Source organism: Balaenoptera borealis, assembly GCF_965194805.1.
Source record: "Balaenoptera borealis genome assembly, chromosome: 5".
Taxonomy (NCBI): domain Eukaryota; kingdom Metazoa; phylum Chordata; class Mammalia; order Artiodactyla; family Balaenopteridae; genus Balaenoptera; species Balaenoptera borealis.
In genome coordinates, this window is record NC_138862.1 from 79995317 (window position 1) to 80067405 (window position 72089).

Below are 72089 nucleotides of genomic sequence, written 5' to 3' on the forward strand. Positions count from 1 at the left end.
AAATTAAGGAAACACTCCCATTTACCATTGCAACAAAAAGAATAAAATACCTAGGAATAAACCTACCTAAGGAGACAAAAGACCTGTATGCAGAAAACTATAGGACACTGATGAAAGAAATTAAAGATGATACCAATAGCTGGAGAGATATACCATGTCCTTGGATTGGAAGAATCAACATTGTGAAAATGACTATACTACCCAAAGCAATCTACAGATTCAAGGTAATCCCTATCAAACTACCAATGGCATTTTTCACAGAACTAGAACAAAGAATTTTGCAATTTCTATGGAAACACAAAAGACCCAAATAGCCAAAACAATCTTGAGAAAGAAAAACGGAACTGGAGGAATCAGGTTCCCTGACTTCAGACTATACTACAAAGCTACAGTAATCAAGACAGTATGTTACTGGCACAAAAATAGAAATATAGATCAATGGAACAGGATAGAAAACCCAGAGATAAACCCACACACATATGGTCACCTTGTCTTTGATAAAGGAGATAAGAATATACAATGGAGAAAAGACAGCCTCTTCAATAAGTGGTGCTGGGAAAACTGGACAGCTACATGGAAAAGAATGAAATTAGAACACTCCCTAACTCGGTATACAAAAATAAACTCAAAATGGATTAAAGACCTAAATGTAAGGCCAGACACTATAAAACTCTTAAAGGAAAACATAGGCAGAACACTCTATGATATAAATCACAGCACCTAGAGAAATGGAAATAAGAACAAAAATAAACAAATGGGACCTAATCAAACTTAAAAGCTTTTGCACAGCAAGGAAACCATAAACAAGACAAAAAGACAACCCTCAGAATGGGAGAAAATATTTGCAAATGAAGCAACTAACAAAGGATTAATCTCCAAAATATACAAGCAGCTCATGCAGCTCAATATCAAAAAAACAAACAACCTAATCCAAAAATGGGCAGAAGACCTAAATAGGCATTTCTCCAAAGAAGATATACAGATTGCCAACAAACACATGAAAGGATGCTCAACAGAACTAATCATTAGAGAAATGCAGATCAAAACTACAATGAGGTATCACCTCACACCGGTCAGAATAGCCATCATCAAAAAATCTACAAACAATAAATGCTGGAGAGGGTGTGGAGAAAAGGGAACCTTCACGCACTGTTGGTGGGAATGTAGATTGATACAGTCACTATGGAGGGCAGTATGGAGGTTCCTTAAAAAACTAAAAATAGAACTACCATACAACCCAGCAATCCCACTACTGGGCGTATATCCTGAGAAAACCATAATTCAAAAAGAGTCATGTACCACAATGTTCACTGCAGCACTATTTACAATAGCCAGGACATGGAAGCAACCTAAGTGTCCATCGACAGATGAATGGATAAAGAAGATGTGGCACATATATACAATGGAATATTACTCAGCCATAGAAAGAAATGAAATTGAGTTATTTGTAGTGAGGTGGATGGACCTAGAGTCTGCCATACAGAGTGAAGTAAGTCAGAAAGAGAAAAACAAATACCGTATGCTAACACATATATATGGAATCTAAAAAAAAAAAAAAAAAAAAAATGGTTCTGACAAACCTAGGGGCGGGACAGGAATAAAGACACAGACGTAGAGAATGGACTTGAGGACACGGGGAGGGGGAATGGTAAGCTGAGATGAAGTGAGACATGGCATGGACAAATATACACTACCAAATGTAAAATAGATAGCTAGTGGGAAGCAGCTGCATAGCACAGGGAGATCAGCTGGGTGTTTTGTGACCACCTAGAGGGGTGGGATAGGGAGCATGGGAGGGAGACACAAGAGGGAGGGGATATGGGGATATATGTATACATATAGCTGATTCACTGTATTATACAGCAGAAACTAACACAGCATTGTAAAGCAATTATACTCCAATAAAGATGTTAAAAAAAAAAAAGAGTATTTCAGAAAGGAGCATCTGGGGGTTTGTGGGAAAGATTCCAAATCTGGCCTTGTTTCTGAGGAGAGAAATTGAGATCCAGAGTGAAGAAAACACCTCAGCCAGATGTAATCCCAAGATGGCAACCTGAGCTAATTGTGTTCCTTTTGGGGACCTGTAGCAGACAGGTTTGCCTGCTTGTGCACAACCTTCCTGAAGCCTCATCTGGGAAATCTTCCAGACAGAGCCATCCAGTTTTGTTAACCTAGCTGCCACCTTTCCCAAGATCTCCTCTTACCACCGTCCCAACCATTTCTTTTTTCTTCTTTTCACCACCCTCCCTCCCTCCCCTAGATCTCTTCCTCTGCCCAACATTTCCTTGGCTGTCAGAACTTGTTTCCTGTCAGTTGCCTCTCCCTAAGCCTAGATCCACCCCAGTGCAGTATCCTTGACAAAACAGTTGTGGTGATGCAACAGCCCAAGGTGTCAAAGCCATTGGGTAATTCAAGCAGGGGAAGGGTTTCTTCTGTCTAGAAAGACAAACACGCACACTAAGAGAAAAGCTAAACAAGGAAGACAATTTCACATCCCCTGGTCTCTTCCCTGCTCCTGGGCCATGATCCCATAGCCTTTGTACCTACAGTGGATCCTCTCAGAGCACTGGACTAAGAACCCACCTGACTTAGAAGGTGTGGCAAGTTTGAACACCAAGGAATAGACCTTTGTCAAGATTTCAACACACCCCTGTTTTGCCTTTTCTGTTTGTTTTCCTATCAGCTGCACCCTAGGCTCCTGCTGCTGCAACGGCCCCAGTAGTGACTCAGTGCCTTGGATGGGACATTGTTCAAAGGGGCCTGTGGGTGCAGCAGGCAAAGTCTCCGCCCAGGAAACCAAGCCCCTGAGGTCACCTTCCCTTGAAGGTGCATTCATTCAACACTCAACACTTGGTAAGAGCCTGCTATATTCTAGGGATTGTGCTTGGAGCAAGGGGATGGGGCGGGGAGGACGCAGAGATGAATAGAAAATGGCTTCTGTTCTGCAGGATCTCACCGTCTAGTGAGAAATCTGGACATACAGGCAAGCATCACAGGCTGCTGTGATGATGGGACTCTAACTTAGGTCTGAATAAAGTTCTAGAAGCCTCAGGGGAGTATGTGACCAACTCCCTCTGGGGGTCTAGGAGCCAATGACCCAGGAGGTGACACTTGATTTATAACCTGAAGGATGAGTAAGGCTTCTCCAGACAGGTGGGAGGAAACAGGGTGTTCTAGCCAAAGGGGCAGTGTATTCACAGGTGGGAAGGCTGAGAGAGCAGATTGTTTTCTGAGAATATGGGGTTCATGGAGACTAAAATCGGGGCTGTGCTGGGGAGAGGTGGGAATGGGGGAGGTGTTGCTGAATAAGTTGGTTGGGGCAAGATTGGATTTTTTTTTTTTTTTAAATATCTTGCTGAGGAGTGTGGCCTGTCCTGAAGGCACCAAGGCACCAAAAGAGGTTTTGGAGCAAGGGAGAGATGCGAGTAGATCCATGTGGCAGTGGCAGCACCTCTCTTCCCCAGTCGTCTTCCTGCTGGGGATCCACACTCTCAGGGTTCATCTCATCTATATTCAGCCCTACTGTCCTCAGCCAGCAAAAAGACAGCTTTCAGCACCAGCCCCTCCCCAGAAAGAGCCTCCCTTCAGATGACTGACTCCAGGGAGCTGGAGATGCAACCGTCAGTCTTGGGTAAGATGTGGAGTGGTTAGGCTAAGAGCTTTGGCTTCAGACAAGCCCTGGTTTTAAAACGTGACTCTGCCTCTTATCAACTCTGTTGTCTTGAGCAAGTTGTTTCGCTCTTCTAAAGACTCAGTTTGCCCTTTATGAGATGGGCTTGACGGACAGTAATGCCTTCCTTGTTGGGTTCCCTTGAAGAGGGCCTGATGTGTAGTACATGGAAGTGCTCCATCAACTGTATCTGCTGTTGGTCTGTCCAACTCGGCTATCAGTCCCTTAGCCATGTTACTTATCACATCCATGTGACTCTTACTGCCCTGAGACCCAGGCAAGGAGGCCCCAGGTTCACCTTTGAGGAAGATACCATGGCATATCACAAACATGAAAACAAATAAATCTGAAACAGGCGGCATGGGCTCTTCTGTCATTCAGAATCTGGTACTCAGAGCTGACACAGCAAGAACCATAACCAAATACATCAGTTCTTGTGACAAACGTCAGTCAGGTCCCCAGATCTTCAGATCTTTTGCCCTATACTGCTTTGGAGAACAGGGAGGATTTGAATGGTTAAAGCACTTAGGTAAGAGAAATTAAACAATTAATTAACTTGTCACATCCCTCCTCTCAGATGGCATAAACATAATAGACCCTTAATAGAAAAGTGGTGCTGAGTGTCCGTTTTCCTGTTTCTCTTTATGCTCTAATTCATGACTCTGGTAGTTCTGAATTAGCATGAGTTTCCAGCAGTTTTACATGGCAGTTGAGGAATATATTGCAAAATAAACAATTCATATTACTCTCAAATTTGTGTTTATGTAGGTTGAAACATAATCTCTCTGACAAGTGTGATATAGATTCATAACATTTGCAACTAAGCGGGCATTAAAAGCTGGCATTTTCAGTAGTTTAATTTTTTACAGAAATAAATAAAATTTGATTAAATTAAAAAATTAAACTTTAAAATTAGCTTTACTTAAGTAATTTTTATTTACAATGTTAATATCTATTAATTATAACTTATTTGTAGTTTACTTTTTAACTGGAATTAATAATTTTTGATATTTAAGATGTTTTTGAAAATGTATATGGGAAGTACTTTTAATTTTTAAATGTATTACATTTACTTTCATGTACATTTTTCATGAAATTATATTCAAATGTTATACACTTTGAATACAATTAACAATTTGTTCTGTAATCCTTTAGATCAGTGTTGTCCAGTAGGACTTCCTGCTATGATGAAAATGGTCTACATCTGTGCTGCCAAAATGGTAGTCACTAGACACACGTGCCTACTGAGTATGTGACATGTGGCTACTGCAACTGAGGAACTTTTACTTTAATTTTAATTTCTATTCAATTTTAACTGATTTAAATTTTAAATATCCACATGTGGCTAGTGGCAATTATATTGAACAGCACGTTTTTAGATCATTAAAAATGAGAACCTGTCTAGATAATAGAAATAGAAAAAGCACAGGAGGACCTAAGAAAAGATGAAAGTTTGAGGAGAGAAAGAAATAAAGAGGTGGTCTGCCTAATTCTTTAAAATAGAAATAATGAAAGTGAACAAATTGACTTGTACACAGAAAAGCCTACTTAAGAGTAGGTGGTGGACTGAAAAGTTAAAAAGCTGGAAAAAAACAGCAGTTGATAAAATACAACAGAGACAAAGCAAAGCTAACATTTGCTTTGAATATTAGTATAAAGTTTTTAGATTAATATTATTTAGCCAGTACTTAGCCAAACATGATGGTGCTTTTCATGGTACAAATGGATCAATCTTTCCAGGAAAATTTGTAGATCTAGTAAAAATTATTAGGAATGAGGAACTGGGATGTCTCAAACATAGAAGACAGATTAAATAGTAACAAGAGGAATTTTCATTATTTAGTATGGCGATTTCAAAATGAGACTATTAATTAAATGGGTAGTAAAGTGCAAATATATATATATATAAAATTTTATAAAGCAAATATCATCCAGTACAACTAGATGGCTTCAAGGGCAAAAGTCATGAACAACTAACAATTATTATATATGTCATTGAACTATGCCAGATAGGAAAATAAAGAAATCAAAATTAATTTCCTTGGTTTTACATCCCTTGTTATAAAGTTCAGGTTTTGATTTAAGTAAAAAAATAAAAAGGATTTTCAGCTTTTGGCATTTATTTAAACAATTGCCTTTTGTATGTCTTCTTTGATGAAATGTCTATTCAGTTCCTTTGCCCATTTTCAAATTGGATTAATTGTTGTTTGCTATTGAGTTGTAGGAGTTTCTTATGTATTTTGGATAATAGCCCTTTAACAGATACGTGGTTTGCAACAATTTCTCCCATTCTGTTAGTTGCCTTTTCATTTTGTTGATTGTTTCCTTCACGGTGCAGAAGCTTTTTAGTTTGATGTAATCCCACTTGTCTATTTTCCTTTTGTTGCCTGCTCCTTTGATGTCATATCCAAGAAATCACTGCTAAAGCCAATGTCAGGAAGCTTTCTTCCTATATTTTCTTCTAGGAGTTTTATGGTTTCAGATTTTATGTTTAAGTTTTTAATCCATTTTGACATAATACCACTTACATGAGGAATATAAAATAGTAAAACTCATAGAAGCAGAGAGTAGAATGGTGGTTGCCAGGGGTAGAGGAGCAGGAGAAAGGGGGAGGTATAAGTCAAAGGGAACAAAGTTTCAGTTATATAAGATGAATAAGTCCTAGACATCTACTGTACAGCATAGTGGCTATAGTTAAAAATACTGTATTGTATTTTTAAAATTTTGCAAGGAGTGTAGATATTATGTTAAGTGTTCTTATCACACATATAATAATAATAACAATCACCATAACAATAATAATAATAAATAAGAATAGGAAAAGAAACTTTTGGAGGGAATGGATATGTTTTTGACATGGAGTGTAGTGATGTTTTCATGGATGGATACTTATCTTCAAACTCATTAAATTGTATACATTAAATACGTGTAACTTTTTATAAGTCAATAATATCTCAATAAAGTGGTTCAAAAAAAAAATGATTGCCAAAGGCAAGTCTATAATGACTCTAACATGGATGATAAGAAAAAAAGTTTATAAACTGGGATTCTACCCCAAAACCAAAGCACTCTCTGTGCTATATATGGTTCATAGTTTAAATTTGTTACTGGAAGATGAGCCTCGCTTGGATCCCTTAAACATGGTCTCCCTTAATTTTTAAGCTCTCATGCATTTTGAAGGGCATTGAAATCCACACATTCATAATCTTTCCACTCTTCATATACAGGCATCACTTTGCATGAGGCATTTGTTACATGAGAGAACTCATGTGGTCTATCCAGGGGAATTATATCCATACCCATATGTGCATCCATATCGATAGCTATGGGTCCAAAGTCTTTCTGACTTTCAAGTACACAATTTCAAACTTGTCACCAGTGAAAGAAATCTAAGCTGGACCTGTGTTTGAAGATGAGGGTTCGGAAAAGATCATGTCTCATGTTTAACCTCTCCGAAATGGTTACTGGGTGCAGCATACCTCATGTTAAGGTGTTTTTCTTTTTCTTTTAAGTATCTGATGAACATACTTTTTTTTATATTATACAAATACATAATACCATGATTATGGAAATAAAAAGCCACCCACAAGCTTACTATCTTTATAAATCATCTATTTCCATTCTTTCCTGTCTTTTCCAAAAAATCATATTTTCTCACAGTGTTGGACATGCAGCACAAATATAATTTTGCATTCTAATCTTTGTCATAGGCACCACACAACGAGCGATTCCAATGTGGTCTTTATAATGACCCATTTGAATGGCTTCAAAATATAACTTTAGTGAATATATTGTCATTTATATCAGCATTTCGAAATTATCCTGGGACATTGATGTTATCTCCAATTCACTTCTGTTACCAATAATACCTCTTTGGGCACTTTCCTGCCATCCCTTTTCCTAGGCTTGGATTATTTTCTTAGAATAAATCTCCAATAGTGGAACTATTGGGCCAAAAGAGATGAGACCTTGATAAAATTGTTGGTTGTTACCTCCTTTAATGTATTTATTTTTAATCAGAGTCTTCCTCCCTCATTTAAGCAAACTACCTCACTAGTTCACCAAGTCACTAATGAACTAGCTCAGTGTCCCAGTTTCCTGGTCTGTTCCTTTTCACATCCAACTGGTTCACAGAGTCCCTCATATTTGTTCCTTTCTGACAATGAATCTCTGGTTCACATATTTCTACACAAATAAGTTGCAGTGATAATTTTTCCCCCTGAAGCTTGATCTCTTCACAGATCTATTGTCTGGTTTCAAGGAATTACCCATCTATAAAAGTGTCCATGAGACACAGTTTCAGTGATTGTGAAAGGGGTATGCTGATAAGCCAGGTAAAGGCTGGGCTCTTGGCCATCTGCTTTTCTGCCTCTTACCAATTAAGTCTCTGCTTAGGCTCTGTCACCAACCTGTTCCACCAGCTCTTGCCAAAGTGCAGGCAACCATGTGAACATGGGCCTGAGTACTCACCATGTACCCACTCTACCTAGAATTGGCCTAGATCTCACGAGGGACTCTTTGGACACTCAGATTTAATCTCTACCCTCAAGAACCCTTTGAAGAGATAAGATATATATGCTCTAAGGATATGGCTGAGAGCCTATGGTTCTATAGAGGTTCAGAAGAGATGGACAACATTGTGGGCCCTAAGCTGGGGCTAGAAGGACAGATAAAATTAGAAGAGGCAGAAAGGAGTACAAAGGACATTTAGTTTGGAGGCATTAATTTATTCATCATTCAGTCAATAAGCATCGACCACATAGCAGGCTCTGGGCTAGGTGCTGGGCATACACAGATGAGTTAGATAGTATCCCAGTTCTTCAGGATATCACAATCCCATAGGAGAGACACTCATAAGGTGATCATCAGCATATGGTGTAATGCACACTATCACAGAGAAACTGACAAATCAATGGTCATGCAATGGCCAGATCTGCCGGGGAAAGACAAAAGGAGTAACAGAAAAGGAAACTTCCCTCCAGACCAAAGGGATCTGGAGTGTTTTATGAAGATCACATGAACAAAATAGAGTGGAAAGAAGACCCTGCTTTTAGCCAGAAGACCTGGGTTTTCACCTGACTCTCCTTCTTTCCAGCTGTGTGATTGGGATCAGGTTCCTCAAAGTCTCTCTGGGCCTCAGTTTTGTCACAAGTAAAATGAGGATCATGATACTTCCACATGAACTGTTGGGTGATTGAAAGAGAAAGGAGGAGATAAAGGGCCAAGTGAAAGAACTTATTTTAATTATTATCATCATCATCACATACGAAAGCACTTTGGAAATTCTCTATCCCAGTACACATGAGCAAAGCTACTGGTGTGATGACTTAATTAGCACCACGATTACCTGCTCTTGTCCTCCAGGCACTGGCTTACATCTGGAAACAGAGAGACTGGCTATGAATGAGCATGGTTCACTCCTGTCACCCACCACATCTTTTTGCTTTGCGTAAATCTCACCCCGGAAGGCCTCAGAATGTTAACTTTGCATCTGTAAGTCCTCCTGAGCATGATTATCAGCACTTTTTTTTTTTCTTTAAGGAAATTAAATCATGTGGAGTTCACTAAACCTAAGGATATTTAAAGCGCATGGAGCGTTGGCCACATGCCCAGGATTCACCTAGTCACCCAGGCATTACTGCACAGGCCATTGATTTCATAATTTCTCACAAGAAACTGTGGCAATAGCCAGAGATGACAGAGGTGACAGATGAGTCAAGGAGAGAGGGTGACTCAGAGGCAACCATCTTAGCCCTGCCCGCCACCCCCAACTGGCAGCCTTGAGTGTGCTGGCTTCCATAGAGATTTATACTTTTGTTTGGATGTTGCTTTAAGGAGATTAAAGGATCTGTATTCCTGGAAGCCTCCTTCCTCATTTCTTCCCCAGGGTCCTTCAGACCATGCTCCAGTTCATTCCTTTGTAATGAGAAGAACTCACATTCCTTGGGAATTTATTCTATGCTGAAAATCACACTCTGTCTTTCACACCCATTGTCTTATTTACTCCTCACCACTACCACACAGGTATGATGGTTAACCTCAACTTATAGGTGAGGAAACCATGGCATAAAGAAAGTAAGGAACTGGCTAAGGTGAGTCCAGGAATACCTGGTAGAACTGGATGTAGATTGTCTAACTGCAGAGCCCATGCCTCTGACCGTTCTGAAATTCTGCCTCTTTCAGGCAGGAAAGCCTGGAGCTCCCATGTCACAACGATAATCTCGGTCACCTCTGCTGTGAGTCAAAGCTGAGGACTGTTTCAGGATTGGTTTCTCATAAAGCTAGAACTGCAGAAGAGAGGAAATTAGCTGAAGGATGTTCTATGCAATCTTCTTCCTGTGCAGGCAGCCAGAGAAAGCCTGGCTCTGGGAACATGTCCTACAGAGCTCCTGCTGCCAGATGGAGGAGGCCCGTGGTTTACCTTCGTAAGGAAGAGAGAACAACATCTCTGAAAGAGGAAGAGCCAAGTTTAATGACTCTCTTTCAGACTCCACCTCTCTGATTCCTTGTGCAACACTATTTTTCCCTTGAGAATACGTGATCACGTTTATCACCACAAACACAGCTCTCCTCATGCCTCCCATTGTTGAAGGACCTCCAAGAATGATTTCTCTTGGCCCCAGTCAGCAGTCTCCAAACTCGGCTGAGCATGGGGCCTCACCAGTTAAAAAGATTTATAACTTGTGTGCCCATATTGATTTATAATATGTGTGTATGCATGTGCGTCAAACCATGCCAATGTATTATGCACATTATAAAAATAAAGCAAAAATAGAAATGATAAAAGGAGAGATACATAAGAATTAAAGAACGCTTTAAAATATGTGTTAATCTTCATAACATCATACTGTCTTTTCTACCATCCCAAGACATAATCAACACTGTAGGTGGGGTTCATCATTAATCACAGGAATGTAAACCCATATTTCAAGCATTCTTCCTGATAATTTTAAGGGTATTTGATTGATTGATTGATTGATTTGCCTACCGCTTGTTATATGTGATTAGCTCATCGTTGGCTTTAACCCCTGAAATGTGGCCAGTGGCAAGCCAAGAATAGGAGAAAAATCAGCTCTGCCATTTTCTTGTTGTTTGCTTGTATTTGTTACAAGAGTCATTCTCAATCCATGAGTTCTTTGCAGGAATCTTTCAAAACCGCTTGTCCATTTCGTGAAGATTTATTAAGTTAGATCCAGGTAAAGATTCCACAAATCCAAAAAATTAGCTAAATGAGAACAGCAGTGTGGGTACCTCATGGACACTCTGGGGCATAGAATCCCGACCCTTCCCTCAGAATAACCTTAGTTGGAGATGTGACATGGAATCATTTGACTTATGGATCTGACATGGGTCCCCTAGTCAATCTATAAAGGAAATAATAGGAATTTTAACTTCTTCTATGTAAATAAAAGTAAATATAAAAGAAGATTCCAATATGATTTCACACCCTCCTGGGGGCATGCACTCCTCTTTGGAAACCCTTGTACCCAAATCAGAGCCCTCAGCCTTCTGAGACTGGTGACCTACTTCTTTAGCCATGCCTCCAACCATTGCTAACTCCACCCATTCCCATGATCACCCACACACTGCACTGTACAAACACACGGGGCTGGACATCTTTTTCTGAAAACTTTCTTCCCCTGAGCCTTTGCTCAGAATGTTCCCTCTGCTCTCCCTTGCTGGCTTTTGAAATTTTACTCAGCCCTAGTGGCTCACCTCAGCCTCCACCTTCTGTGGGAAATAACAACAATATCAACTGACATTTATTGACTTCTTACTACATGTTGGATGCTGCATTATCTCATTTAACTTTTACAACAATTCCAGGGGATACGTACTATTATGAGAAAGCTGAGGAATAGAGAATTGCCCAAAGCCACACAGCTAAGAAATGGGGAAGCCAGGAACAAAACACAGGGTGACTCAAAATTCCCACACTCTAGCACTGTATGTGTGTTTTAATTAGATTTTATTTGTTTGAGCAGGTAAAGTGTACACTAAGCCCTCCCCCTCTTCCTGCTAGTGGGGAGCAGGAGTTGTTCTCTCCTCAAGTTTCCAAAGCAGGATGTTTGTAAATATCGTGTGGTACTTACTTCACTTTGCCATATGTTGCTGTTATGTGTGCTCATCTCTCAAATCCCCAACTATACTGTAAACTCTTTAGACAGGAACCACTTTGAATACTCCACAGCACATAGCAGAGATGTAGTAAATGTGTCCATTGAGTGGATGAATTAATGGGTGGATGAAAGAATAAATGGATGAATGGAAAAAGCAACAAAACCAAAGGTTCTAGGTGGGTGTGATTGTTTAGAATGTCACTTGATATTTTCCTGGTGGCCTGAGGTGCAAACTACAAGGATACACGTGTGTGGGTCTGTAACATATTACAAAGATTTCAAACTAAAATGGAAGACAAAAGTTCCATTTCCCAAGACTTAGAAAAGCACTTAAGAGCTGTGTTATACTCTTTAATGTATATTTACTGGTTGATAAAGACTCAAACCTATTTATGTAATCTAACTTTCAAAAAAACTGAATGCAGTAAAAAGCTGTCACCTTACAAACCAGCACTTGCTATATTGCATGACTGGAGAAGGACGTCTGGGCAGACCATTCTAAAGTTGACAGTAGTTAACGCAGTTTACGGAAGAAACTTCCGCACATTTAATCCTGAAAACAATGAGCTCGCACACTTGTACACATACACACACACACACACACACACACAACCATACACCCCACAGTTCAGGAATTTTTTTCTCCATTTTACTGATTCAGAAACAGGTTTATAGAGGTGAAGTGACCTGTCCAATAATCACATAGCCAAGAAGCAACAGAGCCTGTAGCCAGACCCAGGCTTTTGGACTCAAATCCCTTAATCTTTCCCCACTCTGCTTCTCAAACACAAAATGAATCCTAGAATGTCAGGCATTTGAGCCATCAGAAACTCTTTACCCTGGGCATAGAATATATAGCCTCCGTCTGGGTGTCTTTGAAATGCTGTTCCCTATAAGCCTGCGGTCTTGAGGATTGTTCATGGCAGGGAGGGACCAGTGGCTTCTAATCCCTACATGACTAAACAGAAGCTTAGTCCATCTGCGATAAACATCCCTTCCAAGGGCCACAGGTGCACACGACAGAGCTAGCGTCTTTGTTTCTGCCTCAGGGCCGAAACCATCATAGAAGCATATCATCCTCCGCTAAGTCAATTAATCCTTCCTTCCTTCCTTTCTAAATTTTCTTACTAATGTTTGACTATGTTCTTATGTGGAGGTGCAATACGCAGCAGCCTGACAATAAGCTGCACAGTAAAATGCACAGGCTGCCTGCATCTACTGAAGTCAGGGAGTAGAGGGAGGGCTTCATTCTTAGTCCTCGAGGGCTGCAAGAGACAAAAGCAGGACCCAGTGCCTCAATGCCACTTTTCCCACCTTCTCTGAACATGGCATCCACACCAGGTCATATGGCACCCGTGGGCTCCCTTGAAAGAAAAGCCATTAAAGCCCCCTTCAAGTACATCCTGTATATAAAGGATAGAAGTGGGGGTCGATGCTAGATTTATTTCGGGGAGTCCCTAGAGGAAAGGGATGAAAATTAAAGGCAACCAGCCTCATAAGGCAGAGCTTCTTGCCAGAGACGTACAACAGAGAAATGAGTTGTCTTCTGGAACAGTGAGCTTGTCATCACTGGAAGCATTCAAGCAGAGGCCGGACCATGCCTCCCTGAGAGTGGTGTATAAGCATATATTTAGGGAGTAGCAGGTCTGGCTAGATAACTGCTAAAATACCCCTTCCAGCAACGGCATTTTTTGTGCCTCCAAGTACGGCCCACTTGTATGCTTTGGGAGATGGGTTCAGACAAAGTGCATCTGTTCCATAATACTTGGCCACAGTACAAGCCTGCTGCCTGGTCACGAAGCATTTCATAGGCAGCTGTTACCACACTTATTTCAGAAATGCGGTGAAAAGGGAATTCAGAGACAGGTGAGGGACCTGCCACCACGTGAGCAGGTGCCAAGAGGCCCCCCAGCTCCAGAGCTGCCCAGGGCCTGGGCCAACACTCTTCTCAACTGGATCTGAACTCAGTGATTTCCAACCCTGAGCAATGATCCCAAGACCCCTGGGAACGCCTTTGAGTTTTCCCCTTCTAGGTTATAAAGTCACACAAACTCAGTATTTGAATAGTCTTTGAAGTCATGGAGTCAAGCTCTCTGGAATCCACAGGAAAGTAATGATTCCTGCTGACTCTGATTGAGAACTAGAAAATGGAATGAGCCCCAGGGAATCCTAAGAAATTCTGTCTGGGCTCAGGGATAAATAGGGCAAAAGTCACAGCCGAGTCTCCTGTCAGCTTGTCCCCAGGAAACACTGAGCCAATCTTTGTGGCGGGAAAAGGCTGAGTTCCAGGAGTGGGGCAAATGTAATAAAGTTTGTTAAGGTTGCAAGCATTTGGAGCAACAGGAGACAATAATGGCACAACTAGGAGCACTCTTTCTCTTGAAAGGTCTTTGCATTTCACAGATGGGGAAGCAGCAGGATCTAGGAGAAAGCAATGAACTGAGAATCAGAAAACCTGGGCCACCACTGACTTACTGTGTGATCTCGGGAGAACGCTTAACCTCTTGGAGCCTCGGTTTCCTCACGAGGATGACAATTTGCGCCCAAGCTTGATTAGAGGATCCATGAGGTGAGGGATGTGAAGCACTTAAACATTAGACAGATGGGAGGTGCTAATATGATCATGCCTGCTTCGTGTGCTTTTCTAAAGCAAGTTGATTTTTTTATTATTCTCCATTTCCAGATGTGGAAATCAGGGCACAGAGATACGAAGGGATGTGGGTCCCGTTCCTTAGTGCCAGGACCGAGAGAAGGGGTCTCCCTACACTGGGAGGGCTCTAGTGCCTCCTCATGGCCTGGCACGTCCTCTCTTTCTGAGACTGACAGGGTTCCATACCTGTCTGGGGCAATACTCCAGACTGGGGAGATTTCCTTCTGTTCAGCTGCGTGAGACACACGTATCCTGGCAGGGAATCAGGTAGATGGCCACTTTCACGTCAACTCGGGAGCCCTGGCACCTACGTCTCTTCTCCACACACTCCCACTGTCCGCCTTCCCCCACCCCCTGCTGTTGGGATGGTCTCTGCTATTGGCCAAAGGCTGCACCCTCCGGTGCTATCTCAGATCAGGAAGTAATCTTTGGTGTCTGTCTGGTTCCCTGCCTCAAGGAAGGTCCCACCATCATCTACACTTTCTAACAGTCCCCAAGGCCTTCTCTCTTCTGCTTCTCCACCAACGTGGCCTCTTCTGCGAAGTTCTCTAACCATGGGTTTCCCCAACATCCCCCCGCCCGCAGGCTCCCCCTCACCATCATCTTCATTTCAGAAAATGAAATAAAAAAGAAATTCGAGTGACTCATCAGTCCACATGGCAGGAGGAGCAGAAGCAGAGAGAGTGAGTCTGTGGGTCCAGATAAGCATGTCTGCAGGCCTCTTGCCTGCTTCCCGTGGTCTGCTGAGCTTCACGAGAGGGAAGATAGAAAAATCCGGGCGATGCCATATTGTCTCCGAGAGCAGCTAGAGTGAAAATGAAGTGTGACTGCCGCCTCCCCAACATGCAGGGCAGCTCCTGCTTCACGGGCTCAAATGTAGCTCAGCGGCGGGCCGCGCAGCCTCAGGACAGATGCTGCCGTGGTGGCCAGCATCGCGGAGCCTCAGCTACCATCCCGGCCCAGGGTTCCCCCAGGCCTCGACGCCACCCTCCCTGATGCCTGGGGCCCACTCCATATCAGGCCCCCTGGGGACACAGCAGTGTCTGCTGGGGACACTGAGCAGGGAGCCAACACGGGGTGACTTCTTGGGAGCCCACCATCAGCCCCGAATTCTACGCCTGTCGGCTGGCTGGAGGCCTGCTAGACGGGGGATCATACCAGGCAGAGTGTGCTTGATGGGGAAGAGTCAGGGTGGGTGGGACTCAGCCTCTCCATCAACAAGAGGTGTTCTGCTCTAATCCGCTTTGCATATGGGCATCTGCCTGAGATTTCACTGGCGGAAAAAAAAAAACAACAAAATGAGAGTCCACTGCGATTACAAACCAAAAAAAGCAAACAACCTTAAAAGCCCCATCAGTCTAGCCCAGTGTTCCTCAAACTTGAACATGCCTCAGATCTCCTGGAGGGCTAGATAAAACACAGATGGCTGGCCCCCTGTCCAAAGTTGCTGATTCAGCATTTCAGGGTGAGGCTGATTCAGCATTTCAGGGTGAGGCTGATAGTCTGTATTTCTAACAAGCTCCTAGGGGACCCCAGTGCTGCTCTTCTGGGGACAAACTTGAAGAACCATGGATCTAGCCCAAATTTTCCCTTCAGAGCCAGGATAGGTGATTCCTCCAAGCTTCCTTAGCAAGTTAGAGATGAGCTAGAATAGCCCCCACTCTCCCACAGGCCCTCCCTGCCTTGTCCAGGCCTTGTGCATCACACCCTGCACCTGCTCCAGCATGACAGGGCCCTGGACACAGAAGGCCAGTCTGGCCTGGGCTCTCGGGCTGCTTTATCCCTGGGACGATGATCAAAGGGGAGCATTCCTAGCCCGGAGCCCATGCTCAGAAGGCCTGTGTCCCGCATTCGGGGAAGTTGCATCATATCCCCAGGTCATCAGGATGCTTCCCGTACTTCACTTATTCAGGCCTTCACTCCTCATTGAGCTTTCCATGACCTCATCCCTTTGTTCTTTCACTCAACACATCCTGATTGAGACTTTCTAGGTGCTGGGTGCTGTCCTACATCCTGAGACACAGAGACTTCTCAACCTGAGAGACGGGTTCCTCTCTGCTCTCAAGGACTTTGCAGTCAGAGTGGAAAAATAAGTCCAATCAAGTTAGTACATCGTGAAGGGGAAAGAAGGGAGTGCGTTGAAAGGTGAATGAAGGAGAGGAGTGGGGAGGGTTTCATCAGGTGGGCAGGATGATGTTAACAGACAAGAGGGATGGGCATGGGGTAGGGAAGACATATTCAGTGTAAGGATTAAACAATGAGAAGTATTTATTGAGTATTTGCTCGCTGTACATCGATCGCTTTCCGTACTTCTTTTATCCTCACAACCATCCCTACAGGAGATGCCATTATTAAATCCTCATTTACAGACGAGGAACCTGGAGCTCGGAGAGGTTATGCAACTTCCCCAAGGCCCCACAGCTACTCAAACTCAGGTTTTCTGACCCAAGAACCTGATCTCTTAACTACTGTACCATCTCACCACTCTCAGCAAGGGAAAGAGACAGCTTGCTCCTGTCTGGAGGGAAGCAAGGAGTAGGTTTCTGGAAGCACTGGACAGGTGTGGGGAGTAGATGGAATGCAGTGGGAGAGGTAAGCTTGGGCTTTGTTTGTTGAGGGGCTTGACTGCCAGGGAGAGGAATTTGAATGCAACTCCGGAGGCTGTGAGGCCACTGAAGGATTTTGAGCCGGAGGTGGGTACACGGCAAAACTGTGTTTAGGAAAATTGCTCTGATAGCAGCGGGCAGATTGGGTTGGAGAAGGGAGATAACTGGTGACCAGAGTCTACTGCAGAATCTCAGAAGTGAAAAAAATGAGGCCTGGCTTGGGGAGGGTGGCAGACGTGGAGGGAGACTCAAAAGAAGATGCTCTTCTTACCACTGTTATTACAAATATTTTTTGACTCCTGACCACAGGCTTTACCTCTATCAACTCATTTAATCCTAATAGCAGCTTGTACATCTGATCTCTGCCCTTCTGATATTTCTTGACCTTCCTTTATCTCCACCCCCGGCAGTTTTCCTATTAGGGGATCCGGGCTTGAGACTTCTTCCTTGAAGACGAATCATGGGCTGAGACAACTCAGGGTCAAGAAGTTATGATCAGTTTCAGAACTATTGATTCTCCTCATCTTCCAGGTGAGGAAGCTGAGGTCTGGAGGGGATCAGTAACTTGTCCCCTCTGACTAGAGGTGGGAAGTCTCCCCCCCACTTTCCTCTTGCTCCTGTTCTCCCGCTTCCTGGGGCCAGGCTGGAGGCCCTGCAGCTGCGGTGGGTGCCAGATGGCATCTCAGTCATGAGGAAGGAGGGCGCCCGAGGACCCTGCGGTCAGCCCCAGGCTGGCAGCCCGTCCCCACATCGCCACTGTGGGCACAGAGACAGTGAGTGAAGGGAGCACGTGGGATAGAGAGGGCGAGAACGCGGTGACTCACGCCCTGTGTAGAGCTGCTCGCAGCTGTTCCGAGGGCATCCCGGCCCGGCTGAGGCAGCTGCCATCCTCACTTTGTCAGTCACTCTTGGCCTAGGCAGCCGCCATGCTAGGAGCAGAGGGGAGGAAGCTGGGCTGTAAATGGGCAGCACTGGGCAGAAGAGCTAGTGCCCACCAGGGAGTTCGGAAACCTCAGCTCCGCTCCCAGCTCTGCTTTTGCTCTTTCCAGCGGTGTGAGCTTGGGTATGACGTCACCTGAACTGCATGAGCCTGACTCCTCTCACGCGTTCATGGGTACATTGGAGAGTGGCCAGTAGGCTAATGCACGGAAGAAAAAATAATAATAAAGCCTCTTGTAAATCTAGAGGGGTTTACACACGTGTTTTAGTCTGTTCAGGCTGCTACAATGAAATACCACAGACTGAGTGGCTTACAAAGAACAGAAATTTATTTCTCACAGTTCTGGAGGGTGGGAAGTCCAAGGTCAAGGTGCCTCCAGCATGGTGGCGTTCTGGTGATGGCCCACTTCCTGGTTCACAGCTGGCACCTTCTCACCTTGTCCTCAGATGGAGGAAGGCACAAGAGAGCTCTCTGGAGCCTCTTTCATAAGGCACTAATCCCATTCCTGAGAGCTTCTCCTTCATGACCTAATCACTTCCCAAAGGCCCTACTTCCTAAAATCACCTTGGGGGTTAGGATTTCAACATATGAATTTTGGTACTATTGTCATTGTGAATGCTAATATTAACATCATTAAACATTCTCAAAGCAAACATGGTGGTAAAATGTTAACATCTCTGCGAAGGGTGTATTTGAACCCTTGGTGCTATTTTTGCAACTCTTCTGTAAACTTAAAATTACTTCAAAATAAAATGTTTTAAAAAATGTTACATTCTCTGTAATTACATTCTCTTTCATTCAGCCAAGTTCACCATGAGGCAGGCAAACGTCAGGAAGATCGCTGCCTCGTAGAGCTGACATCCCAACAGGCAGAGACAAATAGTAATCAGCACAAGAAATACAAAAAGTGTCCTGTTAGAAGGTGTTAAGTCTTACGACGGGTAAAAGTAGGATGGATAACAGAAGAGGGAGCAGATGTCCTAGGTTTGAGGGGGTGGGGAGGGACTTGCAGGCTGATGTATCAATAGTCAAGGTGGGCCTGACTGAGCAGACTCCAGGAGGGAGGGAGAGGAGGGGATTAACCAAGCAGATATCTGGGAAGAGCCTGTCAGGGGCACGCAGCCAGGAGGCCAGCATGGCTGGGGCAGCGTGGTCAGGCTGCGGCCACGGAGGGTCATAGGAGACTAGGTCAGAGGGTCACTGTGCAGCCACGTCCGGTGGGGCCTTGAAGGCTATTTGGAAGCCCTGGGATTTCTCTCTGAAAGAAATGGGACACCAAGGCAGGGTTTTCAGCAGAGAAGTGACAGAATCCAATGCACATCCTGCAAGGGTTATTCTGAAAATATAGCAAGGAGCACAAGGGTAGAAGCAGGGAGACCAGGTAGGAGGCGACGGCAACAGTCCAGAGGGATGGCTGCAGGGGGTGCAAAGTGAGGAGATTTGGGATCTGTATTTTAAAAGTGGAGCCAACGCAAGTTCCTCGACCCAAATTCAATTTCTAAGTCCGCTTCCAGCCCGCAAACCCTTTGACTGCACTAGAATTCCATCATCACCTCCACAAAGTCCCCTGCCCAAGCGTGGAGAGAGAGACACCGGGCTACTTTTTAAAAATAGATACAACTCTTTCAAGGGTCCTGTTTCTCTACATGATTTTGTTTTCCCCTTTTCTTTCTTTCTTTTCTTTTTTGTCTTAACTGAAATGTAGTTGATGTACAATATTATATAACTTACAGGTATACAATACAGTGATTCACAACTTTTAAAGGTTATACTCCATTTATAGTTATTATAAAACATTGGCTATATTTCCCATGTTGTACAATATAGGCTGGTAGCTTATTTTATACCTAATAGTTTGTACCTGTTAATCCCCTACCCCTATATTGCCCCTCCCCCCTCCCTCTCCCCGCGGGTAACCACTGGTTTGTTCTCTATAGATATAGAGAGTCTGCTTATTTTTAGTTATATTCACTAGTTTGTTGTATTTTTTAGATTCCAATAGTTTGTACTTTCCACTCCCCCACTCCAGTAAGGTCCCTCCCTCCCTCCCTCCACTGGTTTGTTGTCTACAACTGTGAGTCTGCTTCTTTTCTGTTATATTCACTAGTATGTCATATTTTTCAGATTCCACATATGAGTGATATCACACAGTATTTGTCTTTCTCTGTCTGACTTATTTCACTTAGCATAATACCCTCCAGGTCCACCCACGTTGCTGCAAATGGCAAAATTTCATTCTTTTTTATGGCTGAGTAGTATTTCATTGTGTGTGTGTATATATATATGTGTGTATTTATATACCACATCTTCTTTATACATTCATCTCTTGATGGACACTTAGGTTGCTTCCATGTCTTGGCAACCATAAATAATGCTGCTATGAACACTGGGGTGCACATATCTTTTTGAATTAGTGTTTTTGTTTTTCAACATGATTATTAAGCCTACGTGGAAGTTGTGACTCCCATTCCATGGCCCAAGGTTTCTGGGATGATGTTTACTCAGTCCTATTCTGTGCCCAAGTATAAGTATGGTGTGAAAGAAAACAAAAGAAAAGTCTGTCTTTCCCTCAATCGGAGGAACTGACAAACCCAGAGGCCAATCCAGAGGACAATGGAGAGGCTGGAAGTGTCCATAAAAGAGAAGTCTGAGTAAGAAGGTACCCTCCGTATGAAGTGTCTGGTCCCTTAAGGACAAACTCCATCCTTGTCACTGTACCACACTAAGACAAACGTGCATGATCTGTCATCTAGACAATCCCTGTAATCTGCTACCTGGTCTCCTGACCCAGCAATCCCCTCTCAACCCACCCTCTGCATTGCCACCAGACGCATGGTCCCCAAGCAAAATGAGGATGGCTCCTCCTGCTCTTGCCCTGTCCTTGCACCCCAGTATCTATGTTGGGCCCCAACTTTAAGGACTCTCCTCCTTAAAAACCACCCGCTGCTCTCCCAGGTGCCCTGTCCATGGAGGAGGACATTCAGTTGGGGCAGGAGGCTGAGTTCGATCTGGAGGCACTGCATTCTCTTGACCTCAGTTCCACCTCAGCACTTACAGCGCGATGCAGCCTTCTTCACTTCCTGCCCTAATTGCCGTGCAGTGTTACTGTGGGCTGTTAAACAGCTGCCACCTTCCACCCCAGACCTGGATGCCATCCAAGGGCAGGTGAAAATATTCCTCTCTTCACATAAATTGTCAGAGGAGCTTTCTGGAAGAAACATGCTCAGAAAATGTGCAGCGTCACTGGGGCCCATCCACCGGTTTTGACCTGTCCCCATTCATTGCCTTGTTCTTTGGAATTGGTCACCCTGTTGGCCTTTCCTCCCCCAACCACGCCCTTTTGTGCTTCCTTTTTAAAGTCTGTGGGTGAGGCTAAGAGTTCTGGCCTAGAATCATGGAAGAGCACAAAACGCTTCAGCGGTAGGGACCTCAGAAGCCACCCATTCTTCTCCTTTCCCCCCGCCCACCCCCGACACAAACGTGATTTACATCCCCAATACAGGAGGCATATAAAGGCAAAGTGCCTTTGGTTGAAGAGCGGTTAGGGGGGCCCAGTTTACTTGCCCCCCTCCTCCCTCCTTCAGTGGTGCAGAGACCAAGCTACCAAACCCGTAAGCCCCTAATTTGTTCAAAACTTTTCGTTTTACAAATGACGATCATTGAGGCCTAGAGGCTTATCCCAATTCACTCAGTGAGTCAAAAGAAGAGGCAGGATTAGGACCCGGATTTCCCCCTGCTCAGCTGATGTCGTTTAAAGAGCTCGGGCTTTATAGGTCCCGGTGCAAAGAGTTCCATGTGTCGACTTCGAGCCCTGGGAAGGCCGTGGCAGCTGTGTGCTGGAGTCGCCCCCTGCCCACACCTCCTAGAGCCAACGTTGCACATCTCCTCCCACCTCTATTTTCAATGAGTTCATGTTGAAAGCTTGAAATTGGCCATGGTGAGAAACTGGCAAATACTACAAATCAGGGCTTCCCCTCTCCCTCCCCCCAAGAGCTGATTATTAAAAACCACTGGTTTGGACATATTCAGTCTCCTTTACCAGGTCCTGAAATAGACCTTCTTATGGAATGTGACGCTTGTTTCTCAGTCTTTAAAGACTTCCAGGGAATAGTCATGAAATGTGAACACTCAAGGAGAACTTTGGGATGGTCTTTATCCAGAGATGACAGGCTTAAGTGCCTGAAGAACCAGTTGAGAAAGTAAATGAGCCAAGCAGCTCAGTGGAAGAAAATAAATACAGAATGGTGAGGAATGTGGTGAAAAAATCCCAAAGTGTTTAAATCAACAACAACAATGGTGTAGAGTTTGCTAGGGCTGCCATAACAAAATTATAGACTGGGTGGCTTAGACTAATTTACTGTCAAGGTGTTGGTAGGGTTGGTTCCTTCTGAGGGCTGTGAGGGAAGGATCTGCTCCAGGCCTCTGTCCTTGGCTTGTGGACAGCAGTCTTCAAGTTCACATGGCATTCTTCTTGTATGCATGTCTGTTTAATAAGGACACCAGTCGTATTCGATCCCATTTTAATTCGATTCTCTCTGTGAAGACCCCCATCTCCAAAGAAGGTCACATTCTGAGATGCTAAGAGTTAGGACTGCAACATATGAATTTGGGGGGAAACACAATTCAATCCATAATATACGGGCAGGAAAAAAACAAATTTGAAGGTCAGATCTGACCTGCTGACTGTTCCGGTTAGAGTGCATTGTCTAAATTGGGCAGGTATGGAAACTAAAGCACTGAGGGACGCAAGTGGCTCTCCAAAGGTCACAGGTGGAAAAAGGCAGAGGCAGGCCTCCAGCCAAGGGTCTTTCTTATCTTCTTATTACCTCCTCTGACCTGAGGCTATTTCACGCTGTGTGTCATCTTGACACCCTTGGAGAGCCTGTAAGCAGCCTGAGGGTAGAGATGTATCTGGTGCCCGTTTCCAAACTCCCCACAGCTTATAGCATGGGTGAAACACACAGGAGACACTCAGAAAACCCAAGTTGAGCTTTATCAACCTCAATTCTCTGTCCTTAGCAGAGGCTCCAGCTGCTTTGGAGCTCGAGGTTAACTGCTGGCTCCTGCACCATTGGTTGGCCTTAGATGCTTTGAGGCCTCTGTTTTTCATTAATGCTTTCTTACTACAGTACAACAAAGTGAGGTCAGAGGGGACAGGCAGTGGGACTTCAGGATCCTCCCACTCTTGTTGATAGTAAGAGCAAGAAGAGTCAGACAATTTGGTCCAAATCCTAGACCTACTAGAACAAACATCTGCTATAGGGCAATCACTTATTAAAACTCTCTGAGCCCTGTCTTTCTTATCTGAAAATTGGGAACTAAAAATATTTAGCTCACTCAATAACTCATTCATGTGGTCCTTCAACCAGCATCTTGGGGGGTGTTCAATGTGCTAAGAACCGCGCTGTGGACTAGGTTTGTAGTGAAAAGAGACATGGCCTCTGTCCTCATGAAGCTTGCACTTTAATAAGGAAAACGGATTGGTGTCTAATGTTATACTCTGTGGCAAAGCATGATAGAGGAAGAACTGTTGACTGAAGCAACAGGGGACGGGAAAACCTTGGCAAACTTGGGCCAGGCTGAATCTTGAAGGCAAAAAGTTATCCAGGCGACCAGTGGTGTGAGTAGGGGCTAGTGTGGTTGAGGCAGCAGAGGGATTCAAAAAAAAAAAAAAAAAAATGTGCTGGACCGAAATGTTCCCTTGTCCAAAAACCTAGACGAGAGGGAGCCAAGTGGTGAGGATTAATGAGATAATGAGACAATGTACATGGAAAATGTTATCACATAGTGCATGGCACATACTAGGTGCTCATGAAATGCCACTTGTCCTTTTCTTTTAACAACATACCTATAGATTTTGTCTTCTCAAACCCAAGACCAGAGATGTAAGCTTAAGGTGAAAAAAATATACTTTAGTAATAAGGCTTCAAATGACTGAAGTCCATGTTCTGATTTATGATATTCTAATCAAGGCACAGTTTTTTATTGGAAAAACCCATATTTCAGTTTTCAGATACATGGAAGAACATTTTTGAAAAAAATATATATATACATTTGTTTTTGAATTTTTTTAGTATGAAACAACTGCTCTTCCTTGTCCACACAGGAACGTACTACATTCTGACTTCAGATTTGAGTGAACACGAATGCTATTGTTTGTTCTGTAATCTCTAATGATCTCCACCCACCTTTCCCTCTTTGACCATTCTAGGCTTTTTCACACCAGGATTCTTAGCTCAACTGGACCCTGGACTGCAGAAGCTTCGTGAAGCATCAGACTGCAGGGAACCCACTGAGAGCTCTGTTAATAAAACCAAGAATGAGAGCACAAACCTCCAATGCATCTGTGTTTTAATTTTCTTGGAGTTTCTTCATAAACTATGTGCCACCAGAAAATAAGTCCCCTCTTTTTTCAAAGTAATTTTGGCTTATATTGTACAAATTAATATTACCATCTTGACTGATTCATAGTCTGGTAACAGAATACCAGTGTGAATAGGGACATGAGGGGGCAGAAAAATCAGGAAAGGATTTGTTAGGCAATTAGTATTTTTTTTTTTAAAGATATTCACACCAGGACTGAAGATAGTCCTCCCTTCCCCTTTCCCTTCTTCCTTCCTTCTTTCCTTCTCTCTTTTTTTTTTTAAATAAAAAAAAATGTCTATTTGTCCAGGACTTTGCCAATGATAACACACATCCTCATTTTTTTCTTCCCAGCATACTGTAAGGAAGGTAGTTCTTATTTTTATCATTGTTCTCATTTTGCAGTAACTTTGACTGTTGGGCTCAGCATTCTATCTCCATTGCTTAGTGCAGTGCCTGACACGTCCAAGGAGCTCAAAAAACAGTTGGTTTTTCATTAAATTGAAGCCCATGCCCTCTATCCCTTTTATTGCCTCAAGAGTTGATGCTGAAGTGATGACTTGTTGAGTGATAATAAGCAGCTGGTGCCCAAGAAGGTGACAAACTAAAATCCTATGTGAGACCCAAGATTAAGAAACTGACAGATAGCTGTGCCAGAGCAGCAAACACAACATCCACAAGAGCGTAGAGATTTATTCCACATGCAAGTGTCACCACTGCGGTGAGGGGAGTGGGGTAAGGAGGCTGGTGGGACAACCCCCGACTTCCATTCTTGCATCTTCCTTTCCCTAAAGACGTCATTACAGGATGCTGGAGCTTTGAGGGTTTCCTATAATTTGCTCTAAAAAAATTCACTGGGTTTTTCCAATCTGTTAGTACTTCCTCCTTAAAGCTTTAGCTTCTCAAATTGGTAAGCATTTAATTTCAGTTACAAAATTAGTTGCTTGTTGGTATCACATATTAAACTGATCATTTACCCGAGAACAACCTGTTATAATTTACACAGCATTTTCACAAGACAACCATTTTATAAAGAAAGAAGATCAGGAAAGTTAAGTGTTTAGCCCTAGATCATGTAGCTAGTAATTTGTAACACCAAATCTAGACCTTTTAACTCAAGGTGCTCAAGTCATTCCATTATGACATTGCCAATGTGACATTGGTACTTGTCTACCAAACAATCCATGAAAATAATGGGCTGTAAGGGAATCAGCGAAGCCTGCTTGCTCCTACTCAGGACCCTTCCTTTATTCACTATGAATTCTACCAACACAGCCCACTCTTTGATTCTCTCTCTGAAGTCTTTCTTTAGACTGTGTCCAGTTCCTGACCCTAATGCCACTTTTAAGTCCCTGTTGTATCCCATTTGGGTTTCTCCTAACTGGTCTCCCTGCTGTTACCTCCCATCAGCGTCTCTATGAAATGAAGAGTGTAATGTTTGACTCTGCTCTATACATAGTGGAAGGAACAGGTCAGGGCCGGTGTAAGATGCTCTACAACCCTTTCCAAGAACAGGCAGTAGGCAATGCCACTGTGTGTGTGTGTTTGTCCTCTCCTGCCAACTTCCTCCCCACCTATCTCTATCCACATTTTTCTTCAAAGAAACCACACTGCTGAACAACAGTTGGATGTTCTAAAGTAGGACCCTATGCCTGGTCAGTAGAAAGTGATATCCCAACCTAGACCAGAAAGAAGATCACAGGCAACAGCATCTAAGAGGAAGTGGACATGACCTCAAAACATACATTACACCCTCGTGCTGGGCAGGGGCTGGGACTCCCCCAGGGAGGTTCTCAGCAGAAGTACCCAAAACATCTGTCTGCAGCACTCTTAGGGAGCTCCCAATCTGCTCCAAATCTTTGTTATTCTTGCTCTGTTCACAATTCCCTCCTCTCTGGGGAGCTATTCCATGGCAGGGACCAGGTGAGGAGGAAGGAGCCCTGGATGTAGAGCCAGAAGGCCCCTGCTGAATGTGGCTGTCTTCTCCTCTTGGAACCTGTTCCCCCACCTGTTTCAATGAGAATAGTGAGCTTTACCAGCCTCACCTCCTGGGTCACAGTGAGAACTGAGACTCACATCACAAGTTGAGGTCAACCTTTGAAAGGGTGGAGGACATTGGTTTTAGAGTCAGAAGATCTGGGGTTTGCATCCAAGCTGTGCTAATTTAGGCCCAGCCAGTAAGCTTCTCTGAACCTCAGAGTCTTCATCTGTTAAATAAATTAATAATACATCCTTCATGCGGGGCTCATGCAGGCGAGACAATGCCTGTGAATCATGAAGCTCAGTACACATATAGTGAGATGATACGATTCTAACGTATATGGAGTGCTTTCTAGAGCACTAGATCATCCCAGGGTCCGCTTCCCAGCCCAGCCCTGCATCTTGCTCTTCGGAGGTGCTCGCTCGGTGTCTGCTGTCTGGGACTCACTGCACTGAGCCTCTTGACTCCACCTACCAGCGGAGAGCATGTCCCTGGGGTGTGTGTGATGCAGGCCTGGAAACTCCCAGTGGAAGGGATCCTGGCTTGTCTGGAGATGGTCTCTTGCTGTTGGGGGTCTGGTCCAAACGATTGTTAAGCATGAATCAGGCTCCAGCAGTGGTGCAAGGACCACAGATGAGGCAGATCCTCCCAGGGTGGGAGCACTTATGGAATGCCTCGAGCATTTTGTTTAAGATTGCCTGTTTTCATGTGTGTGTTTCAGGGGTGTGTGTATGTCTGTGTGTGTGTGTGTGTCTGTGTGTGTGTATGCACGTATAAGAAGAGCAGACAGTAGTGGCCTCTTTTTGACCCATTCAGGTTCTTCAGCCGAGTCAACCATGCCTTCAGTGGAGGTGGGGGAGGTCAGGAAGAGCGCTGCGCTGGCATCACCAGGCCTGGGCTCCATCCTGGCTCTGCTCTGTCTCTACAAGGCTGGATCTCAGCCACGTTGCCCCCTTTCTTGCCCCACCTCACAGAAGTCTGCGTGGGTCCTGGCATGCGTTAGGGAGCAGAAAGCTTTCTGTGGAACTGGGAGAGTCCTTCTGCATCAGGGAAGGACCCTTCAGTTCAAGGAAGAACTTTATTTCCAAAAGCCAGGATTTATTTCTACTTGTAGTACCACTAGCAGGTGCACCTGCTATGGGAAAAGCTTTTCTTCCACGACTTCTGGGAACTGTGCTCTGTCAGGCCATACAGGGGCAATCTAACTAAGACTCTCAATTCTTTTTTTTTTTTTTTTACATTGGAGTAGTATAGTTGAGTAACGATGTTGTGTTAATTTCAGGTGTATAGCAAAGTGATTCAGTTATACATATGCATGCATCTATTCTTTTTCAAATTCTTTTCCCGTTTAAGTTATTACAGAATATTGAGCAGAGTTCCCACAGGATAAACCCAAGGAGGAATACGCTGAGACACACAGTAATCAAATTGACAAAAATTAAAGACAAAGAAACAATATTGAAAGCAACAAGGGAAAAGCAACATATAACATACAAGGGAACTCCCAGACTCTCGATTCTTTATGGATCAAGGGTAAGAGTAACATCAACATATATACACTACCAAATATAAAATAGTTAGCTAGTGGGAAGAAGCAGCATAGCACAGGAGATCAGCTCGGTGTTTTGCGATGACCCAGAGGGGGGTAGGATAGGGAGGATGGGTGGGAGGCTCAAGAGGGAGGGGATATGGGGACATATGTATGCATATGGCTGATTCACTTTGGTGTACAACAGAAACTAACAAAGTATTGTGAAGCAATTATACTCCAATAAAGATCTACTAATAAATAAATATTAAGGAAAAAAAAGTAAATAAGTAGGACACTGTGACCTAAAGACAAATTTAAGAAAACTGTGATCTAAAATTGCTGGGCTTGTAAAAATAAATAAATAAAAATAAAAACCGCTAAGGAGTCAAACTTTACCTAGTAATGAGAGTAAACCAGGAGAAAGGGTGCTGGGCCAGGGCTCAGGGAGCCTGTGTTCTTTCCCACTCTCCCCAATCTGGCCTGAGGACTGGGTCTTGTTTTGCTCATAACTATCTCACTGTGCCTGGCACATACTAGGAAGTTGATTAAAAGTAGGTACAATAGTCTTCCCTTACCCGTGGTTTCACTTTCCACGGTTTCACTTACCTGTAGTCAACTTTGGTCTGAAAATATTAAATGGAAAATTCCAGAAATAAACAATTCATAAGTTTTAAGTTTCGAGCTGTTTCAAGTAGCACACTGCAATCTCATGCTGTCCCACTCCATCCCACCTGGGTCATGAATCATCCCTCTGTCCAAGCAGCTGTATATGCTACCTGTACGTTAGTGTAGGGAAAAGCCTAGTATATATAGGATTCAGTGCTATCTGTGGTTTCAGGCACCCACTGGGTGTCTTGGAACATATCCCCGGGGATAAGGGGGCCTACTGTACTTATTGGCATGTTGGAATGATGATACATTCACAATATATCATTGTGGGTGATAAAAGCACTATGGGGCTTCCCTGGTGGTGCAGTGGTTGAGAATCTGCCTGCCAATGCAGGGGACACGGGTTCGAGCCCTGGTCTGGGAAGATCCCACGTGCCGCGGAGCAACTAGGCCCGTGAGCCACAATTACTGAGCCTGCGCGTCTGGAGCCTGTGCTCCGCAACAAGAGAGGCCGCGATAGTGAGAGGCCCGCGCACTGCGATGAAGAGTGGCCCCCGCTCGCCGCAACTAGAGAAAGCCCTCGCACAGAAACGAAGACCCAACACAGCCAAAAATAAATAAATAAATAAATAAATAAATAAATAAATAAAAATTTTAAAAAAAAAGCACTATGGACAATATGTATATATTCCTCTAGGGAAAAGACTGGAAAGATATTAACACTGTTAATAGCAACAGCATTATTTTTGCATGATGTGATTACAAGCTACTTTAATTTTCTTCCTTTTATTTCTATTCTATAACTTTCTACATATAACATATATTCATTGTACAATAAAAAGTTGAAAGTGTACAGATAAATATATATAACCATGTCTTCAATATCTCCTTCAGTTTTTCATTTCCTTTTGGGCGATCACAGTAAACTGAAAAATAGAGATCTAGGGGTTTGAGAAAATATACAACATTAATTCATATAAAGATCAAAATGTTTGCAAAAATTGGCATCCAGAAGCAATAATGGAGGTTGTCTTTGTTCCCAGTGATGCACAGAGCACAGTTCAATGTGAGCTATCAATGCCCAGCAAGAACTAAGGAAGGCTTCATACTCTCTACCTGTTAATTCCAATCAAATTGCAAACAACTCAAATACTCAAAAATAAAGAGCTGGCTCACCAAATGACAGGATACTACACTTTGAACCACTATAGTGCTTTGAAAGTATTTTGTAGTTTTAAAACATCAAGTATGCACATTATAGCATTTTATAGAAATACTTATATAAAGAATGCTAAGTGGCCTGTATATACTTATTTATAATTCTGTGAAAACTCAAGTTTATTAAGAAAGATCAAACTTCAAACAATGTGAAACAGAACGAGGTATTTTGTTGTATTGGTTAGTTTTATAATTTTTATAAAAATCAAGTGAAAAATAGTGAATGTCTACATAGCAATAATTAAAATATTTTCTGAAGTTCCTTGGAATTCCATAAAATTATAAGCAAAATGTATAGAGAAACTAATGTTCATATATTACACTGTTGCTAAGAACGTAAAAATGTAGATCCAAGTTTTCTGAAGCATGACTTGGAAACATAATATGTCAAAATTTTGAAGTGTCATTCTCTTCGTTACACTAATTCTATCTTAAGAATCTCATCCAAGAATAACCAGAGATCCAGAGACATTTATCTCACTATTATTTTTGATGAGAGAAAAGAGGAGTTACCAAAGTGTCCGTCAGTAAGAAATGGGTTGAATGGATAAACCAACAGCATGAATAACTAGGCAGCCACTGAAAACAAACCATGGAGGAGTATTTAGCATTATGAAAACAAAGTTTCACTAGAACATGCAAATATTAGATTACCAAACAGAACATGCCAGTTATTTGCATTTTTTTTCAAAGACTGAAGAATGTAAACCAAAACATTGGCAAAGGTGGTTTCTAGGTGGTGGAATTATGGGTAGTTTTTTTTTTTTTTTTTAAGATTTTACTTTTTTTTTTAATTAATTAATTAATTTATTTATTTTTGGCTGTGTTGGGTCTTCGTTTCTGTGCTAGGGCTTTCTCCAGTTGTGGCAAGTGGAGGCCACTCTTCATCGCGGTGCGCGGGCCTCTCACTATCGCGGCCTCTCTTGTTGCGGAGCACAGGCTCCAGACGCGCAGGCTCAGTAGCTGTGGCTCACGGGCCTAGTTGCTCTGCGGCATGTGGGATCTTCCCAGACCAGGGCTCAAACCCGTGTCCCCTGTATAGGCAGGCAGATTCTCAACCACTGCGCCACCAGGGAAGCCCTATGGGTAGTTTAAATTCTTTCACATTTCTTCTAACTTCCAAATTTTCTGTAATAAACGTATATTACTTTCCAGTTAATGATTGTTCAAAATAGTAGCAGGTAAAATTGTGAGGTGGACTCTTCATTTCTGGTTCAGTTGAAGATAAAAATGTCATCTGCCATATGCAAGTCCTTTTGACCCTACCTGCAAGGAAACCCCTTCTCTCCTCCACCCCTCCATGATGTAGAAGAAAACTTCTCAGTGCAATCTGGGTTCCTGGCACCAAATGCATGCTCACACAGGCCTGTACACACACACACACTCACTCGATTGGATGCACCTGGCAGGAGGAGTGGTGCCCAGAGACCAGAGACCCTCCTGCAGCCCTAGCCCACCTGACTCTTCGTGGGCCCTTAAGCAAAGCATGCCCCTTCTCTGGGTCCCAATTTCATCCAACAAATGAGTGACTTGAACCGGAATGTCTCTAAAGGCTCTCTGCATTGGTGCTATTTCATTCCAGGGGAAATGTTCCTGGATGGGAAGATTTGTAAGGGAAGTAAATCTCCTTAGCGGTGCTGTCCCCAAACTCTGGGTCCCTTTTCTCCTTTGGATTTGAAGTGAAGAAGGAGCTCTTGAGAGGCTCCTGTCTGGGGGTTTAGGGGTGTGGCAGGGCCTGTTTTGGAAAGCTAGCTCTCAGAAGGTGTGGGAAGAATGAAAAGAGTTTATGAGTTTGGGCTTAAGTCCCAGGAAGGTTTGAACATGCTCCACACAGGCTGGGCAACAGGATTTTACTGCCAGCAGGGCCTTAGGACAGCCCACTCTGAGCCCCTTGCTTTAGCATCCTGCGTGGGAGGCATGGGTTGCTGTGGGGCTCCAGGTAGCAGGTGGAGCCCTGCGAGGAGGCTGTCTGCCATGCTGCAGCCAGAGCCCTGGGTCTCAGCTGACTTCCCTGCTTCCAGGCTGGGACACCTTTGCTCTGGACCTCTTCCCAGGTTGGCTAGTATCAGTCTAGAATCGGAGGATCTACCTTCTCAGAGCCTCAGTTTCCTCATCTGTGAATGAAAGGTTGGACTAGGTCCTCTCCAAGTCTCACCCTGAATAAAAGCCCTGAATTTGAATACTACAAGCCCTTCTGGTTGGCTGATATAGAACATGTACATGATGTCGACACTGGCCATTAATGGCGCACTAAATATCACGAGGGTTTTCTCCTCTTACGTGAATAGTGGAACACTTCAAGTTGCATGAAGCTTCTAGACCTTTACCTGCCTCCCTTCTCTGTCCTAGAAGAGCAGTACAGGCATTGTACCTCACTGATGTAGCAACTGATTTTTGTTTCTTGCCATTTTTCCTACACATTTTAATTTTTTTTCCATTTCTCTCTTATTTTTTTTTAAATTTTTGGTGTGTTGCACGTAAGATAGAGGCCATTAATTTCCCCATGTCTCTTCTGGATAGGTGAATAGGGAACACCCAATTTCATATTGAACAACAGACTCTATGGCCCAAGATACACTGACGTGAAGTCCAAACTTGAGTCTTCATTCAAGTTTGATATCTAGAAACTGGCAATCACATAAAAAACTAAATGTGAGTCCTAATCCATGTTTACTACATACAACAAGCAGTTTTGAGGTTACATAGAAGAAGTGAAGTATTAAACAGGAATTGTATACCTAGCACCTGGGTGGGAATTCTGCCCTCCAGCTGGGCTCAGCCCTCCAGTCCGGGAGACTCACAGGGTAGAGAGGGCTCCACCCAGGGTGGGGTGTCTGCCTGGGCTGGGGAGAAAAGCAGGCTCATCTGGTGGTGTGCGCATTGTCGGTTTGCTGCTCCCAGAAAGCATGCTGATGGCCTTCAGGTGATGCACACTTCGTGTGTAAGCAGTTCTCTTGTCTACTAACAAGACCTTGACTATGGACTGTTTATAATCTCGTCTTCCAGCCCGGGACGGATAGCATTCAAGGTACAGTAGGACCCTAGGCTCTAAATCTTCCATTGTCATCCACCCTCCATCAACTTTGTAGAAAAGTCATTTTATCTTCAGATGAAGTAGATGGATCATTCTTTCATTCTAGTGTCAGAGTTGGGTAACGAATGAGACTTGTTCCTTGAAGAGCTCACACAGAGAAGGTCAGAGTGCTGACTCTGGACCAGGCTGCCTGGTTTTGAATCCTGGGCCTTCCCCTTCCTAGTTGTGAAAGCCTGGGCAAATAAATCACTTAGCTTTTCTGGTCCCTGGTTGCCTTGTTTATAAAATGGGAATAATAATAACATTTACCTCATTCAGTTGTAAGAATTAACTCTGTGCTCAAAATAGTGCCTAGCACAAAGTCAGCACACAGTACATGTCAGCTATCCCTGCTAATGAGAGAGAGACTTGTCCATCATGAGAGTACAGCACAGCGTGTTGTGTGCTTTAATAGAAAGGCACAGCCTGGAGATGACTGACTCTGGGGGCTTCACAGAAGCCTGATCACTTAGGGTTCCATCAGAGAAGCAAAACCACTTCATGTGGTGTAGAACTAGAGATTCATTATCAGGGCTCAGTTCTCACAATTATAGGAACTGCCCATTCAGCTGAGGTGAGGCTGTTGTTTCAGAGTTTGGTTCTGGACTTGGAGTCAGCATGGCATGCAGTTAGGAAAGAGAAATGGGCGTGAAGTGGGGGGAGCAATGAAGGACTGCAACCTGCAAGGACCGACTGGAGTCCATTTCCGCCTCTCACTGTCTCTAGGTGATGACCTTGGTGACCTGTAGGAGAACCTGGCCTTCCCCCATGGAGCCCTACATGCTGGTGCAGGATTCAGAGGTGCTGCAAGAGGAGCTCTGATGGGAATTGGAAGACCTGAGGGCTCAGCTACTGCTCCACCCCAACAGGTAAACCAGCAGATCAGGAACAATATGAATGAGACACTGAGACATGTGGTGCCCTGCAACAACCTTCTAAATATTATAACATAGTAGCTTCACTTCTATATTCCAAATATTGTGGAAAATGTCTCTTGTAGCCAATGCTACTATGTAAGGGGAGTCTGGGAACATAGTTCCAGCTTACCTAAGGTGCCCCAGAACAAATCCACCACAGTTCCATAGAGGAAGTGATAGAATTGGGTCTGAAAGAGTGTTTGCCACAAGGAGAAAGGGGAAGGATATTCCAGACCCAGGGAGTATAATTTGCAGAACGTGAAAAAGTCTGGTGTGTTCAGGATGTTCATAATGGGGCAGCATAAGGTGTTTTTGTTACTAGGTCATAGAATCAGTCCAACATAACCATGAGCCACTGCAGTTTGAGGAAGTACAGATCTATCTATCCATCCATTCAGTTATAATTTTTCATTAAACAAAGAGTGACTTCTTTTCCTTCTAAGCTAATGACTTGCCCGTTACCAAGGCAATTAGACAACAGCAGTGAAAGGAGCATTGAGTGTAGAGCCAGGAGACCTGGGTTTTAGGTCCAGCCTTGCCCCACACTCTATGGGTGACCTTAGACAACCCTCCACCCTCTGAACCTCAGTAACCTCATCTCTGAAAGGAGAGATTTGAGATGAAGTGATAGCCAGCTCTCCAGAGTCATTTCAAACTTTGATATTCTCTGATTTTTCTGGCAATTGCTGGGAGACAAAATGGGCACAGATATTTAATTTTGGTGAAAGCCAGAACAGAAAATGCAGCGCCCTTTGCCATATCACTTGACTTTTATCTCTAGACCATGGAAGCAGGCACAGGACAATGCAGCCTCCCACAGCTGTTCCTGGGGTCTAGGCTTGACATAGGTTAGGTGTCCAAGGCCACACGAAGACTAAATTGTATTTGTTTTGGTAGCGCTAGTCTTGCCCTGTGCTGGAAGCATCCAGGACTGTCAAAGAATGTTGGATGAAAGAATCTGTGATCTGGTCCCAGTTGCTCCACAGATTTGGAGACTGACATATGGGCCACTTTGAGAAGGCACTATATAGACTCCCATCTTAGGGGAGTCTCTGAATCAGAAAGAGTTCATTCAAGCCCACTCTAATCTTGCCCTATACCCCTGGGAGGATACAGGATTGAATGCCTAGGGAGGGGGTCAGGACAAAAGCCTGGTGCATGGTGCATTTTTAAAGTAACATGAATTCTAAATGAAGAAACAGTCACCTCACCTTTAATCCTGTGGATATATTAATAAATATTTTGATCGAAATTTTTCTAGACATAGATATCCCCTCTCTTTAAAATTCTTGGGGAAAGTCAGACTAAAGCCTCACATTATCTGCCTGTTTTCAAAGATGTTCCAGTGTCAGAACCCAGGGAAACCATGGTGCTGTTCTCTGTGGAACCCACTAAAATGTTGATATATTTAATTTCCCTCTCTTACAGAAAGTCAGTTTTGCTCAAAAACAGTATGTCTGTGTTTTCTGCATGCAACTTTTTGATTGTGGAAATTCATGTAGGCTTTGGAGTCAGAAAAACTGGCTTCAAATCTGGGCTTTACTGCTTGTGTGTATACTAGGCAAATGATTTTATTTTTTCCAAAATCTTTAACTTTTTTAAAATTTAATTTTATTTATTTTTTTATACAGCAGGTTCTTATTAGTTATCTATTTTATACATATTAGTGTATACATGTCAATCCCAATCTCCCAATTCATCACACCACCACCCCCTGCCACCTTCCCCCCTTGGTGTCCATACGTTTGTTCTGTACATCTGTGTCTCTATTTCTGCCCTGCAAACCAGTTCATCTGTACCATTTTTCTAGGTTCCATATATATGTGTTAATATACGATATTTAGGCAAATGATTTTTATCTCTGAGTCTTAGTGCTTTCTTCTGCAAAAAAGGCATGATAACACTGATTGTTTAAAGATCTTAAATAAGATGCTGTATATAAACTGTGGAAAATATTCAATAAATATTATTTTCCTTACTATACTTCGAAAGGAAAAATGATAAAGATACTGTATTTCTGAGTTTTCATGTGCTATTTGTCTGTTATTCATTTATTTGTTGTGTTATATGCTTGCCCTTGCAAGCAGACAAGTGAAAACAGGCATTAAGAGCTTGAGAAAAAAAAAAATTGGAAAAAAATAAAACTGAACTTATATTTTTTTTGCATGCAAATCGCTGAAAGACACTGTTATTCTGTTTTGGATGCAGAACCCATTTATCCCTTACAGGTTGAGGAGCCTTGAGGTACGTCATGGTAGCAGTCAATTTCTGGCTTCAAACGATCACGTTTTAGGCATGACATAGCTCTGAGCCTTGTCTTCTAGACCCACAGGCCATCAGAGCTGAAAGGTTTTTAGAGGTCACCCAGCAAAACCCTTCCATGATGGGGGAAAACTGAGACTCAGAAAGAAAAGTAAGTTGCCCTAGGTCTCTCACATGGTTAGAGATAATGTAAGGACTGGAATTTATGTCTTCTGATTCCTCATCCAGTAACAGAATGTTGCCTCAGAGCCTTTGCTGATTCATCATGAAATCTTGGAAAATGTCCTTGTTTTCTCTCCATTGATCTTTCCATGAAGCAAAAGATGGCAAGGACAACTCAATATCCATACCTTATGGAAGTGCCTGTGGATTAGTCACACCCAGGTTGCAATAGGCATTCAGCCCCCTGGAGTTGGGCACAACCATTAATTATTCATAAAAGACACCTGAGTATTACAAAGGGAGCTGCTTTGTAATTTTCAGATGGAAGGACCCTCCTTCCACATGGTGGGGAGAATCAATGGTGTGGTCCATGAATGTACTGAGTAACCCACTTGCCTTGCCTCAGTTCCATTATACTCATCTATAAACAGAGGTATATGGTCCAGAGAATCTCTAAGCTTCCTTCTAGCCCTAATAGTCTAACATTCTGTCAGCTTCTTCAATTTAGGAACCGGTCATGGGCTGACTAACTATATTTCCCAGTGATAGGGACCCTGACCAAAGTAGAATCACTAGCTAGAAAATCACTAAAGCTAATGAATGAGAATGAAATTGAACATAGGAAAGGAATACTATATAGATTTTAAAGCATTGCTCATCTGTTCTATAATCATAACCACATAAGAAAACACTAAGTTCTCTTAACCTTGAAGAAGATTTCCAATCACCTTTGTGGAAGTATTCCAGCATTCTCATCTCTCTTCTTTCTCAGGGTAAACATCTTTCCATGGACTCAGTCTGTGGAACTGTATTGAAAAGCAGTGATGGGGACTTCCCTGGTGGCACAGTGGTTAAGAATCCGCCTGCCAATGCAGGGGACACGGATTCAAGCGCTGGTCTGGGAAGATCCCACATGCGTGGAGCAACTAAGCCCGTGCGCCACAACTACTGAGCCCACGTGCCACAACTACTGAAGCCCGTGCGCCTAGAGCCCGTGCTCTGCAACAAGAGAAGCCACCGCAATGAGAAGCCCGGGCACCGCAACGAAGAGTAGCCCTCGCTCGCCACAACTAGAGAAAGCCCGTGCACAGCAACGAAGACCCAATGCAGCCAAAAATAAATAAATAAATAAATTAATTAATTAATTTAAAAAAAAAAAGAAAGAAAAGCAGTGATGAAAAGCTAAGATAAGTGGGTCCAGGCCAGGATTTAGGACCAGGTTTTTGTCTTTATTCAATTTCACTTTCTCCCAGGATGAAAGACAGCACTGGGGAGAGCTATGAGCCCTGGCCAGGAAACTGGGGAGGCCTGTCACTGGCTGGCTGTGTTAGCCTTGGCCTTGCTTGTTCCACTCTGCGCCTTGGTTTCCTCCTCTGCAAGGGAAAGGGGTTAGGTTATATGTTCTTTAAAGTTCATTTAAGAGTTAACATTCCACGGGGCTTCCCTGGTGGCGCAGTGGTTGAGAATCTGCCTGCCAATGCAGGGGACACGGGTTCGAGCCCTGCTCCGGGAGGATCCCACATGCCGCGGAGCAACTAGGCCCGTGAGCCACAATTACCGAGCCTGCGCGTCTGGAGCCTGTGCTCCGCAACAAGAGAGGCCGCGATAGTGAGAGGCCCGCGCACCGCGATGAAGAGTGGCCCCCGCTTGCCACAACTAGAGAAAGCCCTCGCACAGAAACGAAGACCCAACACAGCCATAAATAAATAAATAAATAAATAAATAAATAAATAAAATTAAAAAAAAAAAAAAAAAAAAAGAGTTAACATTCCACCATTTTTGCTTACCCGGGTTTTTAGAGCAGAGTCCCCAAAGCAAGCATCCTTGACCAAGATTTGTCTCACAGCCCAGAGATCCCCATCTATTTTCCCTCAAGGGCTCCAGCACAAGGATTGTGTTTAATCCATTTGCAACTCATATCTGTTTCCTTGCAATGAGTATTTGTGTTCTGATAATTTCTTAAAAGCTTGCAATAACTACGCCAAAGGCATTCCTCAAGGAGCTGCAGTTAAAGATGCATTAATGGTAGGGGGTAAAGATAGGAGGAGAGAAAAATTTCAGAGCTGGAGGAGGGGGACTCGGCTTTCCTTTGAAAAGGGAAAAGCACAAGCAGCCACAACTCTGGTAGCCCGAAACTGCTGAGTTGACAATGCCTTAATGACATCACCTCTCTCTAGCCTCAGTTTAATATGTTCCCACAAGGAATCCTTCTTCTGTAAAGACAGGCACAAGTTGACACATTCATAGGGACTTCTTTTAAAAGTAAGCCTAATGAGTTCACTCTCATTTTAGAGGCTTAGGAATTAATCTGTGGATGAAAGAGTTAAAATTTCACTGGCTTGAGCTCTGCATCAGGCAAGCCCCAGCTGAACGTTTGAGGAGTGAACAGGCAGACAGAGATGGGCAAAGTTCTTCAGGTTCAAAGACTTGTTTCGGAAAAGAACACAAAAAGTTCAGATGCTTTTGCTGAAGCTTATCTGATTTTTTCAAGCTAGGAATGGGGGAACGCAGAGGCATTTGTGGAGTCAACCGAACCTAAGATGTGCTCCACTGTCCCTGCCTTTGCCTTTAAGCTTATGAGAGTTTTCAGGGGAAACCTAATCCACATTTTGATTCCTTTGCACTTGAATGCATGGGGGGTGCTGGTTGGCGAGAGAGCAGCCCAGATGGCCAGGTGACGGCTAAATAGTAGGGAAACTCTTAAGCAGAAATGTGTCAAAGAATGGAGAAGAGTCATTTCCCCAAGTGCAGGCAGAAAGTGAGAAAGAAAAATAGTGGATACAGAGAGGGCAAACAAAGGGACAGGACAGGACAGAGTCTGTGACCCTTTAAGAGGCTGGAGGATAGTACAGAAAACTCTGAATTTGGAATTAGAAAGCTGTGGCTTGAATCTCTTCAGCAACAGTAGCCTTAGTTTCCTCACCTGTAAAATGGCTATTTTCATCAACAATTCCTACTTCATGTGGTTGTGAAGATAAAATAATGTTTATAAAAGTTCATGGTTTTGTGCCTGGCACATAATAGGCGCTGAATAAATATTTATAATTTTTTTATGTTTCATTTAAGTTCAAGGCAAATCCTGATACTTTTATGTGTTTCCCAAACTGGTTTACCCTGTCTCTCACCCACAAATCCTAACTGTCACCCTGAGAGCAGCAAGAAGTATACTCTCCCTAGAAAACAATATAAATTGGCTCACAGATTTTTTTTCACACCATGTAGCATGATTTCAAAATGCTCAAAAAACAACAGAGCCAAAGCAAATTCCCTCTCTGCACTCCCACCCCACCCCACCCCCGAACACACACCTGAACTTTTAAACCTTGGAAATCAGAAGAGAGAGAAAGGCCAGCCTTCCATTGCTTCACATCGTGCATATATACTGAGTTCACTTCGCAAACACAAGGTGCACAGTCAGAAGTGCCTTGGGCAAAGTTTGTACTTTGCTTGAATTCAGACTTCTGTTTACCAAGGCAATAAACCGGTCCTCTGCTGCTCCAGGTGTAAAGCTATTATGAAAAGGCATATTTGTATTTCACCCCACCTCAGATGTACGGTATGTGGGACGTCCCGCACTGTTAAGAGCAGCCGGGATTTATTTACAGAGAGAAGCACCCAAGCACGAGAGGAGTGTCGTCCGGCTGGGAAAGGCTGAGCCCTGGCAGAGACGGGCCATCTAACTTTCCTCTTCCTCTTCCACAGGCCCCTCAGATGCCAGCACTTTCCTTCTCTGCGTCGGCAAATAACCCAGCCTGGGGGTGACCCTCCAGGGGCCTTGGCCATCTCCGTTTAGACAAGTTACATCCTCTTGGGCTTTCTGTCCTAAGCTTTCCAACTGACCACTACTGACACACTTCGTACAGCCAGAAGAGGGTGGAGAAATGCAGTAGCTGCTGAAACTTTTGCTCCAATCCCGTGCCTGAAAGCCTCCACGGTGTTTCTTCCCCCTCCTTTGTGCGGGTTGTCACCCTCTGATGGGTTATCTGAGGCCTGGGATGGGTGGGAGGAAACTTTCACCCAAATCTCTGACTGAGCTAAGTGGCCTGGAACCCATTCTAAATCGTCTACTGCAATCTTGGCATGGAAGGAGGAAAGAATGTATGGAAAAGGGCAGACTTAGAATGCCAGGGCCATTAGCCCGGGCAAGTGGGAGACTTGCTGAGGGGTTCCAGCCATGTTGTTGTCTCCAGGCAGGTCTGGGAGACCACCCAGAAGCTTGCCCCAAGGCACACAGCCGTGGCAGCGTCATAGCTAACAACATAAGCTGCAAGACACAGGCAAAGCTCTCTGTCCTGGGCTTGAACTGGGGCCTCCCTTTTATTTTCTGGGAGGTTTCTTCAGAACTTTGGGTTTCCATGTTTCCTGAGACCCCTACTAGGTACAGAAGCTTTAGACAGGGGCTAGCACATTGTAGGTACTCCATAAATGTTTTTAAACAATGAATTAACACCAGCTTCATCCCTTGAAAAAGTAAGATCTTGAACGAGATAATTAACCTCTGAGCTCAGACTCATCAACTGTAAAATGGGGGTCATAATAGCCCTTTCCTTTCAGAGTTCTTATAAGGATCAAGTGAGTGAACCCTTTGTTAACTCTAAAGAACCTCACAAACATTGGTAGTTATAGCGATGCAGAATACCTGCTTAAACTCACACTTGCAGACCATGCCTGGTCACCGTCTCCCTCATGCTGCCTAGAAACTCAACGCAACACACGACTATCAAACACCTACAAAGGCTGAGGATCCACGAAAGCCATCAAGAGTCCAGAGATGAATATACAGGGAGCTTGGCAGGTAAGGCATGAGGGTAAGGAAAAGACATTCCTTCCCTGAACATGTAACTACTGAGTGTTTACCAGTCAATCATTCAATAGCTACTGAGAGCCAATTATGGACAAGGCTTTGGGAATTCTTGGCAGTGGGAATTGCTTTGGTTAGGACAGGCTAATATAATGACTCAACACAAAACACATTTGTTTCTTGTTGACATAATAGTCCCGGATGGGTATGCAGGTTGCTGGGGCAACCCTTCTTCACTTAGTCATTCAACAGCCCAGGTTCCTTTCATCTTGTGCCTCCACCCTCCCGTAGGGCCTTGTCAACATCTGGCAGAAAGGGGAAAACATGCAGGAGTGTGCATGAGAGGTTTTCATGGGCCAAGCCTGGGAAGCGGCACTGAATGTTTCCTCTCCTGTTCCATTAGCTAGAACTCCATCACACCTAACCACAAAGGAATATAACATGAGCCTTACTCTGTTTCCAAGAAGAAGAGATAGATTTTGGTGAACATCTAGCCAACGCTGATACAAGGACATAGCAAGCAGCAAGACAGATCCCTACCCTCAAGGAGCTTACAGCTTGGGGAAGGTTATGATAAATAGATACACATATAACCAAGATAATTTCAGATAATAATAGCTGCTCTGAAGAAAAAAAAATAGGGGAATACGATGGTGACTTTTGGTGAGGGGACCTATTTCAGAAGGGGAAGGGTGTTACATAAGCTGAAACTCAAATGACAAAAAGTGATCAGTAGGGGAGAGACAAGAGGAGGAAAGTCCAGCAGAGGCTACAACAAACAAGTGCAAGGTCCCAAGATGGGACTTGCCTGGCATGTTGAGGACAGAACAAAGGCCAGCATGGTTGGGGTGCTGTGAATGAGGGGAGAACTTTATAGGATGAGGGCAGAGAAATTAGAGGAGGGTTAGGTTATGTCAGGTCTTAGAAGCCATGATCAAGAATTTGGATTTTAAACAATAAATTATGTTTCAAGATTCATGGTGATCAGAGCAGAAAGGAGGTATGTACCAGTCTGGGGCCTATTCATCTACAAATCCATTAATCCATTCACTGCTGTTTCCCAGCTCTGCTCTGTCCTGCAGGAGGGCTTCCTCCTGTGCACCCCAGGCTCCCACTTCAGCTGCCTTCCAGCTAGTAACAGCCAGTGGGAGGTGTTGGTGGGAGATTGGAGGGTAGGAGAAAGGGAGAAACCAGGGTGTATATCTCTTTCCCTTTCTGTCTCAGGCAGCTTCTACAGCAGGGCTCTGTTCCCTCCATAGCTCCAGCTCCTGCTAGACAGGCCCACGATGGTCCAGCTTCTACCAGGTGATCCTGGCCTCTGGACTCCGGTATATGACCTCCTCTCTTTGTCCCTCTAGCTCAGCCTAGTAGCAACCACTGTTATGGCTAATGGCTGGACTGGCTTCTGAACTTCTTCTATCGTCTATATAGCCAATGACCTGCATTCGATTTCCTGTGTTTAGACACTTAGAGTGGCCTCAGTTTCCCTGGTTGGACCCTGATGACTAATACAAGGTAGAAATCACATGCTTGGGGAATGTTCCCTCAGCACCTGTACCAGGCCGGGTACATGGCGAGTCCATGGTGACAGTCCTGGTTTCCTATGGCTGCTGTAACAGCGCAAATATTACAGATCTGGAAGTCAGAAGTCTGAATAGGTCTCACTGGGTTAAAATCAAGGAAGCTCTAGGGGAAAATCTATTTTCTTGTCTTTTTCAGATTGTAGAGACTGCCCACATTCCTTGGTCCGTGGCCCCTTCCTACATCTTCAAAGGCAACCACAGCAGGTCAAGTCTTTTTCACGATGCCACCAGTCTGCTTCTGACTCTTCTGCCTCCCTCTTCCTTATTTAAGGACTTTTGTGAATACATTGTGGCCACATGATTCGTCCTGGATAATATCCCTGTTTTTTAAGGTAGGCTGATGAGCAAGCTTAATTCCATCCACAACCTTAATTAGCCCTCTCCATTTAATATAACATATTCACGGGTTCTGGGGATTAGGACGTGGACATCTTCCGGGGCCATTATTCTGCCTGGGCAAGTGACTCACTGAGTAAATGAGTCAGAATAGGGGGAGGGAGGTCATGGAGGCTTGCCTGAAGGGAACAGTCGCTTGATGCCTTACCCTGCACACAGGGAGAATCGATGCCCGTGAGCTGAAATGAACACAGAGGCTCCAGTCCCCCAGAGAGAGCATTTGTGTCCTGTGGCTCAGGGGGTCTCTCCAGAAATGCTCGAAGCATGGCTTGCTGTGGGGAACCCCTCCGAGTCTGCTCTTCCCTGTCACTCCAGGGATTCGATGCTGGGACGCAGCCCCCATTCGTCTCTCACCCAGGATGGCACGTAGGTTTCTTGTTTTCCCAGAAGAAGGTTCATTTGAGAGAGGGGAGTGGGTGAAGGCAAACTGTTGGCTGCAGCACGTGAGGCCCATCAATCCCCATTCAGGGACAACTGGAGTTGATGCCGGCGCTCCAGCCAAATGTAATCAAGCGCCTCCTGTTGCCAGACGACCTGTTGTTCAGTGAGGAGCTGGCGGGATTGTTGTGAATCCAAGATGCTGCTCTAACTTTATCAGATGGATCCTGGGAGGCGAGGAGGGAGAGGAAAGAAGGAAATGCACTGCCCTGGCAAATCAACTTGCAAATCGTAGCCGATTCCTGAAAAACTCTTGCAACTGCCTACAGGGGAGAAAATCCACAGTGAGGTGGTGGCCAGTACACACTCAGAGCGGGAGGATTTGTGACCCTGTAAGCCCCTGGAGCAGCATGTGTCACCAGATCTCCAGGAAAAAACCCTGGGCCACTCCTCCACTTCTCTGCGTGTAGGGCGGGGTGGTGAGTTTGACGAGGACAGAGTTTGGGTAAGTATAGAGTGGCTTTCTCTATTTTGAGCTAGAATTTAAGGAAATGAGTTTTTAAAAAACTGCTTCATTGGAACTGGAATTCCCCCACCCACTCTTCCTACGCGTCCCAGCCCAGCAATCTCCCGAGGGCAGAACGAGATGAGGACGGCCTTGCCAGGTCTGAGCTTGGGAGAAAGAGCGGCCTGCCTTTAGGGACGTGAGCCTGGGGTTGATGTGTCTTAGTCACTGCAATCCAGACACACAGACTCTGATTTCAAGTTCTGAGCTTTGTGAAGATTCAGGGAAATCTTTGGGACAGAGACCTGTTGAGAACCTGCTACTGCCTTTGTCAGTTAAGAATGCTCTTTAGGAAGATTTGCAGGATATAATTCTGGTTATGTAACTGGCATCCAGGTGGTATAACTGTATCTTTCATCAGCACAGATACGTTATATCAGGGACATGTTTTGTTCTTACAGACAATTTTTGGATCCTGAGAACCTCGAAGGACGAAGGGCTATTAATTCACTCAAAAAACTGGACAAGGGATAAGCATCAACTCCTCTCAAAGGAGATCGGGGAGACTTGGGAGAAAGCTGGATGGTGAGAAGCAAGAACAAGAGAGAGGCTGACTTTTCCCTGCCCTCCCTTTCGTGACTTTTCATTTGTGTACCTTATGTATGTGTTATTTATTCTAAAAATAAATTTAAAATGTTTTGTAATAAACAGAGTCAGTATGGTCTCAACTTCATAAAATCAAACAGGTAGAACAAGAGAACTGCAGTGAAATTTAATAGTACCCCACTTGCTATGATGGAGGTTCTTTCTCTTATGTGTACCTTTGGATATTTTTGTATATCTTCCTCAATGAACAATCATAATAAATAGCGTTGTTTCAACGACTGTGAAAGTTACGTTTCTTAAACAGTCAGAGGAAACATTTCCATAGGCCACTGCTACATTGATCTGTAGATCAGGCCCAAGCTGATAAGATAGTCCCCACCCAAATGCCTTTTCCATTTTCCAGTTTCTTCTCAGTTTGCCAGTGAGTGGGCTATGTTTCTAGGTCTGATTCATGGATCTCCTGTTGTTCACTCAGTCATAGCGAAACATCGTGCGTACATCACCCTTCGTGACGGCTGGGTTTCGGTTCAGTTAACCTCCCTGTTATCACTATCATCTCCGCCGTCATCCAGCACCATCACCCACTGTCAGCAAGCTTTTTTCAGTTCAGAGCCATGTGCGTTTTTAAGTGCTTGCAACCTTTAGCCATGTGCTATGGGGGATGTGGAAGTGAATCTGTTCTGCCCCCTAAGATGTTCCCTAGCAGAAGGGAGAGAGCATATACGGAGTTAACTTCCATTGGAACCAGAAAGCGATGAGGCCTTTAAAAGGTACCATGCCGTATTATGACTGGCAGATGGGAGAAGCGGGAAAGGCACGCTTCAGGGAGGAAATCTTCCTTCCTTTGACCCTCCTGAGTTCTTCATCTGAGCTTTTCTCTCTAGTCTTTGTCACAGTCTGCCCTGTGTCATGGCCTTATCCTGGTCCCTTCTCTTGCCTACCATGGCCCAAGTGAGTGTCTTGGTGCAACAGAGATACCAGCAAAATGCTGTGGAGCTTGGAGGAAACGGAGAGTAACTCTGAAGGTAGAACATGTAGAGGAGCTAGCATGTGAACAGGCTCGAGGGACAGGTGGCATTTAGATAGCAGAGATGGAGGAAAGAGTGAGCTAAGACGAAGAGGAGGAGAAGGAGGCGGGGGCTGCTCTGTGGGGATACACTTGTCTGAACTTTAGTGTCTACATCTGCAGTGTGAAGGTGACCACACCACTGACCTCAGAGGTTGCTGTGCCCATCAAGTAGCACATCAAACAGTACAGCTAACATTTACAGAGCACCCACTGGGTGCCCACGGACCCACGACTAACTAGGAGCAGAGCCAAGAAACACACTCGGGGCTCAGAAGTAAGCACCCTTAGCCACTATTCTATACTTCCCCCAAAGGATGAAAAAGTGGTCCATACGCTAAAACATGTGCAAGTGTGTGTTACATCATTCCTTCTAACTTGAGCCTGTCCCTTCGACCTGAGAGGTTTCTGAAATTCTAGATTGTTTCTGAGATAATTGAGCTTCCTGGAGAGTCACCCTGGACCCCCCCTGATTTGGCTTTTGGCCTGAGGTGTTGGAAGGGCCACCCACTCCAGGCCTGACCATGACCAGAGCCCCTTGACTCCCACTCTGAGGAACCACCAGGCTTCAGAAGCCTCTCTTAGTTCTGAAGTTCTCTGTTGTCAAAGATAGGAGTCCCTGAGGCACCTTCCAGGTTGACAGCCTTGTTGAAGAAAGAGTCAGCCCAGGGCCTAGTTACTTCCAGGTACATGAACAGCTAAAGGCTCATCCTCACCTTTGCCTAATAAATACCATGACACATTCTTTGAGGAGACTTTTCATTTTTACTCGAAAACTGCTAACGAATTCATGGCACAGTGGAAATCCAGTCTTGGAGCTGGCAATGTGGCAGTAATTCCCTAAGAATTCTCTGTTATTTGTTCTCATTATTGCTGTGGTGGTACCTGCAATGGTACCATTACTGCTCTTGACAGAAAAATTATCCAGGAATAAATTTCCTTTTCTGTGCTCTCTTAGGAAAAACAAACCTTTAGAGCGATAACACATGTTTGACTTTTTAGCTCACAGTGTCTTTCATATACATAACTTTTGGTCCTCTTAACAATGTTCTGGTGGTGTGTGTGGAGGCTGAGAGAATGGGAGGAAGGCGCGTGGAGGAGAGGTACCAATTCCTTCACATTCATAGGGACTCAGGCTCAGAAAGGTTAGCAGTATGGTGAACGTCAAAAAGCCAGTCAGCAATAATGTAGGGACTCAAATGCCAATTTCCTGCCTCCAGACCCCATGCACTTCTAACTTTCCTGAGCTCTGTGAGATGCCCCATCCCCAGGCCCTTACAAGTGAAGGAAGACCCTGTGCCTGGTTTCCACACCCTCCCAAGTCCATCCTCAGCTACATTATTCTAAGGAATCTGTCATTCCCAGTTGGGAATGCAACTCAGGACCTATGGTTCTCAACTGTGGGTGATTTTGCCCCCAGGGAATAATTGGCAATGTCTGGAGACATTTTGGGTGGTCACAACTGGGGAGAGGGAAGTGGATGCTGCTGGCATCCGGAGGGTAGAGATCAGAGATGTTGCAAGACGTCCTACAATGGAAAGAACAGCCCTCTATAACAAACAATTGTCTGGCCTCAAGTATTAACTGAGCCAAGGTTGGAAAGCCCTAGGTTAGAGTAAAAGGAAAACCCTCCAATTCCCAGATTCCCATGTACATAAGGAGATTTCCATGAATGTCTCCTTTTAAAAAACATCCATAGATGTTTTCATGGATTTTTCCCCTCCTACCATAATGAGGATCTACCAAATATGTCAGAAATGAAAGGGGAAACTGAGGCCCAGAGTAAAGAGGTGACTGCCCAGGGTCACCAGCTCATATGTGGTGGAGAAGGAACAGGCCTGTCCTCCTGTCCCGAGTTGAATGCATTTTCTACTTCATCATGATAAATTTCCCGCTTACCAGCTCTGCTTTGAGCCATTGTCTGACTCACTGACTCAACAAATGTTGTGATCTGAATATGCTCACTGACACAGGCATGCTTATAGCTTATTCTAACACAGAACAAGGAGATGCGAAACAACCTAATACAATGTGAGAAGAACCTCTTTGATTCTGCCTCAGTTCCCTTTGTGTCTTCAGACCCACGCCCCTGGCACAGCTGCTGGGCGGGGTGGAGGTGGGAGCCTTTTCCTCTCTCCTTGGGAGACAGAAGGTCAAAGCTCTCTACTGGAAATGAAACTGACACCATCTAAGCCCTCAGGCTTCCTTGCAGGAGGCACATTACTGAAAATACCTAAGTTTCTTGGAACTGAAAGATTATTTTTTTCTTATTTGATTTTTCATAGCTTGTTCTGTTGGTTTAATGTTTTTTACTCAACCGGTCAGTGAAACTTTCTAGGGACTGGAGGTTTCACTTTCAGGGGCTGAAAGTTTGGGTTTGGGCTTTTAAAGACTTGATAAAGGCAATAAATTCTTCTAGGCCGAGAGTGAGTTTAAAATTACATGAAGGGCTTCCCTGGTGGCGCAGTGGTTGAGAGTCTGCCTGCCAATGCAGGGGACACGGGTTCGAGCCCTGGTCTGGGAGGATCCCACATGCCGCAGAGCAACTGGGCCCATGAGCCACAACTACTGAGCCTGCGCGTCTGGAGCCTGTGCCCTGCAACAAGAGAGGCCGTGACAGTGAGAGGCCCACGCACTGCGATGAAGAGTGGCCCCCGCTCGCCACAACTAGAGAAAGCCCTCGCACAGAGACGAAGACCCAACACAGCCAAAAATAAATAAATAAATAAATAAATAAAAATTAAAAAAAAAAAATTACATGAACACACAAAAAATTGATTAGACAGTATTTGTTGAGTAGATTCATTCATACAAAATATTTATTCGACATGTGCTCTGTATTAGAGTCTGCCGTGGGCAATAGACATACAGCCCTGAGCCAGACCAAGACGTTTCCTTTCCTCACTTGCTTACCATCTGGCTGGGGAAGTGAATCAGTTAAATAGCTCCCCTCTTCTCCCCCAAAACACCCTTTATTCACTGTATCAAGGACTTAGCTCACATTTTATTCTCTTACTAGAATACTCTTACCTTTTTTCTTTGTCGGATTCCTCTTCAGTCTTCAAGGGCAAGATCAGAGCCAACTCATTGATTCAAAAAACCAATAGAAATCTCCCTAGCTGACTAGGAAATGCTTGTTGAGTATATCTTCAACCTCTTCTCCAAGAGGCTGCAAAATCATTTCACATTTACTGGGGCTCCTCGTAGGGAAGCAGTGTAGCCTCGTTGCTAAGAGGCACCTGTGTTTAAATCTAAATTGTATCACGTACCTGCTGGTGCCTTGAGCAGGTTACTTAGCCTGTTTTGGAGCCCAGTTTCCAGGTCTGCTGTGAGGATAAAATATCACAGAGCTTGTGCAGTGCCTGGCAGGTGGCAACTACTCAGGACAGAGTCAGACCAAGTGCCAGGCACTAGGTAGGCCCTGTGCTATGAAGGATCCAAGAACCCAAGGGACATGTGCACTTGCCCCCAAGAACTCATCATATAGGAAGTAGACAGAAAGTTCACAAAATCTCTGCAGAAGATAGACATAGATGTGTTAGGACATTCACTATAAGAAGTATTTGGGAACAGGTGAAAATTAATTCTGAACAAGTGGATCTGATTCTCTGCAAAAGTTCTTGGAAAGAATAGAAGAGGGTTTGGGATTGAAGTGGGATTGGATATAGGCTGATGAGCAGAGTTAGTTGGAAACATAGTTAAACCTAAACTCTTCAGGGTTTTGAATTCTCGGTATGAAGGTTTGGACTTCTACCCGAGGGCAAAAAGGAGCCACTGAAGGTTTCTGACTTGGAAGGCTGGCTTAAGTTGATTAGATCCCTATCATCAAGGAGTTCACAGTCTAGTCAAGGAGAGAGACAAGTGGAGAATGAACGGTAAAAGAATGTGATAAGTGAGACGCTAGAGGCATGAGAAAAAGTGCTGTGAGGTATATGGAAGAGGGAACGACTAAGGAAGAAAGTTCTGTGAGAGGAGAGGAAGAAATCCAACACTGAGCAGTGTTAGGTCCTCCACTCTCACAGTTCCAGATCGGATTGTACTTATTCTTTAATTTTGTCTGCCTTCCTCTCTGGATTGTGAACTCCTGAAGGGTCCAGGCTGAGTGACTATGCACAACAAACCTTCAAAAAATATTGATTAAAATCAAAGATCGGAGATAACTCTGGGCAGAGCATGCAAGTGGATTGAGAAGGAAGATTATTGAGGCTGGGAGACCACTTAGGAAGTTTTTGCAACAGCTCAAGTGAGAGCTAGTAGTCAGGAAGAAGAGTGATAGGATGAAGGGATAGGATGAAGGGCAGGAAGAAGGGATAGGATGGGCCAGAGATAGACACAGAGAAAGAACAAACATCGGGAACTGGTGGAAGGTGAAGAGGGTGAGAGAGGAGGAGGGGGTCAGAATTTACTCAAGATGTTGAATCTTGGTCCTTGGAAGGGTGAAGATGCTGTCACCCATCAGTGCGAATCAGAAGGGCTCAAATCATATAGACATAACACAAGTGGGAATTTGACAGATATTTGTGGAAAGGATGGATGGTTGGATGGATCTTCAACACTAAGCAGGCGATTATGGACTCGTTTATTATTGAGGCTGAAGGGGAGCTTACCTGTCATCAACTCACTCATTCTATATATGAGTGAAATAAGGTAAGATGAGGGAACTGACTGCTTTTGATCACACAGCTACTAGGTGATAAATTTAGGGCATGAAATTAAATCTCTGGACGCCTAGGCTAGTGTTCTTTCCAGTATGTTATATGGTTATTTTCTTCAATTCTTAAAAAGAATTTCAGAGGAAATGGTATGCATGAATATCATATACCACTTGTAATTTGTTTTTTTTTTTTTTTTAACTAAAAGCTACATTGGAATTTCATTTCCGTTTTGCTGATTAAAATAGGAATTCTGAAAACCATGCATATTGAATGAGGAGTCCTTGGCTTTGGGGCCAAATTCTTCCAGTGGCTGTTACCTTCTACAATCCCATTTCCCCAGACATTCCTCTCTGGCCCACCCAGATGCAAAACTTGCAGCTGAAGAATGTGGGGCATGCCTTGGTGAATGTGTGGGAGAGAGGCTAGCATCATTCTGAGGGTAGTTCCAAGAGTATATTCATTACTTTGCAAAGATGAAATTGACTTTTAGATAAATAGCCACTTGGTGATTTAGTCAATCAACATCTATGAGTCACGACTCTAAAGCAAAGGGACTGGTTTCCTTAACCAGTTTCCTACCCCTCCCCCAAAACCCAAAACCAGGCTTGTTATCGTCCCCCACTTTGTATGTACTGAGTGTCTCCTGTGTGCCCTTCAACACACTAGTTGTCACGGTGGAAGAGAAAATAAGTTCAGGATATAATTCCTATTTTAAAGAGTTTGCATCCCGATTGAGAGGAGAGTCACAAGCAAAAAAAGCCACACTATAATTTATGATGTAGAAGCACTTTGGTAACTTTCAGGCATTAAACATATAACAGAGTGAGAGAATCTCAAACTCAGAAGTTTATCACTTTAAACTTCTTTGGGGTACTTGAGGAGGATGACAGCATCCTAGCTCATAGGTCATCAGTCTCTGAGCTCAGAGAACACACCTTCTCACTTGCTTGTCCTTCAGGGACAGTATTACGGGGAAAGATGAATCAACTAATTAAATGGAATGTCATGAAGAGGTAGTCACAGAGTGCTAGGAGAACAGGAGAAGGGACATTCCACCCAGCCTGGGAGGAGCCACCTGAGCCTCTGTCCCCTCTCCTCTCCAATTCATCTTCCAGGCTGAGCCAGCTGTTAAAGCTTCTGATGGGTCCCTATTGTGGTGTGGCAGTGTGCTTTAGTCATAGCGATGACCAACATTTATTGAGCACTTACATTGTACCAGGCATGCTCCTTAATATTCTGCACGCATTATCTCATTGTATAGTGACAGTAGCTCTGAAATCTTGGTGCCCGCATTGCCAATACCTAGGTGTGTTATTAGAACTGTTCACTTCTCTAAGCCATTTCCTCCTCTGGCAAATGAGGAGGCAGTTCCAGTGCTGGAGGGCGAGTGTGAAAGAAGCCGTCCCATTCTACTGTCCGTAGGAGTGTAAACTAGTACAACACTCTTCAAAGGGAATGAGGCAATTCCTAGTAAGATTTTAAATGTGCATCGTCTTTGATTTAACAACCTAACTCCAGGAATCCATCCTATAGAGATCATAACGAGGGCACGTCAGGATTCACACGCAAGGATGTTTGCGGCAGCATTATTTACAAGCAAACAGGTTAAAGCGTTATCAATGTCTATCAACAGGAAAGTAGTTGAAAACTTGTGGTCTATCTAGTCTATGGACTAGACTGCATATGAAGTATGGGGTTGGAAGTTTTTTCACAACATATTTTTAAATTAAAAAACAGATCAATATGTAAGGCATAATTTCTTTTCTATAAATACGTGTGTGAGTGTACATGTATATATATATATGTAGAGGGAGATATATTTGCTTTAACTTGGGAAGATATCTTGACTGATAAATGCTAACAGACTGAAGGAGGAAACTTTAAGTTCGTTATGTAATTTTTAAAAAGAACTGCATAAGGGTAATTTTTACTTTTGGGGCATTTAGAACTTTTCAAATACAAACTAACATCTGCCCTCTAAGGAAGGAGGATCTGGGCAAACAGGAGGCTTTTTTGTTCTCCGATTACTTACTGTTACCTAAAGGAGACCCAACAGAGAATTTTCTGTGCCTGGGGTGGGCAGTCTGGAGGGCTGGGTGAAGACTTGAGACGGGAAAGAAAGCAGAGAAAAAACCCTGAGAAGGCAGGAGGCTGGGGGCCACCACTCAAGGTAAAGCAGTCAGTAAAGCCAGCCTAGCAGGTCTCTTCAGAGAAGAGGAATCACATATTCAGTTTGAAATTATTTGAACGTTTTATTTTATTTTGTTTTATTTTAATTTTTGGCCGCGCCGTGCGGCTTGCGGGATCCTAGTTCCCCAACCAGAGATCAAACCCTTACCCCCTGCAGTGGAAGCACAGAGTCCTAACCACTGGACCACCAGGGAAGTCCCCAGTTTGAAATTATTTGAGTTGCTATCATGCCTCCTTCTTCTGTGTCCAACCCTGGATCTCTTCAATGAAGCCTATTTCACACACACACGCTCACATTAAAATTAAAAACATGCGTAACAAGGACAAAGATGACTTCCATCATCTCTAAGCTCCCTTCTGACTAAAATTTGGGGTGTCTCTGTGCCTTTATATTTGTCTGTCCTTATCTGGACCCACCTCCCTCCCACCTTTATCTCCAGAGAGGCCAGCACAGTCTACTAAGGTGTTTCCTCCGGTTCATCCCCCAGGTAATCCACCTGCCCTTCCACACTTTCCAGCTTCTTCCTATGATTCTCTTGGTCTAGGATTCCTCCACTTTCTCTGCCTCGTGGATCCTACTCAACCTTTATGGCTGTACTCCAATGTGCAGTTCCTGGAAAACTTGCTTTCCCTGGAAAACTTGCTTGTCCTGGAAACAGGATCAGTCACCTTCGTGCACCCAACACAGTGCACGCGCACCTTCCTACTGTTAAATTGGGTAGAGGAAGCAAAGTCGCCATTGTTCTCTCCCTGAGGCCAGGGAATGCGTTTACTTATCTCTTCAGCCTCTAGCACAATGCCCCACCCGTTGTAGATGCTCAAAAATTGTTGGAAAAATAACAAATGTACAAATTAATGAAACCAGCTTTGTCTAGCTTTGATTTCAAAGTCCTTCTTGGTGCTGAAATCTTTCTCCCTATAACGTGCACCCAGTGATCCAAGATCTAAGGGAACATTCTGCCCCAGACACCTCCTGCTCCACCCACAAATATGCCCTAAGATCACTTCATCAATTGGATGTTCCAGGCTGTGCTGGCCCCCAGAGGGTCCTCGAAACCTGCTCAGATTCCCAATGGTCAGTTTCCCCAGGCCAAGGGGTGCGGGTTTACTGGGTCCAGGGCTGGGCCTGGCTGAGAGGTGGATGCTGGGCCATCGGAAGTGATGTCCGCATGGGAAGAGGGTTTTTCTCAGCGTAAAAGGCTGATTCTGCCCTGCAGCTGATGGCCTTTTAATAGCTCAAGGATCACATGAGAGTCCTTGGCCTGGCCTAGCTGGGCACTGAGAGCTGGCAGTGCCAGGCCTGGCACAGGAGATCCCCACCCAGGTTAATTGATCTGTTTCCTCCGACAGGCCCTGGGCAGGAGTCAGCCCATTTCTCTCCCTGTCCAGATCTTTCCTGTGCCAGGCTCACAAACGAAATTTTTCTGAGCTGAGCAGGTCAGGCTGGCGTTAAGTTGTCCCTGTTTCGTGTGTGTACACACGTTCCTTCATTGCATCCCTCTTCTCTCTCCTCACAGTTTTCTTTCATTCCCAACCTAGTTCTGATTTTTTCTCCTGATGTCTGTGCCTGTCTCTTTTTAGCATTTTAATGTCCCTTCATTTGTTCCCTCTCTCCTTCCCTCTTTCCTTCCTTTCTCCCTCCCTCCCTCCCTCCCTCCTTCCCTCATTTCCTTCCTTCCCATATGTATTTGTTCTCAGTCTTTCTTATCTCTGTCTCTCATTCCTCCAGCCTCAGTCCAGACTCTTCCTCTAGCTCCTGTCCACAAGGACTTTCTCTCACTCCCTCATCCCTGTGCCATCTCATCTTTCACTACCATTTAAGAAGCCTCTCCTTTTTCTCTTGCCTGTACCGTTGGACAGAGGTCACATGGATTTTTATATTATCTCCCCCTCCTTCTCCTCCTCCAAGCTTCTGAGTAAAAAGGCCACTCGATCCAACATTGTTTCAGGTACCACCCTTGGTGCCTGTCTGTTGCCAGGATCCCCTCCCAATGGCCAGGTTGACAAATGCTTATGCACAGTGAACAGACCTAGGTCCCTGGCCAAAGTCAGTGGGGGGTTGGCTCTGGGATGCCCTCATGCTGAGACTGACAACCCAAAGTTTAGGAGTTGGCTTCTTGCTCTTGTCCCCCATCTCCTAAGCCTGGGCAGGGTCCCTCTGTGTACTCTGGTCACCCAGGAGTGCTCTTTGATGAGTTTACAGCCATAGAGACATAAGGTAGGAAATCCGATGAAGCCAAGCCAGATCTGCCCATTCTCTGACCTTTTCTGATTCCTCATGAAGGATGAAATGGAGGCCACTGCTAAGCTTATCATCACTCTGAGGGGCTTCAAGGGCCCAATCTGGATACGGATGAAGTGCCTCTTTCTTCCATGAATGTATTCAGTCAACAACTGAGTAGCATTTCTGGCCTTGGAAACAGAAATCCAAAGATGTTCCCAGTTCTCAAAGAGCTTATGACTTACCAGAGGAGATGGATCTGTACACAGGGAAATTAGAAACCTCGAGGAAAGTATGGACGAGGCGTTGGAGTATAGACTGACTGGCAGATGGGAAGATACACAAGAAGGAGCTAGCTCAACTCTTCATTTTTGCAAGAAAAGGAAAAACATTTGTGTGTGTGCAAGGTGGTTGGGGAAACTGGTATTAATTGTAAGGGAGAAAAATGAAAAATGTAGGGGGGAAAGAATGAAAAATTTAGGGGGAACAGTATGAAAAAATGAGTGATGCCCTAACAAAAACTAATGGTCAAAGATTTAATCCACTCCCCACTTCTACAAAAAACTGATATTTTTATTTAAAGCGGACACATGTGATCAGTCCCTAGGCTCTGATTACGGGTTAGAAATACCAAAGCCAGAGGAAGAAAGACATGGTAGAAAGAGGATTGGGAGCCAATAGGTTGAATCACAGTTGTCTTTAACTTGCCACTTCGAGCAAGTCTCTCCTCCTTCAGCCCATAATGATTCCAAAGTCCCATCAACTTTATTTATTTACTTTTATACATTTATTTATTTATTTATTTATGGCTGCGTTGGGTCTTCGTTGCTGCGTGCGGGCTTTCTCTAGTTGCGGTGTGCGGGCTTCTCATTGCGGTGGCATCTCTTGTTGCAGAGCACGGGCTCTAGGCACGTGGGTTCAGTAGTTATGGCTCGCAGGCTCCAGAGCGCAGGCTCAGTAGTTGTGGTGCAAGGGCTTAGTTGCTCTGCGGCATGTGGGATCTTCCCAGACCAGGGCTCGAACCCGTGTCCCCTGCATTGGCAGGCGGATTCTTAACCACTGCGCCACCAGGGAAGTCCCCCCCATCAACTTTAAATGTGATGTTTGTTTCTCAGGCTGATGGCTGTCTGCTGGGTTCTGCCCTGGCCCTGCCAAGTGGGCCTTCTGTGTCTTCCTTGCCAGTCCTGTGTTCCTAAAGCCACAGTCTTTTGGGGGAAGGGAGTATGGGGTATATTTTCACACATTTTTGAGGAATGGAAAAATATTTGAGTCCTACACCTTACCTTCCAGCCTGCCATTCACTACATGTTTCCAAGCAGGGGGATAAAAAGAGGCAGAAAAAGACTTGAGTTTTCAAAGGGTAAAAAAACCATATGGAATAAAGCAAAAAGATAACCCAGTTCAGCCCCTAATTTTAAGGATGAGGAAAAGGAGGCCCAGAAAGAGCTAGTGGTTTGACCAAGTTTACAGAGCAAGTTAGTGACACAGCCTGGACTTAGAGCCCTGTCGAGCCAGCGGCCAGTGCTCTTTATCACAGCTCAGTCCCTCAGGTGCTCCGTGGTCAGTCTGCCTCTGCAGTCTGACACCGAACGCCAATGGTCAGACTCCATCCTTGACTGAGGCATTCCGTGTCCTAGAGAGTGCATCAAGGGCCACTACCAAGTGTGCACTGCTGGGTTCCTGGGAGCTGCCACCCTTCCTCAGGGAGGACCACTGAAGCTTTCTCCGGCAGGCAGGTGTCCCATGGGTGAAGGTCAACACTACTGCATGCAAGTGGGCTTCTGGGGGCAGATCTGCTGAGCATTTCGAGACACAGCAGATCCTCTTCTCATCCGTGCAGAGGATGGGGTGATGCCCAGTGAAGAGGAGATGGAGCCCTACCTGTTGGAGTGCTAGAGGCCACACACAACTCTCAGTTTCAACCAGGACAATACACACAGAATCATGGTTCTCCTCCCTAACCCTCACAAAAGGAAACTGATCCTCTAGCCATTGAAATAACATGACTGAGGTCAGGAAGGGTGCATGGAGGTCATCATTGTGGACATTTATATAAATAATAATTTTCCAGTGGGAACTGTGAACTCTCCTTGTCTCTTCTATTTTTAAATGCTAGTTGCTTCGGATGTTGTTGATGTAGGCGGAGCTAATAAGAATGTTTGCTTCCTAACCATTGAACTTAATGTATCTGTTTTTGGACACTTGTGATTTATTTTTGCACACAAGCTCCAAATTGGTGCTAATTACTTGAAAGGATCAGGGCTTCTATTCCAAGAGGGATGACGACAGAATGTCAATTTGCAGTCTCTGAGCATAATGTCCCAATTATCAATGCATTCCAGACCAGAATGGACTTGGCACCTCCTTGAAGGGATTTGGCTGCACTTTTATCAACCGGTCCCTGGACGTAGCTTCATTAAAACTTGCTTTCTAGTAACTTGTGGGTGTGCCTATTCTTTCCTCTGTCTCGAAGACCCTTTAGTGACATATCAGTGTCCCAAATACCTACCTTTCCATGTCCAGCTTGAATGCTCCTCTCTCAGAGCCTTCTTTGATCTTTTCAGCTAAAGACAAGTTTCACTTCCTATCAAAGTCCCAGAGTACTTTGCTGATCCTTTCCTCAAAGGACATAGCACTTTCTACATTGTATTGAAATTATTTGCCCACCTTCTTATCTCCCTTCTGCATTATAAGCCCTTCAGAGACAATACCTTATCTGAGTTATCTTTGTCCCCACTGACTGCGCACTGAAACTTCACCTCATGCCCTCTGCTTAATAAGTGCTTTGTTCATTGATTTAACTGAGGTTTTTTTTTCTCTAATATTTTACCTGCTCAAAAAAGGTTTTAAGATAGGTTTAAATAAGTATGGAACAAAGGAATGCCTACATCTATACACACACAAATAAAATGACTGAAGTCTATAATGATGATATGAAGGGCATCTGGAGAATCCAACATTTAACTATCATACCTAGGAAAAAATAAAACACTGTGCTGTGGGGGATGGTTGGGAAGTAGTGACAAAGGATTTAAAACTTGACCACTACCACCAAAGGAACCAAAACTTCTGAGACGGTATTTACTCAACACAAATGTGTAGATGAGCACGCCAGATGAAAACCACCTCATGGGGGTTCACTGACTACATAAAATGCACATGGAGCATATTGTGACCAAGGAGATATGGCCACCGAGGAAAAAGAGGAAAAAGGTCCAACCTTCTTTTTTCATCTTCCATTCACTCATTCATCCAACATGGTTTCATAGAGGAGCCTGTATGTCAAGTACTATGTCTGCAGTGTGGATACAAAGGTGGATAAGAACATAGACCAGGGGTCAGCAAACTATGCCCAATGGGCCAAGTCTGGCTCACCATCTGCATCTGTGAATAAAGTCTTATTGGGAGAGAGCCACGCCACTAGTTTGTGTAGTGTCTGTGGCCACTTTCCCTCTCCAACTGCAGAGCTGAGTAACTCTGACCGAGGCCATATGCCCTACAAAGACAAAATTATTTCTTATCTGTAATCTGTCCCTTTACAGAAAACGTCTGTTGACTTGGTTTGTACCCTGGTTTAAAAATCCTTAAAATACACCAGAGACAGTGCCATGTAGAGTGAGGACAGGGTTCCATGAGAGACCTAACACAGACTTGGAAAGTCAAGGAAGGCCACTTGGACTGGGACCATGGGGCAGAGATCACATATGTCTTGCTTGCTGTGGTATTACAAGTGCCTGTGTGGTGCCTAGCACATAGTAGTTTGCTCAGCAAATATTTATGGAATGAATGAATGAATGAGGTTACTTCTAAGGTGAGAGTCAGAGGACGATTGGAGTAATTTAGGAAGAGTGTGGAGGGATGAGCAGGGAAGGAGCACAACACGTGCCCGGACACTGAGGCGAGAGAGAGCCGGGTACCGTGGAGAGCAGAGGCAGCTCAGGTGGTGGCAGTGTGGAGTTCAGGAGTGGGGTTTAGGAGTCAGAAGGAGACAAGGCTGGAAGGTAAGCAGGAGTCAGAACAGGCAGGGCCGCTTAAGCCTCATTACGGAGTTAGGTTCTTTATTCTGAAGGCCACAGAGAGCCATTGATAAGTTGTAAGCAGGGCAGGAACAAGTTCAGAGTGTTGCTTCAGAGAGACCACTTTGGCTGCTTTGTGGAAAATCAGTTAGAAGCAGGGTAAGACCAGCACATAGCTGGTTAAGAGCCGTGACCGAAATCCAAGGGCCTGCATTAAAGCAGCGACATTGGTGATAGGGATCAGTGGACTGATTTGAGAGACATTTAGGAAGGAGAGTTAATAGGACTTGCTGGTTGAGTGTTGGGGGGATGAGGAGTTAGAGAGATGAGTTCAAGAGGATGACAAGATTTCTATCTTGAGAAGCTGGGTGGAAGGGAGGACCCTTCACTGAGATGGGGCACACGTGAGGAAGAAAGGGTTAAGAAGAAGGAAAAATATGGGCTGTATTTGGGGCATGCTGAATTCAAGGTGATATCCACAGGGTAGTTAAATATGTGGGTTTGAAACTCTGGTGGGTCATCCATTTTAAAGATCAAAACTCAGGAGTCATTAAGATCTAGAGAGTAATTAAGGCCATGAGCATCAATAACATTTCCTCGGGAGGCTATGTAGAGTGAGAAGAGGAAAGGGTCAAAGAAAAAATTTCAAGACCCCGAGGAATGCCAACAGTTACTGGAAGAACAGAGCTCAAGCAGTCCTTTAAAGAGCCTGAGAAAGAGGATCCAGGAAGGAAACCAGTACAGTTTTGTGTCACAGAAACAAGGGACATGATCTAGCAGGGGCAAGAGTTTCAAATAATTAAGAAATGTCTGCTGCAATAAAGATTGAAGCAGAGGGCTTCCCTAGTGGTGCAGGGGTTAAGAATCCTTCTGCCAATGCAGGGAACCCGGGTTCGAGCCCTGGTCCGGGAAGATCCCACATGCCGTGGAGCAACTAAGCCCATGCGCCACAATCCCTGAGCCTGCGCTCTAGAGCCCGCGAGCCACAACTACTGAAGCCCAGGCACCTAGAGCCGGTGCTCCGTAACAAGAGAAGCCCGCGCACCGCAACGAAGTATAGCCCCCGCTCACCGCAACTAGAGAAAGCCAGCGCGCAGCAACGAAAACCCAACACAGCCAAAAATAAATAAACAAAAATTTTTAAAAATGAATAAAATCTATCTTAAAAAAAAAAAAAAAGATTGAAGCAGAGATAGAGCCAGGACACATTCACTATGGTCCTTCAGCACGGCAGCTCGGGTAGGATGGTCAGAGCAGAAGCAAGACTCCAGTGAGCTGAGTCATGACCGGGAGGTGAGGAAGTGGAGACAGCGCAGTGAGACAGCGCACACCATATACAAAGGAATCTGGATGGGTCGGACAGCTGACAAGGCACGTTTCTTTTCTGTTCTTTGTCTTTTCTTCTTTTTTTTTTTAAGTTAGGAGAAATTTGATCATGCTTAAACATTAACTGGGAGGAAACAATGGTCTCATTTTCATAAATCACTAGGGAAACTTGGCCTCTGCCGATGACTTCACAAGTCATATCTCATTAGAAAAAGAAAATTCAGTAACCCAGTGTGTTCTCTTTTTGTACTTAGTTCCAGGAAGCTTACAATCAAATTCAGTTCCTTCTAGATGTCTGGTAGTATTTACTGCCACTTCCTTCACCTGCTTTCTGTTCTGTTTTGTATCTAAGTATCTTATTTCTAAAGAATAATTATTGTGAGCAGTTTACAAGGCACTTTCACACATGATATGTCACAGCATTCAGCCTCCATTTGGCACGCATTTAATGAGTGCCCTTAGTGGCCATGCACTTTGCTCCATGTAGCAGACACAACGGCGAGTAAAACAACTCAGTTGCTTCTCTTGCAGTCTGGTTGAGGAGACTGACATCGACTGAATTAGTATAGTAATAATTACAACTGTGGTAAGTGGAACAAAGGAAAGTACTGGAAGCCCTAAGAATCTGAGGGGTCAGGAAGAGTATCTGAAGCATGAACAGAGACTTGGAGATGGTGAGGGGAACCTCCAGTCACAATGAAATCTCCTCTATGGAAACCCTGTGCATGATTATCCAGCTCCTGCCTGGACACTGGCAGTGATGGAAACCAGTGTTGCATTTTTGGACAGTACAAATAGTCAAAAATGAGCAGAATTTGGCTTATGTAACCTCTGCCCAGAGACCTATACCTTGAGCTCACACAAAGAAGTTTAACTTCTCTCTAGCATGGTCTTTCACAGCTGGAAGTTGGCAGCAGAAAGGCTGCAAGTACATACACTTATAGATAGATCTATTCTCTCAGTTAAAAACAGGTTTTCCACTTTTCTTTTTCTCTATTCCCAGATGGTGTCATGTTTAAAGAGACTTCTAATTGTTTACAAATATTCTTCCTTAGTTTTTTCTATAGAAATACAACTCCTTCCTCCCATATACAGAATTGTTAGCTAGACACCTGCTGCCCAGCTAACAATTCCATATCTGGGAGCAAGGAGTTGTAAAAAAGTCTACATTTTCCAGCTTCTCTTGCAGCTAGGTGTAGCAGATTACAAGTAAATTTTAATAATCAGCTCTCATGGAAGGAAACAAAAGCCTTGATTCATAACATTTGCCAATTTCTGTGGTGTTAATTCTCCTGTGACTGATTTCAAGCTGCCAACATGACTCACTGAATGTGGAGTTGGGAGGAAATGCACACAGTGGGCTTTCACATGCCCTGGGACTGGGCTCCAGCACACCATTGACTAAATGGACCAGAAGATGAAGTTCTCAATGGGATGTGAGTGGAAGCAATGTGTACAACTGCCCAGATGTGCATTCAGTGGAAGTGGGGGACCTCCATCTCCCCCTTTCCTCCTTTCAATGGTCTGGAATATAGACATGGTAGAGGAACCATTTTATACCATGAAGATAAGGGCAATATTCTGGAGATGGCAGAGCAAAAAGATAGGAAGAGCCTGGCTTCCAAATATTTTAGAACTACCTTACTAGCCCTAATTTCCTTGTGAGTAGTTTTTTTTTATGTAAAAAAGAAAGAAATTTCTAACTTGTTTCAGCCATTACTATTTTCGGTCTCTTGCAGAACAGGTGAAATTTTACCCCAACTGATACAGTCATCCATTACAGAATGGCAACCAGACCATTGCTCTAACATCACGCAGAATCCTGCTACTTACAAGGCACAGTGTGAGCAGATGAATTAGACATGCTCCCTGCTCCAGAGAGCCCAGCCCAGGACGAAAGATGTCAGGTACTCAAATCGCTACGAGGAAAGGTAGAGGTCATGAGTGCTGTAAGGCAGCGCAGATGGTCAACCATGCAGATTTAAAAGAGGGAATGATGATGATGATGGTGATGGTGATGGTGATGGTGATGAATGAGGCAATATTTGAACTCAACCTTCAAAGATGGTTATAATTTTGACAAGTAGAATGGAGCAACAAAGCATTTCAGGCAAAGGGATTGTACTTTTCATTCAGATTTTAGATTCCAATCATTCTGAAAATGTGATCCCTCAGAAAATATCTAGATTGTTATTTTTTCTTCTGTAATAGAACAAATTAATATTATAAAACTATGACAAAAATGTTTCAGATATTTAAGAGAATCAATTGTTTTCTGACTCTCTGATCCCCCCATTTACAAAAAGCCCTTGATTTGTTCATTTTGAAGCATTTTGGTGGATTAATTAAAGCATTCCTCTAAGTGCTTTCCTAAGCAGATCTTTCTGGGCTTATTTTGAACTATGAAAGGTGCATAGAGACACTAAAACTTCATTCCTTAAAAAAATCTATAATGCAAAATTTTCACTAATGCCAAAAGGTCTCTCTTTCAATTAATTTTCCTTAAGGGAAGAAATGATGCCTTATGTTCCTTTTTCATTACTTTGCAGTGCCCAGTACAGCAGTGAGCACAAGAGAAGCTCTCAGTAAATATGTATTCATCTGAGTGTGAGTCACAGAATTTGAGATTATGAAGGAGGATGTTGAGATTGTAGGGTGAGGAAGGGACTGCATAAACGGCCTGGGGATGTAAAGAAAAATCTGGCACATGCATGGTAAAGTCTTAGGAACAAGGCTTTGAGATGCCCCAGCAGATGCTGGCAGCAAACTCCAATCTCCTCTTCCCTTCATTTCATAGGTCAGATGGTAGAGTTCCTGAAGGAAAATGGCCTCAATGAAGGTGACAAAGCCACTGAGTCCTAGAGCTGGGTCTAGCTTTCTAGTGCTTTTCTGAGCTGACTGATCCTTGTTTTCAAGTTTTTTTTTTTTTTTCCAAATTTGTGTTACCATAGACATAATAAAAAAATCCTATGCATTTTTTGACATTCAAATTCACACTGTGTTCCTTCCTGAGAAAATTAATGCATGAGTACATATAAAGTAGTGGGAACAAAGCCACATATTGAAATTCCAAGGCTTGAAAATGTGACTCCTTTTTGTGAAGGAGCAAAAACCTTAAAATTGGGGAGTTCTTCCGACCCATCAGGACATCCAGGTATTATCTGCTTAGCTTCTCCCTCTCTGTGGAATGAGATAATACAAGCCAGGCAGGCAGATTCCCCAAGTAAAACAGAGCAGAAGACAGCTAATCCCCATGGGGTTATGTGAGGATGGAGTGTGAGACAGGGAGAGAGGAGATGAAGGAACCAAGTTGGTACGGTCAGGACGATGTGGATGGAGCCGGTTCTTGTCAGGTGTGCAAGAAATTGAGAAGACTGGGCTTCTTAATAGGAGGAGCCGTGAATGATACTTCAACCCCTCTAACACATTAGCAACAAAGTATATTTATAAGGAAAACTTTTTATGGATTAGGCATCATGCTGGAGTGAGAATCAAGTTCTGGTCCAAACTTACTAACTTTTGTGTAACTTGGACAGTTTATCTCCCTCCTGAGTCTCAGTTTCTTCATGGACAAAGTGGGATCTCCTCCACATCTGGTGACTTGTGCCTCTATCACATGTTCAGATAACAATATTTACGTTTCTGAGAGAACTTCAACTTTTCTGATTGCAACACACTCTACCATTAACTTCTGTAGAGCCCTGACAATTATTTTCTTTTGCTTCTTTTACCACTTAACAACTGGCTAAATTATTCAGCTCACAACCCATTTCGTGATTCAAGTCATAGAAGAACCAAGAGAAGTAATATAGAATGTTACTTTATTTTCCAAAGTTGGAAGGGGAAGTTGCCTATATATTTACTAACCAAAGATAATACTTATTTGTATTACCCTAGAGAGGTAGAAACAGTCACATAACTTTAAATTCTGTTTAAATTTTCCTGAACTCTCTCCCATAGTTCAAGCCTTTAAAGATAAATTATCCTTAAATTTGGCCCAGAGATTTCCTTTATTTGGGGCCAACAGTATAGACTATTGTGGTCCAAGCCACAGTCATTTTAGGCTTAAACTCTTGGAACAGCCTATCCATCCACCTCTCTTCTCCTCACCGTACCCACCTCCCAAGTCTACTTTCCACATAGCATCCAGGGTCATCCATTTGAAACCCAAGTCAGATCGTGTGACATCTCTGCTCAGAATGCTCCAGTGACTTCCTGTCTCACTCAGAGTCAGAGCCATGGTCCCATTCAGGGCCTGCCAGACCCAACAGGCTCGCCTGCTGCCTGTCAGACCTCGATTCCTTCCCCTTTCCCCTTAGGGACTTTGTTCCAGCTACCCTGGCGTCCTTGCTGTTCCCAGGACACCCAAGCAGTCTCCCGCCATAAGACCCGTTCAGATGATGTTTCCTCCTTCGGGAACACTCTTCCCCTAGATGGCAACAGGATGCACTCCTTTCTTCAGGCCTTGGCTCAAATCTCACCTCCGCTAAATAGTACATCCATGCCCTGTATCTGCCATCCCCTAATGTGTTCTGCATAGCATGTAGCATACCTGTTATATTTCCTTTCCGTGTCTTGCTTGCCTGTTTCTTCCCACTAGACTATAAGCTCTGTGAGTTCAGAGATTTTGTCTGTTATGTTCATTCACTCTTGTATCTTTAGGGCTTAGAAGTGAGTGTGGCATATAGTCAGCATTCAATAAATATTTATTAAATGAATATTCAGAGTGAGTAGTTTTTTACATATTTTGTATGTATTTTGTATATTGACTTTATTTTATTGGGCAATGGGTACAGAATAATTCGAATTTGGAAAATTTTATTTTTTCTCAGATATAAAAACAATGACCACAAAAAACGTCAAAAGTCCCTCTGAGATCATTGCCAAGCATGGCAAATTTCAGGGCACTGTAAAAAGGCTGAGCTAGTGGTCAACTAGATAAAGTTCAGGAGACTTGAAAATGCAGAAGTTTGACTCCATCATCCATCATGAGGCCAATTCTACCAAGCTGTAGAGTATATACAAGTGACCAGTGTTTTCCTTCCCTCCTGGGGAACTTAACTTTACAGACAGAGGTGCTATGTTGCTATGTCACCTGACAGTAGCTGTACTGATGTGGAGATCTGCCTGTAGATTGTAAGGCCATCATATTATCTTGATTCTACCAGTGTTAACGTTATCGATGGCTTGGGCTCGGGCAGGCAGTATTCCCGTGTGGCTGAGACTGCGGGAGGTGGGAGAGATACACACAGGGAAAGAGCACTGGGAAAAGGGCCCAGAGCCTCAGTGGGTGATTTCAAATCTGTGCTCAGCCACTCCACCCTGGGTGAGCTCAAGCAAGCTGCACAACTTTCCCAGACCGCAGTCTTCTCTTCTGCAAAATATGAGTCACAAACAATTCCTGCTTTACCACCTCATGGCATGAAATAAACAGTGTGAGAATTTCTCAAATAGGACTCCATGCAAACCACTCAATAAATGACTAAGTGCCATTACCTGTATTCCTTAGGCTGATTCCTGAAAAGATGAGTGGGCATGTCTAGGTAAACAGTTTCACCTGAGTCCTATCTTTCACCAAGAGAGTGAAACCAGGGTAGGGTTTTATGCCAGTTTTATGGCATTTGACTTTAGGAGTTATACTTGGGGATCTGTTCATTCATCCAACAACACATCTTCTGAGCACAGCCCTGATCAGGGGTTTAAGTTCAAAGTAAGGGCTCCTAGCTCTTCTACTGGGGAGGGTGGTTCTGTGATCTTGGACTCTTGAACATTTCTGAATCCCTAAACCAAATACTAAACAGTGAGGACTAGAGCAAGTCACATTACTCCCCATCAGATAGGTTAAGTAATAATGCCTCCCTAATAAGAGTTGTGAAAATTAAGGATTAGAACAGATAATGTTTGAAAAAGCATTAGGAAGTCAATAAAGGACTATATAACTATTTTGTTTCAATAAATGATTCATGCTTTTCCTAATCCAAATGTTAATGATGATATTGTTTACACTATTTTACTGTAAGCCTTCTCAAATATGTTGATTAAATGGGTAGTCTATAGCTAATAAGTGCATGAATAATTAAAATCTTTTATTGGATTTTTATCTGACATCTTACCAAAAAAGAGGAAGTTGGCTTATTGCTTATAAATGCATATATATCACTGTGCCAAGACGTTTATCTAAACAAAAAACCACTGTTGTCATCCTAACAGACATTTATTGAGCACATGCTAGGTGCCGAAGACCGGGCTAAATACTCTATTCTGTATCACCTCATTTAATTATCAAAAGGTAGGTATCATTATTATCTCCATCTTATAGATGAGGAAACTGAAGCCCAAAGCGTCTAAGTAACTTGACTAAGGTCACACAACTCTTAAGTAAAAAAGACAACTTTTTAGACATATACACAGTGTACTTGATATTACTTTATACTACATCTGTCAAAATAAAACTTTTCAAATGTCTTGAGTGACTCGCAATCAAGGTCTCTGGCACAATAGAACACAGGCAAAATGTTAAAACATAACTAGTGAACTTGTGCGTGCGTGTGTGTGTGTGTGTCAGAAGGGATGGGAAACAGGCAAAAAAGCATAAGAAAATTCTAGCTAAAGAAAATCACTGTGATTGACCACAAATTATCCCTCTGAACTTCTTCATGTGGAGAGAAACTTGCATGCTTACTAATTGATTCACTAACCAACAAATGACTGAGCACTTACTATGTGCAAGGACAAGTGTTCAAGTCTAGGGAACAGAGAACACTTAGTCACAGAGCCTCCTCCTTGGACCTCACAAACTCCTGGATAAATTGTTAGATAAATGCACTGAAATTATTTTGTGTGTGTATATGTACTACTTAAGTAAATTGCCTCTGGGGTAGGCTCATAAGTTGGTTCTTACTCAAACTGCCCTTTTATACAACTGCTTAAGAAAAGACGTAAGGGAGAATGTCCAACTTTGTGAAATATGAGGGTAGGATTTGGAGAAGAGGGTGAGTTATTTAAATTGGTCAAGACGTTGGGACATAGGATACTTTTATCTTCAGTGGAACTTTGAGGTCTTTGCAAAAGAAAAAAAAAAAAAAAAAAAACCAATGTCCTGAAAGCTAAATAAAGCAAACTGGGCCTCTGATTCCCCAAGGTTCAGATTAACAGCCCAACTCTTCTGTGGAGGACAGGAGGAATGAGGGACCGGATTTCCATTATAAATAACCCCAGAGTTCAGTCAATATCTATTTCTTTCGAAGCCCTTTAAGAAACTTGGGATGAGGACAGAGGGGACATACCCACCAGGCCAAGCCAGGAGAGAAGGGAAATATCTATAGCTGATTTCATTCTGCATAGCATTTACTGCTGCAAATCACAGCTAAAGAAAGCAGCCAGTGGCAGCAGAGACAACTCCCAGCTGGAGGGCCCTGTCACCAAAATGTCTCTTCTCTGCCACTCAGGCAACATGGCCTTGGCTTCCATCTTGCAGTATATTTGCACTTCCCCACCTCAGAAAACAGAAAGTCTTGGAATTAGCAGCCATGACATTCATATCCCAGTCCACCCAAGTACTAGCCACAGACAGGTTATCTTACCTGTCCCTGTGAGTTTCCTCATCTCCCCATGTGGTTGACTTCACAGCACTACTGAGTCACTCAGGTGACATGAAGGACCTTAAAGCACATTGGGAGGTGATCAAATTTCCCAAACAGGAAGGCGTAAATAACTTAAAATCTTAAAAGTTTTGAATATAGATGACCATACCCATCCACAGTCGAAAACGAAATGAAACTAGTGAATGATGCACATAAAACCATGGATACACACCCAGTTGACATAGAATGGAACCCAAACTCACTCACTGGTTCTCAAGATACTTTTTACTACCATTGCCTCTTTCTCTATCCCCCTTATGTCTCTGGTAATTGATCAAATTAATTGCCCAGTGACTCAGGAGCCCAGAATATGGGCTTGTTCTTTAATACCTTCATTTACTTGTTGGGCTGTTTCCACCTCCTGGAACGCCCTTCCCCTACACGTCTGCATATCCAAACCTGCCCAAATGCAACCTTCTCCAGGAATGATGCTGTCTCTGATTTTCCCTGTTTGTAAATCATCTCCACTTAATTTGAGCATCCCTAGCATTTTTATTTGTACCTCATATTCTAAAAATTTATATTCCCATGAATTTGTCAGTTCCTTGAGAAGGATTATGTCTAATTCCTCTTCATTTCACTTACCAGGGAAATGACAATAGCTAATGACTAAGATTTACTGAGCACTTAATGTGTGTGATCTCTTTTAATCCTCACAGCTAACTGAGGATGTTGATACTGGTATTTTCCTCATTTTGCAAATAAGGAAACAGGGGCCCAGAATGGTTAAGAAAGTTGCCCAAGTACACAGCTACTAACTAATGAAGTCAAGTTGGAAACCAGGAATTTCCAGTATAAATCCATGGTTCGTAACACCCATGCCTCCACTCAGTGCATTTTCTTAGCATGGGAAGTACTCAGTAAATGCTTATTAACTGAGTGAACGAACAAACGGATGAATGACGAAAGTGTGAGTCTTCAAGCATGAATACTCCCATTCTATGTACAGGACTTCAAGTTCTCTTCAAGTAGTGGTCACTCAAGGAATATTTGCAAAGTTAATGAATGAAAGAATCAGTACTAGAGCAGATGTCAGGGAACTGCTGAGTCTAGAAAGTTCTCAAAGGGGAGTCATTCAACATTTACTCACCACTATTTAGTCTTTCAGCATTTAGGCTGCTATATACTGCGAAGATGATATGGAATAAAGAATAAATCAGACATGAGTCCTGGTCTGTGGGTGCTAACGTTTTGGTAAGATGAAAATTGACTGGAGTTTTTCAAGTCTGAATAAGAGCAGACATTGGCAGAGTAAAGATAACTCAAGCTCAGGGAATGACCAACAAAACATTCAGAGATGAAAAGTGAGGTAAGCCTAGCGCTGAAGGAGCAAGAGCCTCCCCTTAAAGAGGAAATACAGCTGAAGATCATGAAGAGTGACTGACGACTCGCCCATCAAAATAGGAAGCTCTGTCTGGTAAGGAAGATGGTGGCATCCAGGCGGCTGAAACCACGAAGATCCTGAACAAATACTTACCACAGTTGACTTCACCCTTGCCGCTTGGGCTAGTGGCTGAGGAGTGGAGGACCCATTCAGTGGCCAGGGCTGGAGGCACGGCAGCGCTGTGGTGGGAGATCCCAGGCTCTTGCAGTCACTGCCTCGCTCTGAACAAAGACTCCCTCATGTAGCAGCTCTGCAAATTAGGGCATTTAGGAAAGTAGATAATCACAACTCCTTTTTCACTGAGTTGTCGTAAAGACCAAAAAGCTAATACCTGAAAAGGGCATAGAACAATGCCTGGCTTATAAGAAGCACTCACCTAAGGTTAGCTATTTTTATCATACTTCTATCATTGATTCTAATTGTTTGTATATGTGAACTGAAGAATCCCTAGTGAATTTTAGAAGGAAGAGAGGATGCTTACCTTTCACTTGGGTATGAAATAGGAGTATAAATCATACATCTTGCACCTTATAACTACTTCATTCCTAAGGTGACAGTACTCTTGTTGGCCGGGGGCTGGCTTCTTTAAACTGCCGTACAGTTGTCCTCTGCAGCAGAACTCCAAGAGGGCTGTGGTGTTCCATGTTTGTGGACTTCAACCCAAGACTTTAAGAGGAGCATAGAATAATTCTGCCAAAGTCACACAGGTATATTTTCTTTCACTTTACCAGACCACTGTATCTATCAGAATCCATGATCTATTTTTTGGTATTTAAATGTCACTCTAACCTAGAAAGTAGATATTTCTTTATTAAGGCAAATGCAAATTTAATCCCTGTATTTCTTTTCTATTTAAAACATCAAATGTATAGTTTTAAGACATATATATTAAAGAAAATTTTTTACTTATGCAAGGAATTTATCACCAGGTGCTGGACCTAATTCTACAGCAAAAAAAAAAAAAAAATCTGATTTTATATTTCATAGATAGTCTTTTAATATAAAGATGTTTTAGTACAAACAACAGTTTTAAAATTTATGACTAATGAATACATTTTTCGGAATGTTATTATTTCTACTTATTTACGTTTACATATCAAACATTGCAACTTATCACCAGATGCTAGGGTCTTACTTTGCCCTGTTTTCTACAAGATGCCTTAAATAAAAGAACACACCAGTGAAAGGGGAGATACTTCCCAAACTGCCTGAGGAGATAACTAAGTTAAATCGTCAAAGAATTAAAAAACAAAAAAAAATCTCATCTTGATTCCACACCAGGACCAGCCACAGAAAATATTTGGGGCTTGTTGGTGGGTGGGACACAGGAGTGGGTTTGAGATCATCTAGAGAAGGTGGTGGCTATGGTGAAAACAACACAGGCTTTGGAGCCAGGAAGACTCGGCCCCAAATCTTGACTCTGCCACACTGGCCATGTGTCATCTGAGCCTCAGTTTATTCATATGAAAAACAATAACCTTAACCTCTCAGAGTCTTTGGGAGGATTAGAACTAATAAGTTATGTAAAGTGCTTGGAGCATAGTAGATGTACGATAACTAGCAGGTCTTATGATGAAGACCATTGGATATATTTGCATGCAGATACAATTAGACAGTGTTCACAGCGTATTTTTTGTTGTTGTTCTCGTGTATTGACATCTTAAGAGGCATTTTAGCAATCCTTCCTCCACAAGGTTGCCACATGGGGAGACGGGAGAGGCACACTCGTTCCTCTATTCCATAAAACTTTCTGTAGCACCTGTCCCAAAGCACACTAGAGAGATCATCACTCTTTGTACATACTCAGCATATCACCATTGATAATGAAGAGCAGAGTACTCTACTAGGAGTAGGGAGACCAGTGATTTAGTCCTGACTCCATCCCAAAAGGGCTCTGTGACCTTGGGTCAGTCGCTTCCTCTCTCTGGGCCTTAGTTTCCTAGTTTGAAGATGAAGAAATCAGACAAGATTTCTTCTGGGAATCTTCTAGTCCTAAAACTGTACTAGGCGCCCAAGTCTATGATCTTCTGACCTAGGTGTTGGTTCAAGAGGAAGAAAACCTATAGAAATTACTAAGCTGGTGGGAAAGATTAAATGTCCATCTGGTGTCTGAAAAACTATGATACTGACCTGAATTTCATATGTTATCTTAAAAGTGAAAGTCAAAGGAGATCAGTTCAAGTTCCTTTCTCTGTGACCAATGAAGGATTTTCACATAAACTTTATCATAAACACCTAAGTCTATCATTTGTAAATATATCTCTAGTCCTGGCCCTGTGTGCAACATCCAATATTTTTCTGTTCACTCTGCTGACCAAGGACTTATATGATTTGGGATTTGGGGTCTAGTCTGTGGTCATGGATCCTGTTTGCATCCACTGAGGTCACCAACCTACACACAGCCCCAAATGTCTTTGGTGAGTGCTGTCTTGCTGTGATAAATTCCTCCTTATAATTGAACCAATAAAGAAGTTTAAAACACCCAACTTCTAAATCTGACCAAACATGGAATGGGCCACCTTGGGAGATAGAAAATTCCCAGCCTGGAGATATCTAAGAAGGAATATGATGGACACTTTGTTAGGGGTGTTATGTTGGAGATTCAGATATGGTGTGATCTCTAAAGACCTTCTGAACCCAACAATTTTACGATTTTCTGATCCTACCTAATCTTATCAGGCTAATTCTGGAATGTGGGTGATGGGTTTTATCTTTACATTAAAAAAAAAAGAAACGAGTTTTTCAACCCTGCTGAGGAAGAGAGAGAGGCCAACTCTGCACATGGGCTAATTGAGTCTTTCAAGACTAAAGACACCAATATTCCAGGTTTCTGAGCCATGGGTTATAAATTTTGATTAAATATGAACAGCAGCAGTGTGCAAAAAAGTTCAGTAGAGGTAACTGACATGCCCAAACCTGGACTTGGCACACAGGAGGGGGCAAGATCACCTAGCTGGTATTTGCTGTGGTGCCCGACCCTTACCTGCTTGCCCACTTCTTCCTGGATCCTCCGAGAATCCCGGGACCCGGCTTGGTTTGTGCCCAGCTCAATGCCCATGGCTCAAAGAATTGTTCTCTAGTTTAATCCAGTCCTCCTTCCGTTGGCATGCTGCCTGCTCCAACTCAGAAGTTAAAGGTTGCACTTCCTTAAAATATAGTATTTCCCAACTGAACCTGCATCAATCAACTGATTAGTATAACTACACATGCATTGCTC

General features: G+C 43.7%; 3 long non-coding RNA genes across 3 annotated transcripts in view; 1 reads left to right on the forward strand and 2 right to left on the reverse strand.

The window, feature by feature from the left end:
- Window positions 1-6042: 6042 nt before the first annotated feature.
- On the reverse strand, window positions 6043-9867 carry LOC309629412. The gene is made up of 2 exons (XR_014245066.1): window positions 9779-9867; window positions 6043-8853 (listed from the first exon to the last, which is right to left on the reverse strand). It is a non-coding gene; the product is annotated as an uncharacterized lncRNA (long non-coding RNA).
- Window positions 9868-27975: 18108 nt separating this feature from the next.
- LOC309629395 lies at window positions 27976-44473 on the forward strand. Its single transcript, XR_014245049.1, has 2 exons — window positions 27976-32716; window positions 33488-44473. It is a non-coding gene; the product is annotated as an uncharacterized lncRNA (long non-coding RNA).
- Window positions 44474-65112: 20639 nt separating this feature from the next.
- Window positions 65113-72089, reverse strand: part of LOC309629380 — a 29901-nt gene continuing 22924 nt past the window's right edge. The window contains exons 6-7 of the long non-coding RNA XR_014245020.1: window positions 67429-72089; window positions 65113-65219 (exon numbers count right to left, since the gene is read on the reverse strand). The exon at window positions 67429-72089 is cut by the window's right edge and continues 11441 nt beyond it. This is a non-coding gene — a long non-coding RNA (uncharacterized lncRNA). The remainder of the gene's footprint in view (window positions 65220-67428) is intronic.